Consider the following 72,089-nt stretch of genomic DNA (forward strand, 5'->3'; position numbering starts at 1 on the left):
AAATCCTTTCTCAAGGCTCTCCTTTACATAATCATTCATAGCCGCAGTTTCTGGCCCGGATAATGCATATAATCTTCCCTTTGGCAATGCGGCACCAGGAATTAACTCAATAGCACAATCATAAGGCCGATGGGGAGGCAGAATGTCCGCATTGCCTTTGGAGAAAACATCAGCAAACTCCTGGTATTCCACCGGAATGAGTTCTGGAATGATAGCTGCTACTCTGACTGGAAACGTGATACATTCCTTATCACAAAAAGTACCCCAATGTGAAATCTCCCCCGACCGCCAATCAATGGTGGGATTATGAAAGGCCAGCCAAGGGTGACCCAGAACAACTGGAACTGCTGGGCAATGTGTAAGAAAGAACTCGATTTTCTCGGAATGTAGAGCTCCTACTGTAAGTAGTACAGGGGGTGTACGGAGAGAAATAATCCCATTAGACAGCGGACTCCCATCTAAGCCATGCATGGTGACACACCTACCCAAAGGTAACTGAGGAATGCCTAAGGCCTTAGCCCAAGTTAAATCCATAAAGTTTCCTGCAGCTCCACTGTCAACAAAAGCCGACACCAAAGAACTGAGGCTGCCAAAGGAAACTTTAACTGGGACTAAAAGGGAGTTATTCGAGGAGATAAGCTGCAGACCTAGGTGAACCCCCTCACAATTCACCTGGTCAAAGCGTTTCCCGACTTGTTCGGACAATTACGAGCAAAATGTCCCTTACCCCCACAGTACAGACAAAGACCAGAATTTTGCCTTCTGGCTCTTTCTTCAGGAGACAGCCGGGAGAGACCCATCTGCATGGTCTCCTCTACGTCTTCAGGAATGGAATATACACACGGACTTGACCTTACAGGTGCTCCTTTTTCAGCCCTCCGCTCTCTGAGACGACGATCAATCTTAATAGAAAGCTCCATGAGTTTATCGAGAGTCTCAGGAGCGGGGTACTGAAGGAGACTGTCTTTTATAGACTCTGATAAGCCGAGGCGAAACTGACTGCGCAGGGCTGGGTCATTCCAGCCACAGTCGTTCGACCAACGGCGAAACTCCGCACAATAAACCTCTGCAGGATTTCTACCCTGTCTGAGAGCGCGCAACTGACTTTCAGCGGACGCCTCTCTATCAGGGTCATCATACAAGAGCCCTAAAGACTCAAAAAAAGCGTCAATTGACAACAATGCCGGATCCTCTGCTCTTAAACCAAATGCCCAGGTCTGAGGATCCCCCTGGAGCAAAGAAATAATAAACCCGACCCGCTGAGATTCAGTACCCGAGGAAGTCGGTCTTAAACGAAAATAAAGTTTACAGGATTCTTTAAAATTAAAAAAACTCTTTTCTATCACCAGAAAAACGGTCAGGCAAATGCATCTTTGGTTCATGGACTACCCTTGGGGAAGCTCGCAAAAGATCTTCCTGCGACTTCACCCGAAGAGAAAGATCCTGAACCATCTGAGTAAGTTCTTGAATCTGGCTGACTAAGAGCTGACCAGGATTTGGCCCTAAACCTGTTGGATTCATGAGGCCGATAAACTCTCACAAAACTGAATGAGAAAAAATTAAACCCCGTTTAATTTTAAGTTTTGGTATGGCCGGTAATAATGTTATGATTCCAGCACTCTGGTCAGAGAAGATCTTATGGCAAGGACTGGAGCACTGGAACGGAATGCTGGGGAAGGGAGCAGGACAGGAAAATAGCCCCTTGCGCCCTAACTCTGTTGTCTCACCCGTGTTGTCAGAAATCCCCTGCGAGACTATGGTTTCTTGAGCCCTTGGCAGCCGCGTTTGAAGGGCGGATTATGTCTGCCCAACTTCGATGCCCCCCGGTCTTAATGAGAGACAAAGGGAAACCTGAGACAGGGTGATAACAAGAGGCCCTCTAACTAAACAACCAGGCCAGGGGCTAAGCAAACTCAAAACTATAATATGTGCGGAGAAACCGCCAGGAAAAAGGACAACCAAAATATCCACTTGTCCAATTCTCCTACCCGGCACCGCCAAGTACCAGAGAGGACTTGTGGAAGCGGAACCCTCTGCAAATGCTCCAAACACAAAATATAAAAGGTAAAGCGGCTGAGCCGCAACACACGGCAGAGCCGCAACTCACGAACACCACTGGATATAAAACGGTGATCAGTCAGGACTCCAGGGTACCAAACGACCTCTTGGGATGAGATGACAACTCCCGAATACCGGACTTCTGCGGACTGGAATGACCGGATACAGCAGGACTGGAAACAGACTCTCAGCAAACAAAGGCAGCATGCAGGAAGCTATTACCGGCGTCTGTGAGAAGCCCTGGGAGTGTATTTAACAAGGAGTCCTCCAATCAGCTGCTAAAGGCTGATTAGAATAAATGCCGTGCAGCTGCCTTGCTGCACGGCCAGAGAGCAGGTGAATATCTTAATTTCCTAAAGCCTAGCAACGGGGAACGCGGTCCGCCAGTGGCGTCCCCGTTGCTAGGGTCCGTGCGGCTCAGCGCGCCCGGCGTCTAGCGTTGCTAGGGAGCCGGCGGCTGTACGTGCACGGCGTCTCTAGTTGCTAGGCGCCGGGCCGCGCAGACCATCAAGCGGACCCTGGCGCCTAACAGTATGACTCCCAAAAACAACAACCGCGTCATTGGGACCAACTGCGATTTTGGCAAGTTTAGGAGCCAACCATGTTGTTGAAGAACTGTCAGGGAGAGTGCAATGTTTTGCACCAACTGGTCCCTGGATCTCACCTTTATCAGGAGATCATCCAAGTACGGGATAATTGTGACTCCTTGCTTGCGAAGGAGAACCATAATTTCCGCCATCACCCTGGTGAAAATCCTCGGAGCCGTGGACAGACCAAACGGCAATGTCTGAAATTGGTAATGACAATCCTGAATTGCAAACCTTAGGTAGCTTGAGGCAGTGGCTAAATGGGAACATGTAAGTAGGCATCCTTTATGTCTACCAAAACCATGAAATCTCCGTCCTCCGGACTGGAGATCACTGCCCTGAGAAATTCCATCTTGAAATTGAATTTCTTTAGGAAGAAATTGAGGGATTTCAGATTTAAGATTGGTCTGACTGAGCCGTCCGGCTTCGGGACCACGAAGAGGCTTGAATAAAAACCTTCTCCCTGCTGAATAAGGCCAATTTGAACAATCGGTGAGGGGGAACGTCTTGAAACCCCAGTTTGTACCCTTGTGACACTATTTGTAAAACCCACGAGTCCAGGTCCGAATGAATCCAGAACTGACTGAAGAGTTTTAGACGTGCCCCCACTGGTGTGGGCTCCTGCAAGAAAGCCCCAGTGTCATGCAGTGGATTTGGCAGAAGCAGAGGACAATCTCTGGTCCTGCGATCTTGAAGAGGCTACAGACCTCTTCCTTTTCCTTCCTCTACCTGCAAAGAAAGGGGAATCTAAACTTCTTGCATATCTATTGGGCCAAAATGACTGCGGTAGATAATGATGCGTCTTCATCCGTTGACAGGGAACATAGGGCAAGAAGGTTGACTTACCATTGAAATGAGGATGCATCTTGCTGCCTTTCCAATGAAGAAAGTTTAATTTAGTAATAGGTGAAAAACCATCCTTACAAAGGTGTTAATCAGAGACTTGGCTTTGTGGACACTTTTCAGAGAACAAATTTGTTAGCATAAAAATAAAGCCAGAAAATGAAGAGCTGTTTAATCACTCAATTGGATTTTTCTGCCAGCATATTTTTTTTCTCTGCAACCCACTGCTAAATTGTGCTTCCTAGCTGTTTTTATAAAATCACTGAATCAAATCTAACTCTGATTACATCAGAGAAGGCCAGGTACCCTACACCATAACAGGGAGTTTGAAATTTTGACTTGTCTACTTAAAGTTCACCAAAATCTGATAACAAGGTCAATTAGGTCCCTGGGTGGGATTGAACCACCAACCTTATGGTTAATAGCCGTACATACTAACTGATTGCGCCACAGAGACACTTTGCGAAAGTCCATACTGACAAAGGCTAATAAGCATTCATCTAAAACGTTTCCTAGAAAAACTTTAAAAAGTCAATAATCTGGAGAGTTTTTGTAAGATGTTTCTTCCATCAACCAACGAAGAAACACATTGGTACTTTCCCATGATGAGTGAGTGCTTCAGGATCTCTTGCACTTACATGTGCAGCAGAGTACTGCAATGGAAGCATGCTGGGCCCATAACCCAGAGGTAGGCAGATTGAAACTATCCTCTGCTATATGCATTTTTTTTTGTTAATTAAAGTAATCCAAAACTGGGATTGATATTTTGTCTCTTTCATTTTTACTTAAAGTACAATAACTTTTACCATTTTAATTTGTTTTAATAGTATATTGACAGTATTGTTTTCTTTCAAAAATCCACTTCATTTTCTTTACCCTATTATTAAAATGGTAATTGACAAAAACAAACTACATTGTCACCAGAAGAGCAATACAAAATGTACAAGTGATATATTAAAATCATCTTTCCAGCTTGAATTTCAATGATGCATTGGGTCAACAATTTTGTGAGAAACATCTTCACCCTTAAATAAAGATTTTCTTAATTCCTTACCTGTGTGCTAATTAGATATCACCTTGTTTTCACATTAAACAGACTTCCACATGAGAAAGCAGCAAGGATGCAGTGGCGTTAATGTTTCCTGGTGTCAACCTGTATTATTTCAGTAGACATTGAAATGAGGATACATCTTGCTGCCTTTCCAATGAAGCAAGTTTAATTTAGTAATAGGTGAAAAACCATCCCTACAAAGGTGTTAATCAGAGACTTGGCTTTGTGGACACTTTTCAGAGAACAAATTTGTTAGCATAAAAATAAAGCCAGAAAATGAAGAGCTGTTTAATCACGCAATTTGATTTTTTTGCCAGCATATTTCTTTTTCTCTGCATCCCACTGCTAAATTGTGCTTCCTAGATGTTTTTATAAAATCACTGAATCAAATCTAACTCTGATTACATCAGAGAAGGCCAGGTACCCTACACCATAACAGGGGGTATGAAATTTGACTTGTCTACTTAAAGATCACCAAAATCTGATAACAAGGTCAAGTACATCCCTGGGTGGAATTGAACCACCAACCTTTTGATTAATAGCCGTACACACTAACTGATTGCGCCACAGAGACACTTTGCAAAAGTCCATACTGACAAATGCTAATAAGCATTCATCTAAAACGTTTCCTAGAAAAACTTAAAAAAGTCAATAATCTGGAGAGTTTTTGTAAGATGTTTCTTCTATCAACCAATGAAGAAACACATTGGTACTTTCCCATGATGAGTGAGTGCTTCAGGATCTCTTGCACTTACATGTGCAGCAGAGTACAGCAATGGAAGCATGCTGGGCCCATAACCCAGAGGTAGGCAGATTGAAACTATCCTCTGCTATATGCATTTTTTTGTTTGTTAATTAAAGTAATCCAAAACTGGGATTGATATTTTGGCTCTTTTATTTTTACTTAAAGTACAATAACTTTTACCATTTTAATTTGTTTTAATAGTATATTGACAGTATTGTTTTCTTTCAAAAATCCACTTAATTTTCTTTACCCTATTATTAAAATGGTAATTGACAAAAACAAACTACATTGTCACCAGAAGAGCAATACAAAATGTACAAGTGATATATTAAAATCATCTTTCCAGCTTGAATTTCAATGATGCATTGGGGCAACGATTTTGTGAGAAACATCTTCACCCTTAAATAAAGATTTTCTTAATTCCTTACCTGTGTGCTAATTAGATATCACCTTGTTTTCACATTAAACAGACTTCCACATGAGAAAGCAGCAAGGATGCAGTGGCGTTAATGTTTCCTGGTGTCAACCTGTATTATTTCAGTAGACATTGAAATGAGGATGCATCTTGCTGCCTTTCCAATGAAGCAAGTTTAATTTAGTAATAGGTGAAAAACCATCCTTACAAAGGTGTTAATCAGAGACTTGGCTTTGTGGACACTTTTCAGAGAACAAATTTGTTAGCATAAAAATAAAGCCAGAAAATAAAGAGCTGTTTAATCACTCAATTGGATTTTTCTGCCAGCATATTTTTTTTCTCTGCAAACCACTGCTAAATTGTGCTTCCTAGCTGTTTTTATAAAATCACTGAATCAAATCTAACTCTGATTACATCAGAGAAGGCCATGTACCCTACACCATAACAGGGGGTTTGAAATTTTGACTTGTCTACTTAGAAATCACCAAAATCTGATAACAAGGTCAATTAGGTCCCTGGGTGGGATTGAACCACCAACCTTTTGGTTAATAGCCGTACATACTAACTGATTGCGCCACAGAGACACTTTGCAAAAGTACATACTGACAAAGGCTAATAAGCATTCATCTAAAACGTTTCCTAGAAAAACTTTAAAAAGTCAATAATCTGGAGAGTTTTTGTAAGATGTTTCTTCCATCAACCAACGAAGAAACACATTGGTACTTTCCCATGATGAGTGAGTGCTTCAGGATCTCTTGCACTTACATGTGCAGCAGAGTACAGCAATGGAAGCATGCTGGGCCCATAACCCAGAGGTAGGCAGATTGAAACTATCTTCTGCTATATGCATTTTTTTTTGTTAATTAAAGTAATCCAAAACTGGGATTGATATTTTGGCTCTTTTATTTTTACTTAAAGTACAACAACTTTTACCATTTTAATTTGTTTTAATAGTATATTGACAGTATTGTTTTCTTTCAAAAATCCACTTCATTTTCTTTACCCTATTATTAAAATGGTAATTGACAAAAACAAACTACATTGTCACCAGAAGAGCAATACAAAATGTACAAGTGATATATTAAAATCATCTTTCCAGCTTGAATTTCAATGATGCATTGGGGCAACGATTTTGTGAGAAACATCTTCACCCTTAAATAAAGATTTTCTTAATTCCTTACCTGTGTGCTAATTAGATATCACCTTGTTTTCATATTAAACAGACTTCCACATGAGAAAGCAGCAAGGATGCAGTGGCGTTAATGTTTCCTGGTGTCAACTTGTATTATTTCAGTAGACATTGAAATGAGGATGCATCTTGCTGCCTTTCCAATGAAGCAAGTTTAATTTAGTAATAGGTGAAAAACCATCCTTACAAAGGTGTTAATCAGAGACTTGGCTTTGTGGACACTTTTCAGAGAACAAATTTGTTAGCATAAAAATAAAGCCAGAAAATGAAGAGCTGTTTAATCACTCAATTGGATTTTTCTGCCAGCATATTTTTTTTCTCTGCAACCCACTGCTAAATTGTGCTTCCTAGCTGTTTTTATAAAATCACTGAATCAAATCTAACTCTGATTACATCAGAGAAGGCCAGGTACCCTACACCGTAACAGGGGGTTTGAAATTTTGACTTGTCTACTTAAAGATCACCAAAATCTGATAACAAGGGAAATTAGGTCCCTGGGTGGGATTGAACCACCAACCTTATGGTTAATAGCCGTACATACTAACTGATTGCGCCACAGAGACATTTTGCAAAAGTCCATACTGACAAAGGCTAATAAGCATTCATCTAAAACGTTTCCTAGAAAAACTTTAAAAAGTCAATAATCTGGAGAGTTTTTGTAAGATGTTTCTTCCATCAACCAACGAAGAAACACATTGGTACTTTCCCATGATGAGTGAGTGCTTCAGGATCTCTTGCACTTACATGTGCAGCAGAGTACTGCAATGGAAGCATGATGGGCCCATAACCCAGAGGTAGGCAGATTGAAACTATCCTCTGCTATATGCATTTTTTTTTGTTAATTAAAGTAATCCAAAACTGGGATTGATATTTTGTCTCTTTTATTTTTACTTAAAGTACAATAACTTTTACCATTTTAATTTGTTTTAATAGTATATTGACAGTATTGTTTTCTTTCAAAAATCCACTTCATTTTCTTTAACCTATTATTAAAATGGTAATTGACAAAAACAAACTACATTGTCACCAGAAGAGCAATACAAAATGTACAAGTGATATATTAAAATCATCTTTCCAGCTTGAATTTCAATGATGCATTGGGTCAACAAATTTGTGAGAAACATCTTCACCCTTAAATAAAGATTTTCTTAATTCCTTACCTGTGTGCTAATTAGATATCACCTTGTTTTCACATTAAACAGACTTCCACATGAGAAAGCAGCAAGGAAGCAGTGGCGTTAATGTTTCCTGGTGTCAACTTGTATTATTTCAGTAGACATTGAAATGAGGATGCATCTTGCTGCCTTTCCAATGAAGCAAGTTTAATTTAGTAATAGGTGAAAAACCATCCTTACAAAGGTGTTAATCAGAGACTTGGCTTTGTGGACACTTTTCAGAGAACAAATTTGTTAGCATAAAAATAAAGCCAGAAAATGAAGAGCTGTTTAATCACTCGATTGGATTTTTCTGCCAGCATATTTTTTTTCTCTGCAACCCACTGCTAAATTGTGCTTCCTAGCTGTTTTTTTTATAAAATCACTGAATCAAATCTAACTCTGATTACATCAGAGAAGGCCATGTACCCTACACCATAAGAGGGGGTTTGAAATTTTGACTTGTCTACTTAAATATCACCAAAATCTGATCACAAGTTTAATTAGGTCCCTGGGTGGGATTGAACCACCAACCTTTCGGTTAATAGCCGAACACACTAACCGATTGCGCCACAGAGACACTTTGCAAAAAGTGCCTACTGACAAAGGCTAATAAGCATACATCTAGAACGTTTCCTAGAAAAACATTAAAAAATCAATAATCTGGAGAGTTTTTGTAAGATGTTTCTTCCATCAACTAACGAATAAACACATTGGTACTTTCCCATGATGAGTGAGTGCTTCAGGATCTCTTGCACTTACATGTGCAGCAGAGTACTGCAATGGAAGCATGCTGGACCCATAACCCAGAGGTAGGCAGATTGAAACTATCCTTTGCTATATGCATTTTTTTTGTTAATTTAAGTAATCAAAACTGGGATTGATATTTTTGCTCTTTTATTTTTACTTAAAGTACAATAACTTTTACCATTTTAATTTGTTTTAATAGTATATTGACAGTATAGTTTTCTTTCAAAAATCCACTTAATTTTCTTTACCCTGTTATTAAAATGGTAATTGACAAAAAAAACTACATTGTCACCAGAAGAGCAATACAAAATGTACAAGTGATATATTAAAATCATCTTTCCAGCTTGAATTTCAATGATGCATTGGGGCAACAATTTTGTGAGAAACATCTTCACCCTTAAATAAAGATTTTCGTAATTCCTTACCTGTGTGCTAATTAGATATCACCTTGTTTTCACATTAAACAGACTTCCACATGAGAAAGCAGCAAGGATGCAGTGGCGTTAATGTTTCCTGGTGTCAACCTGTATTATTTCAGTAGACATTGAAATGAGGATGCATCTTGCTGCCTTTCCAATGAAGCAAGTTTAATTTAGTAATAGGTGAAAAACCATCCCTACAAAGGTGTTAATCAGAGACTTGGCTTTGTGGACACTTTTCAGAGAACAAATTTGTTAGCATAAAAATAAAGCAAGAAAATTAAGAGCTGTTTAATCACTCAATTGGATTTTTATGCCAGCATATTTTTTTTCTCTGCAAACCACTGCTAAATTGTGCTTCCTAGCTGTTTTTATAAAATCACTGAATCAAATCTAACTCTGATTACATCAGAGAAGGCCAGGTACCCTACACAATAAGAGGGGGTTTGAAATTTTGACTTGTCTACTTAAATATCACCAAAATCTGATAACAAGGTCAATTACGTCCCTGGGTGGGATTGAACCACCAACCTTTTGGTTAATAGCCGTACACACTAACTGATTGCGCCACAGAGACACTTTGCAAAAGTACATACTGACAAAGGCTAATAAGCATTCATCTAAAACGTTTCCTAGAAAAACTTAATAAAGTCAATAATCTGGAGAGTTTTTGTAAGATGTTTCTTCTATCAACCAACGAAGAAACACATTGGTACTTTCCCATGATGAGTGAGTGCTTCAGGATCTCTTGCACTTACATGTGCAGCAGAGTACAGCAATGGAAGCATGCTGGGCCCATAACCCAGAGGTAGGCAGATTGAAACTATCCTCTGCTATATGCATTTTTTTGTTTGTTAATTAAAGTATTCCAAAACTGGGATTGATATTTTGGCTCTTTTATTTTTACTTAAAGTACAATAACTTTTACCATTTTAATTTGTTTTAATAGTATATTGACAGTATTGTTTTCTTTCAAAAATCCACTTCATTTTCTTTACCCTATTATTAAAATGGTAATTGACAAAAACAAACTACATTGTCACCAGAAGAGCAATACAAACTGTACAAGTGATATATTAAAATCATCTTTCCAGCTTGAATTTCAATGATGCATTGGGGCAACGATTTTGTGAGAAACATCTTCACCCTTAAATAAAGATTTTCTTAATTCCTTACCTGTGTGCTAATTAGATATCACCTTGTTTTCACATTAAACAGACTTCCACATGAGAAAGCAGCAAGGATGCAGTGGCGTTAATGTTTCCTGGTGTCAACCTGTATTATTTCAGTAGACATTGAAATGAGGATGCATCTTGCTGCCTTTCCAATGAAGCAAGTTTAATTTAGTAATAGGTGAAAAACCATCCTTACAAAGGTGTTAATCAGAGACTTGGCTTTGTGGACACTTTTCAGAGAACAAATTTGTTAGCATAAAAATAAAGCCAGAAAATAAAGAGCTGTTTAATCACTCAATTGGATTTTTCTGCCAGCATATTTTTTTTCTCTGCAACCCACTGCTAAATTGTGCTTCCTAGCTTTTTTTATAAAATCACTGAATCAAATCTAACTCTGATAACATCAGAGAAGGCCAGGTACCCTACACAATAACAGGGGGTATGAAATTTGACTTGTCTACTTAAAGTTCACCAAAATCTGATAACAAGGTCAATTAGGTCCCTGGGTGGGATTGAACCACCAACCTTATGGTTAATAGCCGTACATACTAACTGATTGTGCCACAGAGACACTTTGCAAAAGTCCATACTGACAAAGGCTAATAAGCATTCATCTAAAACGTTTCCTAGAAAAACTTTAAAAAGTCAATAATCTGGAGAGTTTTTGTAAGATGTTTCTTCCATCAACCAACGAAGAAACACATTGGTACTTTCCCATGATGAGTGAGTGCTTCAGGATCTCTTGCACTTACATGTGCAGCAGAGTACTGCAATGGAAGCATGCTGGGCCCATAACCCAGAGGTAGGCAGATTGAAACTATCCTCTGCTATATGCATTTTTTTTTGTTAATTAAAGTAATCCAAAACTGGGATTGATATTTTGTCTCTTTTATTTTTACTTAAAGTACAATAACTTTTACCATTTTAATTTGTTTTAATAGTATATTGACAGTATTGTTTTCTTTCAAAAATCCACTTCATTTTCTTTACCCTATTATTAAAATGGTAATTGACAAAAACAAACTACATTGTCACCAGAAGAGCAATACAAAATGTACAAGTGATATATTAAAATCATCTTTCCAGCTTGAATTTCAATGATGCATTGGGTCAACAATTTTGTGAGAAACATCTTCACCCTTAAATAAAGATTTTCTTAATTCCTTACCTGTGTGCTAATTAGATATCACCTTGTTTTCACATTAAACAGACTTCCACATGAGAAAGCAGCAAGGATGCAGTGGCGTTAATGTTTCCTGGTGTCAACCTGTATTATTTCAGTAGACATTGAAATGAGGATACATCTTGCTGCCTTTCCAATGAAGCAAGTTTAATTTAGTAATAGGTGAAAAACCATCCCTACAAAGGTGTTAATCAGAGACTTGGCTTTGTGGACACTTTTCAGAGAACAAATTTGTTAGCATAAAAATAAAGCCAGAAAATGAAGAGCTGTTTAATCACTCAATTGGATTTTTCTGCCAGCATATTTTTTTTCTCTGCAACCCACTGCTAAATTGTGCTTCCTAGCTGTTTTTATAAAATCACTGAATCAAATCTAACTCTGATTACATCAGAGAAGGCCAGGTACCCTACACCGTAACAGGGGGTTTGAAATTTTGACTTGTCTACTTAAAGATCACCAAAATCTGATAACAAGGGAAATTAGGTCCCTGGGTGGGATTGAACCACCAACCTTATGGTTAATAGCCGTACATACTAACTGATTGCGCCACAGAGACATTTTGCAAAAGTCCATACTGACAAAGGCTAATAAGCATTCATCTAAAACGTTTCCTAGAAAAACTTTAAAAAGTCAATAATCTGGAGAGTTTTTGTAAGATGTTTCTTCCATCAACCAACGAAGAAACACATTGGTACTTTCCCATGATGAGTGAGTGCTTCAGGATCTCTTGCACTTACATGTGCAGCAGAGTACTGCAATGGAAGCATGATGGGCCCATAACCCAGAGGTAGGCAGATTGAAACTATCCTCTGCTATATGCATTTTTTTTTGTTAATTAAAGTAATCCAAAACTGGGATTGATATTTTGTCTCTTTTATTTTTACTTAAAGTACAATAACTTTTACCATTTTAATTTGTTTTAATAGTATATTGACAGTATTGTTTTCTTTCAAAAATCCACTTCATTTTCTTTACCCTATTATTAAAATGGTAATTGACAAAAACAAACTACATTGTCACCAGAAGAGCAATACAAAATGTACAAGTGATATATTAAAATCATCTTTCCAGCTTGAATTTCAATGATGCATTGGGTCAACAAATTTGTGAGAAACATCTTCACCCTTAAATAAAGATTTTCTTAATTCCTTACCTGTGTGCTAATTAGATATCACCTTGTTTTCACATTAAACAGACTTCCACATGAGAAAGCAGCAAGGAAGCAGTGGCGTTAATGTTTCCTGGTGTCAACTTGTATTATTTCAGTAGACATTGAAATGAGGATGCATCTTGCTGCCTTTCCAATGAAGCAAGTTTAATTTAGTAATAGGTGAAAAACCATCCTTACAAAGGTGTTAATCAGAGACTTGGCTTTGTGGACACTTTTCAGAGAACAAATTTGTTAGCATAAAAATAAAGCCAGAAAATGAAGAGCTGTTTAATCACTCGATTGGATTTTTCTGCCAGCATATTTTTTTTCTCTGCAACCCACTGCTAAATTGTGCTTCCTAGCTGTTTTTTTTATAAAATCACTGAATCAAATCTAACTCTGATTACATCAGAGAAGGCCATGTACCCTACACCATAAGAGGGGGTTTGAAATTTTGACTTGTCTACTTAAATATCACCAAAATCTGATCACAAGTTTAATTAGGTCCCTGGGTGGGATTGAACCACCAACCTTTCGGTTAATAGCCGAACACACTAACCGATTGCGCCACAGAGACACTTTGCAAAAAGTGCCTACTGACAAAGGCTAATAAGCATACATCTAGAACGTTTCCTAGAAAAACATTAAAAAATCAATAATCTGGAGAGTTTTTGTAAGATGTTTCTTCCATCAACTAACGAATAAACACATTGGTACTTTCCCATGATGAGTGAGTGCTTCAGGATCTCTTGCACTTACATGTGCAGCAGCGTACTGCAATGGAAGCATGCTGGACCCATAACCCAGAGGTAGGCAGATTGAAACTATCCTTTGCTATATGCATTTTTTTTGTTAATTTAAGTAATCAAAACTGGGATTGATATTTTTGCTTTTTTATTTTTACTTAAAGTACAATAACTTTTACCATTTTAATTTGTTTTAATAGTATATTGACAGTATAGTTTTCTTTCAAAAATCCACTTAATTTTCTTTACCCTGTTATTAAAATGGTAATTGACAAAAAAAACTACATTGTCACCAGAAGAGCAATACAAAATGTACAAGTGATATATTAAAATCATCTTTCCAGCTTGAATTTCAATGATGCATTGGGGCAACAATTTTGTGAGAAACATCTTCACCCTTAAATAAAGATTTTCGTAATTCCTTACCTGTGTGCTAATTAGATATCACCTTGTTTTCACATTAAACAGACTTCCACATGAGAAAGCAGCAAGGATGCAGTGGCGTTAATGTTTCCTGGTGTCAACCTGTATTATTTCAGTAGACATTGAAATGAGGATGCATCTTGCTGCCTTTCCAATGAAGCAAGTTTAATTTAGTAATAGGTGAAAAACCATCCCTACAAAGGTGTTAATCAGAGACTTGGCTTTGTGGACACTTTTCAGAGAACAAATTTGTTAGCATAAAAATAAAGCAAGAAAATTAAGAGCTGTTTAATCACTCAATTGGATTTTTATGCCAGCATATTTTTTTTCTCTGCAAACCACTGCTAAATTGTGCTTCCTAGCTGTTTTTATAAAATCACTGAATCAAATCTAACTCTGATTACATCAGAGAAGGCCAGGTACCCTACACAATAAGAGGGGGTTTGAAATTTTGACTTGTCTACTTAAATATCACCAAAATCTGATAACAAGGTCAATTACGTCCCTGGGTGGGATTGAACCACCAACCTTTTGGTTAATAGCCGTACACACTAACTGATTGCGCCACAGAGACACTTTGCAAAAGTACATACTGACAAAGGCTAATAAGCATTCATCTAAAACGTTTCCTAGAAAAACTTAATAAAGTCAATAATCTGGAGAGTTTTTGTAAGATGTTTCTTCTATCAACCAACGAAGAAACACATTGGTACTTTCCCATGATGAGTGAGTGCTTCAGGATCTCTTGCACTTACATGTGCAGCAGAGTACAGCAATGGAAGCATGCTGGGCCCATAACCCAGAGGTAGGCAGATTGAAACTATCCTCTGCTATATGCATTTTTTTGTTTGTTAATTAAAGTATTCCAAAACTGGGATTGATATTTTGGCTCTTTTATTTTTACTTAAAGTACAATAACTTTTACCATTTTAATTTGTTTTAATAGTATATTGACAGTATTGTTTTCTTTCAAAAATCCACTTCATTTTCTTTACCCTATTATTAAAATGGTAATTGACAAAAACAAACTACATTGTCACCAGAAGAGCAATACAAACTGTACAAGTGATATATTAAAATCATCTTTCCAGCTTGAATTTCAATGATGCATTGGGGCAACGATTTTGTGAGAAACATCTTCACCCTTAAATAAAGATTTTCTTAATTCCTTACCTGTGTGCTAATTAGATATCACCTTGTTTTCACATTAAACAGACTTCCACATGAGAAAGCAGCAAGGATGCAGTGGCGTTAATGTTTCCTGGTGTCAACCTGTATTATTTCAGTAGACATTGAAATGAGGATGCATCTTGCTGCCTTTCCAATGAAGCAAGTTTAATTTAGTAATAGGTGAAAAACCATCCTTACAAAGGTGTTAATCAGAGACTTGGCTTTGTGGACACTTTTCAGAGAACAAATTTGTTAGCATAAAAATAAAGCCAGAAAATAAAGAGCTGTTTAATCACTCAATTGGATTTTTCTGCCAGCATATTTTTTTTCTCTGCAACCCACTGCTAAATTGTGCTTCCTAGCTTTTTTTATAAAATCACTGAATCAAATCTAACTCTGATAACATCAGAGAAGGCCAGGTACCCTACACAATAACAGGGGGTATGAAATTTGACTTGTCTACTTAAAGTTCACCAAAATCTGATAACAAGGTCAATTAGGTCCCTGGGTGGGATTGAACCACCAACCTTATGGTTAATAGCCGTACATACTAACTGATTGCGCCACAGAGACACTTTGCAAAAGTCCATACTGACAAAGGCTAATAAGCATTCATCTAAAACGTTTCCTAGAAAAACTTTAAAAAGTCAATAATCTGGAGAGTTTTTGTAAGATGTTTCTTCCATCAACCAACGAAGAAACACATTGGTACTTTCCCATGATGAGTGAGTGCTTCAGGATCTCTTGCACTTACATGTGCAGCAGAGTACTGCAATGGAAGCATGCTGGGCCCATAACCCAGAGGTAGGCAGATTGAAACTATCCTCTGCTATATGCATTTTTTTTTGTTAATTAAAGTAATCCAAAACTGGGATTGATATTTTGTCTCTTTTATTTTTACTTAAAGTACAATAACTTTTACCATTTTAATTTGTTTTAATAGTATATTGACAGTATTGTTTTCTTTCAAAAATCCACTTCATTTTCTTTACCCTATTATTAAAATGGTAATTGACAAAAACAAACTACATTGTCACCAGAAGAGCAATACAAAATGTACAAGTGATATATTAAAATCATCTTTCCAGCTTGAATTTCAATGATGCATTGGGTCAACAATTTTGTGAGAAACATCTTCACCCTTAAATAAAGATTTTCTTAATTCCTTACCTGTGTGCTAATTAGATATCACCTTGTTTTCACATTAAACAGACTTCCACATGAGAAAGCAGCAAGGATGCAGTGGCGTTAATGTTTCCTGGTGTCAACCTGTATTATTTCAGTAGACATTGAAATGAGGATACATCTTGCTGCCTTTCCAATGAAGCAAGTTTAATTTAGTAATAGGTGAAAAACCATCCCTACAAAGGTGTTAATCAGAGACTTGGCTTTGTGGACACTTTTCAGAGAACAAATTTGTTAGCATAAAAATAAAGCCAGAAAATGAAGAGCTGTTTAATCACGCAATTTGATTTTTTTGCCAGCATATTTCTTTTTCTCTGCAACCCACTGCTAAATTGTGCTTCCTAGATGTTTTTATAAAATCACTTAATCAAATCTAACTCTGATTACATCAGAGAAGGCCAGGTACCCTACACCATAACAGGGGGTATGAAATTTGACTTGTCTACTTAAAGATCACCAAAATCTGATAACAAGGTCAAGTACGTCCCTGGGTGGGATTGAACCACCAACCTTTTGGTTAATAGCCGTACACACTAACTGATTGCGCCACAGAGACACTTTGCAAAAGTACATACTGACAAATGCTAATAAGCATTCATCTAAAACGTTTCCTAGAAAAACTTAAAAAAGTCAATAATCTGGAGAGTTTTTGTAAGATGTTTCTTCTATCAACCAACGAAGAAACACATTGGTACTTTCCCATGATGAGTGAGTGCTTCAGGATCTCTTGCACTTACATGTGCAGCAGAGTACAGCAATGGAAGCATGCTGGGCCCATAACCCAGAGGTAGGCAGATTGAAACTATCCTCTGCTATATGCATTTTTTTGTTTGTTAATTAAAGTAATCCAAAACTGGGATTGATATTTTGGCTCTTTTATTTTTACTTAAAGTACAATAACTTTTACCATTTTAATTTGTTTTAATAGTATATTGACAGTATTGTTTTCTTTCAAAAATCCACTTAATTTTCTTTACCCTATTATTAAAATGGTAATTGACAAAAACAAACTACATTGTCACCAGAAGAGCAATACAAAATGTACAAGTGATATATTAAAATCATCTTTCCAGCTTGAATTTCAATGATGCATTGGGGCAACGATTTTGTGAGAAACATCTTCACCCTTAAATAAAGATTTTCTTAATTCCTTACCTGTGTGCTAATTAGATATCACCTTGTTTTCACATTAAACAGACTTCCACATGAGAAAGCAGCAAGGATGCAGTGGCGTTAATGTTTCCTGGTGTCAACCTGTATTATTTCAGTAGACATTGAAATGAGGATGCATCTTGCTGCCTTTCCAATGAAGCAAGTTTAATTTAGTAATAGGTGAAAAACCATCCTTACAAAGGTGATAATCAGAGACTTGGCTTTGTGGACACTTTTCAGAGAACAAATTTGTTAGCATAAAAATAAAGCCAGAAAATAAAGAGCTGTTTAATCACTCAATTGGATTTTTCTGCCAGCATATTTTTTTTCTCTGCAAACCACTGCTAAATTGTGCTTCCTAGCTGTTTTTATAAAATCACTGAATCAAATCTAACTCTGATTACATCAGAGAAGGCCAGGTACCCTACACCATAACAGGGGGTTTGAAATTTTGACTTGTCTACTTAAAAATCACCAAAATCTGATAACAAGGTCAATTAGGTCCCTGGGTGGGATTGAACCACCAACCTTTTGGTTGATAGCCGTACATACTAACTGATTGCGCCACAGAGACACTTTGCAAAAGTACATACTGACAAAGGCTAATAAGCATTCATCTAAAACGTTTCCTAGAAAAACTTTAAAAAGTCAATAATCTGGAGAGTTTTTGTAAGATGTTTCTTCCATCAACCAACGAAGAAACACATTGGTACTTTCACATGATGAGTGAGTGCTTCAGGATCTCTTGCACTTACATGTGCAGCAGAGTACAGCAATGGAAGCATGCTGGGCCCATAACCCAGAGGTAGGCAGATTGAAACTATCTTCTGCTATATGCATTTTTTTTTGTTAATTAAAGTAATCCAAAACTGGGATTGATATTTTGGCTCTTTTATTTTTACTTAAAGTACAATAACTTTTACCATTTTAATTTGTTTTAATAGTATATTGACAGTATTGTTTTCTTTCAAAAATCCACTTCATTTTCTTTACCCTATTATTAAAATGGTAATTGACAAAAACAAACTACATTGTCACCAGAAGAGCAATACAAAATGTACAAGTGATATATTAAAATCATCTTTCCAGCTTGAATTTCAATGATGCATTGGGGCAACGATTTTGTGAGAAACATCTTCACCCTTAAATAAAGATTTTCTTAATTCCTTACCTGTGTGCTAATTAGATATCACCTTGTTTTCATATTAAACAGACTTCCACATGAGAAAGCAGCAAGGATGCAGTGGCGTTAATGTTTCCTGGTGTCAACTTGTATTATTTCAGTAGACATTGAAATGAGGATGCATCTTGCTGCCTTTCCAATGAAGCAAGTTTAATTTAGTAATAGGTGAAAAACCATCCTTACAAAGGTGTTAATCAGAGACTTGGCTTTGTGGACACTTTTCAGAGAACAAATTTGTTAGCATAAAAATAAAGCCAGAAAATGAAGAGCTGTTTAATCACTCAATTGGATTTTTCTGCCAGCATATTTTTTTTCTCTGCAACCCACTGCTAAATTGTGCTTCCTAGCTGTTTTTATAAAATCACTGAATCAAATCTAACTCTGATTACATCAGAGAAGGCCAGGTACCCTACACCGTAACAGGGGGTTTGAAATTTTGACTTGTCTACTTAAAGATCACCAAAATCTGATAACAAGGGAAATTAGGTCCCTGGGTGGGATTGAACCACCAACCTTTCAGTTAATAGCCAAACACACTAACCGATTGCGCCACAGAGACACTTTGCAAAAAGTGCCTACTGACAAAGGCTAATAAGCATACATCTGGAACGTTTCCTAGAAAAACATTAAAAAATCAATAATCTGGAGAGTTTTTGTAAGATGTTTCTTCCATCAACTAACGAATAAACACATTGGTACTTTCCCATGATGAGTGAGTGCTTCAGGATCTCTTGCACTTACATGTGCAGCAGAGTACTGCAATGGAAGCATGCTGGACCCATAACCCAGAGGTAGGCAGATTGAAACTATCCTTTGCTATATGCATTTTTTTTGTTAATTTAAGTAATCAAAACTGGGATTGATATTTTTGCTCTTTTATTTTTACTTTAAGTACAATAACTTTTACCATTTTAATTTGTTTTAATAGTATATTGACAGTATAGTTTTCTTTCAAAAATCCACTTAATTTTCTTTACCCTGTTATTAAAATGGTAATTGACAAAAAAAACTACATTGTCACCAGAAGAGCAATACAAAATGTACAAGTGATATATTAAAATCATCTTTCCAGCTTGAATTTCAATGATGCATTGGGGCAACAATTTTGTGAGAAACATCTTCACCCTTAAATAAAGATTTTCGTAATTCCTTACCTGTGTGCTAATTAGATATCACCTTGTTTTCACATTAAACAGACTTCCACATGAGAAAGCAGCAAGGATGCAGTGGCGTTAATGTTTCCTGGTGTCAACCTGTATTATTTCAGTAGACATTGAAATGAGGATGCATCTTGCTGCCTTTCCAATGAAGCAAGTTTAATTTAGTAATAGGTGAAAAACCATCCCTACAAAGGTGTTAATCAGAGACTTGGCTTTGTGGACACTTTTCAGAGAACAAATTTGTTAGCATAAAAATAAAGCAAGAAAATTAAGAGCTGTTTAATCACTCAATTGGATTTTCTGCCAGCATATTTTTTTTCTCTGCAAACCACTGCTAAATTGTGCTTCCTAGCTGTTTTTATAAAATCACTGAATCAAATCTAACTCTGATTACATCAGAGAAGGCCAGGTACCCTACACAATAAGAGGGGGTTTGAAATTTTGACTTGTCTTCTTAAATATCACCAAAATCTGATAACAAGGTCAATTACGTCCCTGGGTGGGATTGAACCACCAACCTTTTGGTTAATAGCCGTACACACTAACTGATTGCGCCACAGAGACACTTTGCAAACAGTACATACTGACAAAGGCTAATAAGCATTCATCTAAAACGTTTCCTAGAAAAACTTAATAAAGTCAATAATCTGGAGAGTTTTTGTAAGATGTTTCTTCTATCAACCAACGAAGAAACACATTGGTACTTTCCCATGATGAGTGAGTGCTTCAGGATCTCTTGCACTTACATGTGCAGCAGAGTACAGCAATGGAAGCATGCTGGGCCCATAACCCAGAGGTAGGCAGATTGAAACTATCCTCTGCTATATGCATTTTTTTGTTTGTTAATTAAAGTATTCCAAAACTGGGATTGATATTTTGGCTCTTTTATTTTTACTTTAAGTACAATAACTTTTACCATTTTAATTTGTTTTAATAGTATATTGACAGTATTGTTTTCTTTCAAAAATCCACTTCATTTTCTTTACCCTATTATTAAAATGGTAATTGACAAAAACAAACTACATTGTCACCAGAAGAGCAATACAAAATGTACAAGTGATATATTAAAATCATCTTTCCAGCTTGAATTTCAATGATGCATTGGGGCAACGATTTTGTGAGAAACATCTTCACCCTTAAATAAAGATTTTCTTAATTCCTTACCTGTGTGCTAATTAGATATCACCTTGTTTTCACATTAAACAGACTTCCACATGAGAAAGCAGCAAGGATGCAGTGGCGTTAATGTTTCCTGGTGTCAACCTGTATTATTTCAGTAGACATTGAAATGAGGATGCATCTTGCTGCCTTTCCAATGAAGCAAGTTTAATTTAGTAATAGGTGAAAAACCATCCCTACAAAGGTGTTAATCAGAGACTTTACTTTGTGGACACTTTTCAGAGAACAAATTTGTTAGCATAAAAATAAAGCCAGAAAATGAAGAGCTGTTTAATCACTCAATTGGATTTTTCTGCCAGCATATTTCTTTTTCTCTACAACCCACTGCTAAATTGTGCTTCCTAGCTGTTTTTATAAATCACTGAATCAAATCTAACTCTGATTACATCAGAGAAGGCCAGGTACCCTACACCATAACAGGGGGTTTGAAATTTTGACTTGTCTACTTAAAGATCACCAAAATCTGATAACAAGGTCAATTACGTACCTGGGTGGGATTGAACCACCAACCTTTTGGTTAATAGCCGTACACACTAACTGATTGCGCCACAGAAACACATTGCAAAAGTATATACTGACAAGGGCTAATAAGCATTCATCTAAAACGTTTCCTAGAAAAACTTTAAAAAGTCAATAATCTGGAGAGTTTTTGTAAGATGTTTCTTCCATCAACCAACGAAGAAACACATTGGTACTTTCCCATGATGAGTGAGTGCTTCAGGATCTCTTGCACTTACATGTGCAGCAGAGTACAGCAATGGAAGCATGCTGGGCTCATAACCCAGAGGTAGGCAGATTGAAACTATCCTCTGCTGTATGCTTTTTGTTTGTTAATTAAAGTATTCCAAAACTGGGATTGATATTTTGGCTCTTTTATTTTTACTTAAAGTACAATAACTTTTACCATTTTAATTTGTTTTAATAGTATATTGACAGTATTGTTTTCTTTCAAAAATCCACTTCATTTTCTTTACCCTATTATTAAAATGGTAATTGACAAAAACAAACTACATTGTCACCAGAAGAGCAATACAAAATGTACAAGTGATATATTAAAATCATCTTTCCAGCTTGAATTTCAATGATGCATTGGGGCAACGATTTTGTGAGAAACATCTTCACCCTTAAATAAAGATTTTCTTAATTCCTTACCTGTGTGCTAATTAGATATCACCTTGTTTTCATATTAAACAGACTTCCACATGAGAAAACAGCAAGGATGCAGTGGCGTTAATGTTTCCTGGTGTCAACTTGTATTATTTCAGTAGACATTGAAATGAGGATGCATCTTGCTGCCTTTCCAATGAAGCAAGTTTAATTTAGTAATAGGTGAAAAACCATCCTTACAAAGGTGTTAATCAGAGACTTGGCTTTGTGGACACTTTTCAGAGAACAAATTTGTTAGCATAAAAATAAAGCCAGAAAATAAAGAGCTGTTTAATCACTCAATTGGATTTTTCTGCCAGCATATTTTTTTTCTCTGCAACCCACTGCTAAATTGTGCTTCCTAGCTTTTTTTATAAAATCACTGAATCAAATCTAACTCTGATAACATCAGAGAAGGCCAGGTACCCTACACAATAACAGGGGGTATGAAATTTGACTTGTCTACTTAAAGATCACCACTACTTGAAGATGTTTCTCACAAAATTGTTGCCCCAATGCATCATTGAAATTCAAGCTGGAAAGATGATTTTAATATATCACTTGTACATTTTGTATTGCTCTTCTGGTGACAATGTAGTTTTTTTTGTCAATTACCATTTTAATAACAGGGTAAAGAAAATTAAGTGGATTTTTGAAAGAAAACTATACTGTCAATATACTATTAAAACAAATTAAAATGGTAAAAGTTATTGTACTTTAAGTAAAAATAAAAGAGCAAAAATATCAATCCCAGTTTTGATTACTTAAATTAACAAAAAAATGCATATAGCAAAGGATAGTTTCAATCTGCCTACCTCTGGGTTATGGGTCCAGCATGCTTCCATTGCAGTACTCTGCTGCACATGTAAGTGCAAGAGATCCTGAAGCACTCACTCATCATGGGAAAGTACCAATGTGTTTATTCGTTAGTTGATGGAAGAAACATCTTACAAAAACTCTCCAGATTATTGATTTTTTAATGTTTTTCTAGGAAACGTTCTAGATGTATGCTTATTAGCCTTTGTCAGTAGGCACTTTTCGCAAAGTGTCTCTGTGGCGCAATCGGTTAGTGTGTTCGGCTATTAACCGAAAGGTTGGTGGTTCAATCCCACCCAGGGACCTAATTAAACTTGTGATCAGATTTTGGTGATATTTAAGTAGACAAGTCAAAATTTCAAACCCCCTCTTATGGTGTAGGGTACATGGCCTTCTCTGATGTAATCAGAGTTAGATTTGATTCAGTGATTTTATAAAAAAAACAGCTAGGAAGCACAATTTAGCAGTGGGTTGCAGAGAAAAAAAATATGCTGGCAGAAAAATCCAATCGAGTGATTAAACAGCTCTTCATTTTCTGGCTTTATTTTTATGCTAACAAATTTGTTCTCTGAAAAGTGTCCACAAAGCCAAGTCTCTGATTAACACCTTTGTAAGGATGGTTTTTCACCTATTACTAAATTAAACTTGCTTCATTGGAAAGGCAGCAAGATGCATCCTCATTTCAATGTCTACTGAAATAATACAAGTTGACACCAGGAAACATTAACGCCACTGCTTCCTTGCTGCTTTCTCATGTGGAAGTCTGTTTAATGTGAAAACAAGGTGATATCTAATTAGCACACAGGTAAGGAATTAAGAAAATCTTTATTTAAGGGTGAAGATGTTTCTCACAAATTTGTTGACCCAATGCATCATTGAAATTCAAGCTGGAAAGATGATTTTAATATATCACTTGTACATTTTGTATTGCTCTTCTGGTGACAATGTAGTTTGTTTTTGTCAATTACCATTTTAATAATAGGGTAAAGAAAATGAAGTGGATTTTTGAAAGAAAACAATACTGTCAATATACTATTAAAACAAATTAAAATGGTAAAAGTTATTGTACTTTAAGTAAAAATAAAAGAGACAAAATATCAATCCCTGTTTTGGATTACTTTAATTAACAAAAAAAAAATGCATATAGCAGAGGATAGTTTCAATCTGCCTACCTCTGGGTTATGGGCCTATCATGCTTCCATTGCAGTACTCTGCTGCACATGTAAGTGCAAGAGATCCTGAAGCACTCACTCATCATGGGAAAGTACCAATGTGTTTCTTCGTTGGTTGATGGAAGAAACATCTTACAAAAACTCTCCAGATTATTGACTTTTTAAAGTTTTTCTAGGAAACGTTTTAGATGAATGCTTATTAGCCCTTGTCAGTATATACTTTTGCAATGTGTTTCTGTGGCGCAATCAGTTAGTGTGTACGGCTATTAACCAAAAGGTTGGTGGTTCAATCCCACCCAGGTACGTAATTGACCTTGTTATCAGATTTTGGTGATCTTTAAGTAGACAAGTCAAAATTTCAAACCCCCTGTTATGGTGTAGGGTACCTGGCCTTCTCTGATGTAATCAGAGTTAGATTTGATTCAGTGATTTATAAAAACAGCTAGGAAGCACAATTTAGCAGTGGGTTGTAGAGAAAAAGAAATATGCTGGCAGAAAAATCCAATTGAGTGATTAAACAGCTCTTCATTTTCTGGCTTTATTTTTATGCTAACAAATTTGTTCTCTGAAAAGTGTCCACAAAGTAAAGTCTCTGATTAACACCTTTGTAGGGATGGTTTTTCACCTATTACTAAATTAAACTTGCTTCATTGGAAAGGCAGCAAGATGCATCCTCATTTCAATGTCTACTGAAATAATACAGGTTGACACCAGGAAACATTAACGCCACTGCATCCTTGCTGCTTTCTCATGTGGAAGTCTGTTTAATGTGAAAACAAGGTGATATCTAATTAGCACACAGGTAAGGAATTAAGAAAATCTTTATTTAAGGGTGAAGATGTTTCTCACAAAATCGTTGCCCCAATGCATCATTGAAATTCAAGCTGGAAAGATGATTTTAATATATCACTTGTACATTTTGTATTGCTCTTCTGGTGACAATGTAGTTTGTTTTTGTCAATTACCATTTTAATAATAGGGTAAAGAAAATGAAGTGGATTTTTGAAAGAAAACAATACTGTCAATATACTATTAAAACAAATTAAAATTATAAGAGTTATTGTACTTTAAGTAAAAATAAAAGAGCCAAAATATCAATCCCAGTTTTGGATTACTTTAATTAACAAAAAAAAATGCATATAGCAGAGGATAGTTTCAATCTGCCTACCTCTGGGTTATGGGCCCAGCATGCTTCCATTGCTGTACTCTGCTGCACACGTACGTGCAAGAGATCCTGAAGCACTCACTCATCATGGGAAAGTACCAATGTGTTTCTTCGTTGGTTGATAGAAGAAACATCTTAAAAAAACTCTCCAGATTATTGACTTTTTTAAGTTTTTCTAGGAAACGTTTTAGATGAATGCTTATTAGCATTTGTCAGTATATACTTTTGCAAAGTGTCTCTGTGGCACAATCAGTTAGTGTGTACGGCTATTAACCAAAAGGTTAGTGGTTCAATCCCACCCAGGGACGTAATTGACCTTGTGGTCAGATTTTGGTGATCTTTAAGTAGACAAGTCAAATTTCATACCCCCTGTTATTGTGTAGGGTACCTGGCCTTCTCTGATGTTATCAGAGTTAGATTTGATTCAGTGATTTTATAAAAAAAGCTAGGAAGCACAATTTAGCAGTGGGTTGCAGAGAAAAAAAATATGCTGGCAGAAAAATCCAATTGAGTGATTAAACAGCTCTTTATTTTCTGGCTTTATTTTTATGCTAACAAATTTGTTCTCTGAAAAGTGTCCACAAAGCCAAGTCTCTGATTAACACCTTTGTAGGGATGGTTTTTCACCTATTACTAAATTAAACTTGCTTCATTGGAAAGGCAGCAAGATGCATCCTCATTTCAATGTCTACTGAAATAATACAGGTTGACACCAGGAAACATTAACGCCACTGCATCCTTGCTGCTTTCTCATGTGGAAGTCTGTTTAATGTGAAAACAAGGTGATATCTAATTAGCACACAGGTAAGGAATTACGAAAATCTTTATTTAAGGGTGAAGATGTTTCTCACAAAATTGTTGCCCCAATGCATCATTGAAATTCAAGCTGGAAAGATGATTTTAATATATCACTTGTACATTTTGTATTGCTCTTCTGGTGACAATGTAGTTTTTTTTGTCAATTACCATTTTAATAACAGGGTAAAGAAAATTAAGTGGATTTTTGAAAGAAAACTATACTGTCAATATACTATTAAAACAAATTAAAATGGTAAAAGTTATTGTACTTAAAGTAAAAATAAAAGAGACAAAATATCAATCCCAGTTTTGGATTACTTTAATTAACAAAAAAAAATGCATATAGCAGAGGATAGTTTCAATCTGCCTACCTCTGGGTTATGGGCCCATCATGCTTCCATTGCAGTACTCTGCTGCACATGTAAGTGCAAGAGATCCTGAAGCACTCACTCATCATGGGAAAGTACCAATGTGTTTCTTCGTTGGTTGATGGAAGAAACATCTTACAAAAACTCTCCAGATTATTGACTTTTTAAAGTTTTTCTAGGAAACATTTTAGATGAATGCTTATTAGCCTTTGTCAGTATGGACTTTTGCAAAATGTCTCTGTGGCGCAATCAGTTAGTATGTACGGCTATTAACCATAAGGTTGGTGGTTCAATCCCACCCAGGGACCTAATTTCCCTTGTTATCAGATTTTGGTGATCTTTAAGTAGACAAGTCAAAATTTCAAACCCCCTGTTACGGTGTAGGGTACCTGGCCTTCTCTGATGTAATCAGAGTTAGATTTGATTCAGTGATTTTATAAAAACAGCTAGGAAGCACAATTTAGCAGTGGGTTGCAGAGAAAAAAAATATGCTGGCAGAAAAATCCAATTGAGTGATTAAACAGCTCTTCATTTTCTGGCTTTATTTTTATGCTAACAAATTTGTTCTCTGAAAAGTGTCCACAAAGCCAAGTCTCTGATTAACACCTTTGTAAGGATGGTTTTTCACCTATTACTAAATTAAACTTGCTTCATTGGAAAGGCAGCAAGATGCATCCTCATTTCAATGTCTACTGAAATAATACAAGTTGACACCAGGAAACATTAACGCCACTGCATCCTTGCTGCTTTCTCATGTGGAAGTCTGTTTAATATGAAAACAAGGTGATATCTAATTAGCACACAGGTAAGGAATTAAGAAAATCTTTATTTAAGGGTGAAGATGTTTCTCACAAAATCGTTGCCCCAATGCATCATTGAAATTCAAGCTGGAAAGATGATTTTAATATATCACTTGTACATTTTGTATTGCTCTTCTGGTGACAATGTAGTTTGTTTTTGTCAATTACCATTTTAATAATAGGGTAAAGAAAATGAAGTGGATTTTTGAAAGAAAACAATACTGTCAATATACTATTAAAACAAATTAAAATGGTAAAAGTTGTTGTACTTTAAGTAAAAATAAAAGAGCCAAAATATCAATCCCAGTTTTGGATTACTTTAATTAACAAAAAAAAATGCATATAGCAGAAGATAGTTTCAATCTGCCTACCTCTGGGTTATGGGCCCAGCATGCTTCCATTGCTGTACTCTGCTGCACATGTAAGTGCAAGAGATCCTGAAGCACTCACTCATCATGGGAAAGTACCAATGTGTTTCTTCGTTGGTTGATGGAAGAAACATCTTACAAAAACTCTCCAGATTATTGACTTTTTAAAGTTTTTCTAGGAAACGTTTTAGATGAATGCTTATTAGCCTTTGTCAGTATGTACTTTTGCAAAGTGTCTCTGTGGCGCAATCAGTTAGTATGTACGGCTATTAACCAAAAGGTTGGTGGTTCAATCCCACCCAGGGACCTAATTGACCTTGTTATCAGATTTTGGTGATTTTTAAGTAGACAAGTCAAAATTTCAAACCCCCTGTTATGGTGTAGGGTACCTGGCCTTCTCTGATGTAATCAGAGTTAGATTTGATTCAGTGATTTTATAAAAACAGCTAGGAAGCACAATTTAGCAGTGGTTTGCAGAGAAAAAAAATATGCTGGCAGAAAAATCCAATTGAGTGATTAAACAGCTCTTTATTTTCTGGCTTTATTTTTATGCTAACAAATTTGTTCTCTGAAAAGTGTCCACAAAGCCAAGTCTCTGATTAACACCTTTGTAAGGATGGTTTTTCACCTATTACTAAATTAAACTTGCTTCATTGGAAAGGCAGCAAGATGCATCCTCATTTCAATGTCTACTGAAATAATACAGGTTGACACCAGGAAACATTAACGCCACTGCATCCTTGCTGCTTTCTCATGTGGAAGTCTGTTTAATGTGAAAACAAGGTGATATCTAATTAGCACACAGGTAAGGAATTAAGAAAATCTTTATTTAAGGGTGAAGATGTTTCTCACAAAATCGTTGCCCCAATGCATCATTGAAATTCAAGCTGGAAAGATGATTTTAATATATCACTTGTACATTTTGTATTGCTCTTCTGGTGACAATGTAGTTTGTTTTTGTCAATTACCATTTTAATAATAGGGTAAAGAAAATTAAGTGGATTTTTGAAAGAAAACAATACTGTCAATATACTATTAAAACAAATTAAAATGGTAAAAGTTATTGTACTTTAAGTAAAAATAAAAGAGCCAAAATATCAATCCCAGTTTTGGATTACTTTAATTAACAAACAAAAAAATGCATATAGCAGAGGATAGTTTCAATCTGCCTACCTCTGGGTTATGGGCCCAGCATGCTTCCATTGCTGTACTCTGCTGCACATGTAAGTGCAAGAGATCCTGAAGCACTCACTCATCATGGGAAAGTACCAATGTGTTTCTTCATTGGTTGATAGAAGAAACATCTTACAAAAACTCTCCAGATTATTGACTTTTTTAAGTTTTTCTAGGAAACGTTTTAGATGAATGCTTATTAGCATTTGTCAGTATGGACTTTCGCAAAGTGTCTCTGTGGCGCAATCAGTTAGTGTGTACGGCTATTAATCAAAAGGTTGGTGGTTCAATTCCACCCAGGGACGTACTTGACCTTGTTATCAGATTTTGGTGATCTTTAAGTAGACAAGTCAAATTTCATACCCCCTGTTATGGTGTAGGGTACCTGGCCTTCTCTGATGTAATCAGAGTTAGATTTGATTCAGTGATTTTATAAAAACATCTAGGAAGCACAATTTAGCAGTGGGATGCAGAGAAAAAGAAATATGCTGGCAAAAAAATCAAATTGCGTGATTAAACAGCTCTTCATTTTCTGGCTTTATTTTTATGCTAACAAATTTGTTCTCTGAAAAGTGTCCACAAAGCCAAGTCTCTGATTAACACCTTTGTAGGGATGGTTTTTCACCTATTACTAAATTAAACTTGCTTCATTGGAAAGGCAGCAAGATGTATCCTCATTTCAATGTCTACTGAAATAATACAGGTTGACACCAGGAAACATTAACGCCACTGCATCCTTGCTGCTTTCTCATGTGGAAGTCTGTTTAATGTGAAAACAAGGTGATATCTAATTAGCACACAGGTAAGGAATTAAGAAAATCTTTATTTAAGGGTGAAGATGTTTCTCACAAAATTGTTGACCCAATGCATCATTGAAATTCAAGCTGGAAAGATGATTTTAATATATCACTTGTACATTTTGTATTGCTCTTCTGGTGACAATGTAGTTTGTTTTTGTCAATTACCATTTTAATAATAGGGTAAAGAAAATGAAGTGGATTTTTGAAAGAAAACAATACTGTCAATATACTATTAAAACAAATTAAAATGGTAAAAGTTATTGTACTTTAAGTAAAAATAAAAGAGACAAAATATCAATCCCAGTTTTGGATTACTTTAATTAACAAAAAAAATGCATATAGCAGAGGATAGTTTCAATCTGCCTACCTCTGGGTTATGGGCCCAGCATGCTTCCATTGCAGTACTCTGCTGCACATGTAAGTGCAAGAGATCCTGAAGCACTCACTCATCATGGGAAAGTACCAATTTGTTTCTTCGTTGGTTGATGGAAGAAACATCTTACAAAAACTCTCCAGATTATTGACTTTTTAAAGTTTTTCTAGGAAACGTTTTAGATGAATGCTTATTAGCCTTTGTCAGTATGGACTTTCGCAAAGTGTCTCTGTGGCGCAATCAGTTAGTATGTACGGCTATTAACCATAAGGTTGGTGGTTCAATCCCACCCAGGGACCTAATTGACCTTGTTATCAGATTTTGGTGAACTTTAAGTAGACAAGTCAAAATTTCAAACTCCCTGTTATGGTGTAGGGTACCTGGCCTTCTCTGATGTAATCAGAGTTAGATTTGATTCAGTGATTTTATAAAAACAGCTAGGAAGCACAATTTAGCAGTGGGTTGCAGAGAAAAAAAATATGCTGGCAGAAAAATCCAATTGAGTGATTAAACAGCTCTTCATTTTCTGGCTTTATTTTTATGCTAACAAATTTGTTCTCTGAAAAGTGTCCACAAAGCCAAGTCTCTGATTAACACCTTTGTAAGGATGGTTTTTCACCTATTACTAAATTAAACTTTCTTCATTGGAAAGGCAGCAAGATGCATCCTCATTTCAATGGTAAGTCAACCTTCTTGCCCTATGTTCCCTGTCAACGGATGAAGACGCATCATTATCTACCGCAGTCATTTTGGCCCAATAGATATGCAAGAAGTTTAGATTCCCCTTTCTTTGCAGGTAGAGGAAGGAAAAGGAAGAGGTCTGTAGCCTCTTCAAGATCGCAGGACCAGAGATTGTCCTCTGCTTCTGCCAAATCCACTGCATGACACTGGGGCTTTCTTGCAGGAGCCCACACCAGTGGGGGCACGTCTAAAACTCTTCAGTCAGTTCTGGATTCATTCGGACCTGGACTCGTGGGTTTTACAAATAGTGTCCCAAGGGTACAAACTGGGGTTTCAAGACGTTCCCCCTCACCGATTGTTCAAATTGGCCTTATTCAGCAGGGAGAAGGTTTTTATTCAAGCCTCTTCGTGGTCCCAAAGCCGGACGGCTCAGTCAGACCAATCTTAAATCTGAAATCCCTCAATTTCTTCCTAAAGAAATTCAATTTCAAGATGGAATTTCTCAGGGCAGTGATCTCCAGTCCGGAGGACGGAGATTTCATGGTTTTGGTAGACATAAAGGATGCCTACTTACATGTTCCCATTTAGCCACTGCCTCAAGCTACCTAAGGTTTGCAATTCAGGATTGTCATTACCAATTTCAGACATTGCCGTTTGGTCTGTCCACGGCTCCGAGGATTTTCACCAGGGTGATGGCGGAAATTATGGTTCTCCTTCGCAAGCAAGGAGTCACAATTATCCCGTACTTGGATGATCTCCTGATAAAGGCGAGATCCAGGGACCAGTTGGTGCAAAACATTGCACTCTCCCTGACAGTTCTTCAACAACATGGTTGGCTCCTAAACTTGCCAAAATCGCAGTTGGTCCCAATGACGCGGTTGTTGTTTTTGGGAGTCATACTGTTAGGCGCCAGGGTCCGCTTGATGGTCTGCGCGGCCCGGCGCCTAGCAACTAGAGACGCCGTGCACGTACAGCCGCCGGCTCCCTAGCAACGCTAGACGCCGGGCGCGCTGAGCCGCACGGACCCTAGCAACGGGGACGCCACTGGCGGACCGCGTTCCCCGTTGCTAGGCTTTAGGAAATTAAGATATTCACCTGCTCTCTGGCCGTGCAGCAAGGCAGCTGCACGGCATTTATTCTAATCAGCCTTTAGCAGCTGATTGGAGGACTCCTTGTTAAATACACTCCCAGGGCTTCTCACAGACGCCGGTAATAGCTTCCTGCATGCTGCCTTTGTTTGCTGAGAGTCTGTTTCCAGTCCTGCTGTATCCGGTCATTCCAGTCCGCAGAAGTCCGGTATTCGGGAGTTGTCATCTCATCCCAAGAGGTCGTTTGGTTCCCTGGAGTCCTGACTGATCACCGTTTTATATCCAGTGGTGTTCGTGAGTTGCGGCTCTGCCGTGTGATGCGGCTCAGCCGCTTTACCTTTTATATTTTGTGTTTGGAGCATTTGCGGAGGGTTCCGCTTCCACAAGTCCTCTCTGGTACTTGGCGGTGCCGGGTAGGAGAATTGGACAAGTGGATATTTTGGTTGTCCTTTTTCCTGGCGGTTTCTCCGCACATATTATAGTTTTGAGTTTGCTTAGCCCCTGGCCTGGTTGTTTAGTTAGAGGGCCTCTTGTTATCACCCTGTCTCAGGTTTCCCTTTGTCTCTCATTAAGACCGGGGGGCATCGAAGTTGGGCAGACATAATCCGCCCTTCAAACGCGGCTGCCAAGGGCTCAAGAAACCATAGTCTCGCAGGGGATTTCTGACAACACGGGTGAGACAACAGAGTTAGGGCGCAAGGGGCTATTTTCCTGTCCTGCTCCCTTCCCCAGCATTCCGTTCCAGTGCTCCAGTCCTTGCCATAAGATCTTCTCTGACCAGAGTGCTGGAATCATAACATTATTACCGGCCATACCAAAACTTAAAATTAAACGGGGTTTAATTTTTTCTCATTCAGTTTTGTGAGAGTTTATCGGCCTCATGAATCCAACAGGTTTAGGGCCAAATCCTGGTCAGCTCTTAGTCAGCCAGATTCAAGAACTTACTCAGATGGTTCAGGATCTTTCTCTTCGGGTGAAGTCGCAGGAAGATCTTTTGCGAGCTTCCCCAAGGGTAGTCCATGAACCAAAGATGCATTTGCCTGACCGTTTTTCTGGTGATAGAAAAGAGTTTTTTTAATTTTAAAGAATCCTGTAAACTTTATTTTCGTTTAAGACCGACTTCCTCGGGTACTGAATCTCAGCGGGTCGGGTTTATTATTTCTTTGCTCCAGGGGGATCCTCAGACCTGGGCATTTGGTTTAAGAGCAGAGGATCCGGCATTGTTGTCAATTGACGCTTTTTTTGAGTCTTTAGGGCTCTTGTATGATGACCCTGATAGAGAGGCGTCCGCTGAAAGTCAGTTGCGCGCTCTCAGACAGGGTAGAAATCCTGCAGAGGTTTATTGTACGGAGTTTCGCCGTTGGTCGAACGACTGTGGCTGGAATGACCCAGCCCTGCGCAGTCAGTTTCGCCTCGGCTTATCAGAGTCTATAAAAGACAGTCTCCTTCAGTACCCCGCTCCTGAGACTCTCGATAAACTCATGGAGCTTTCTATTAAGATTGATCGTCGTCTCAGAGAGCGGAGGGCTGAAAAAGGAGCACCTGTAAGGTCAAGTCCGTGTGTATATTCCATTCCTGAAGACGTAGAGGAGACCATGCAGATGGGTCTCTCCCGGCTGTCTCCTGAAGAAAGAGCCAGAAGGCAAAATTCTGGTCTTTGTCTGTACTGTGGGGGTAAGGGACATTTTGCTCGTAATTGTCCGAACAAGTCGGGAAACGCTTTGACCAGGTGAATTGTGAGGGGGTTCACCTAGGTCTGCAGCTTATCTCCTCGAATAACTCCCTTTTAGTCCCAGTTAAAGTTTCCTTTGGCAGCCTCAGTTCTTTGGTGTCGGCTTTTGTTGACAGTGGAGCTGCAGGAAACTTTATGGATTTAACTTGGGCTAAGGCCTTAGGCATTCCTCAGTTACCTTTGGGTAGGTGTGTCACCATGCATGGCTTAGATGGGAGTCCGCTGTCTAATGGGATTATTTCTCTCCGTACACCCCCTGTACTACTTACAGTAGGAGCTCTACATTCCGAGAAAATCGAGTTCTTTCTTACACATTGCCCAGCAGTTCCAGTTGTTCTGGGTCACCCTTGGCTGGCCTTTCATAATCCCACCATTGATTGGCGGTCGGGGGAGATTTCACATTGGGGTACTTTTTGTGATAAGGAATGTATCACGTTTCCAGTCAGAGTAGCAGCTATCATTCCAGAACTCATTCCGGTGGAATACCAGGAGTTTGCTGATGTTTTCTCCAAAGGCAATGCGGACATTCTGCCTCCCCATCGGCCTTATGATTGTGCTATTGAGTTAATTCCTGGTGCCGCATTGCCAAAGGGAAGATTATATGCATTATCCGGGCCAGAAACTGCGGCTATGAATGATTATGTAAAGGAGAGCCTTGAGAAAGGATTTATTAGACCATCAAAATCTCCTTTAAGTGCAGGCTTCTTCTTTGTGGAGAAAAAGGATGGCTCGCTTAGACCTTGCATTGATTTTAGAGCCCTGAATAAGATCTCAGTTAAAAACACCTATCCTTTGCCGTTGATTTCTGTACTCTTTGATCAGTTACGTTCTGCTGTGATTTTTTCTAAAATTGACCTTAGAGGAGCGTACAACCTCATCCGAATTAAATCTGGAGATGAGTGGAAAACGGCCTTCAGTACTCAGTCGGGTCACTACGAATACCTGGTGATGCCGTTCGGCCTGTCCAATGCTCCGGCAGTTTTTCAAGACCTCATTAACGATGTGCTCCGTGACTTCCTAGGGAAATTCGTGGTCGTTTACTTAGACGACATCCTGATTTTTTCTAAATCAATGGAACAACATGTTACCCAGGTGCGTCTGGTTCTTCAAAAGTTATGTGAGAATCATTTATATGCCAAGCTGGAGAAGTGTGAGTTTCATGTCACGGAAGTATCTTTTTTAGGGTACATAATTTCCCCTCAGGGATTTTCCATGGAACCAAAGAAACTCCAGGCCATCCTTAGTTGGGCGCAACCCACCAATTTAAAAGCAATTAAGCGTTTTTTAGGGTTTGCGAATTATTATAGGAGGTTCATTCATTCTTTTTCTGACCTGGTTGCTCCCATTGTAGCTCTGACAAAGAAAGGAGCGGATCCTACCAACTGGTCGCGTGAAGCTGAGTTGTCCTTCCGGGCCTTGAAACAAGCCTTTGTCTCGGCTCCAGTCCTCAGACATCCTAATCCGGAATTGCCCTTTGTGGTGGAGGTTGATGCCTCGGAGGTTGGAGTGGGGGCTATCCTTTCTCAAAAGGATCCGGAGTCTCTGGAGTTACATCCTTGTGCCTTTATGTCCAGGAAATTCTCCTCCGCTGAATCCAACTATGACGTTGGTAATCGGGAGTTACTGGCGGTAAAATGGGCTTTCGAGGAGTGGAGGCATTGGCTGGAGGGAGCAAAACATACTATTTCGGTATTGACTGACCATAAGAACCTGCAATAGATTGAATCAGCTAAGCGGCTTAATGCCCGGCAGGCACGTTGGGCATTATTTTTTACGCGTTTCAAATTTATAATCACTTTCAGGCCTGGTTCCAAGAATACTAAGGCTGATGCCCTGTCACATAGCTTTCTTCCGGTTCACAATAACAATCCTGTTACCCCCATACTTCCATCTTCGGTCATCTGGGCGGGCCTCACACAAGATTTATTTACCCAGTTAAAACAGCTTCAACACCAAGCTCCTAGAATTACTCCTGCTGGTCGTCTTTACGTCCCTGAGTTTTTGAGAGTTACTGTTTTAACGGAATTCCATGATAACAAAGTTTCAGGGCATCCAGGAGTCTCTAAGACATTGGAGTTAGTCTCTCGCTCAGTATGGTGGCCTGGTCTTTCTAAAGACGTCAAGGAATTTGTTTATTCATGTCAGGTTTGTGCACAGCATAAGGTTCCCCGTTCCTTGCCCATCGGGCAACTTATGCCCTTAAATGTTCCTCTCAGGCCGTGGTCTCATATTTCCATGGATTTTGTGGTTGACCTTCCCCTTTCAGCCGGATTCCGAGTCATATGGGTGGTAGTGGACCGTTTTAGTAAAATGGCTCATTTTATTGCTCTTCCCCGATTGCCTTCTGCCCAAGGGTTGGCAGTTTTGTTTCTCCGCCATGTATTCAGGCTTCATGGGTTGCCTACTGATATTGTTTCTGATCGGGGTCCACAATTCATCGCACAATTCTGGAAATGTTTTTGTGCCTCATTGAAGATGAAATTGTCGTTAACATCCGGTTACCACCCACAATCCAACGGGCAAACCGAACGAGTTAACCAATCATTGAAACAATATTTGCGCTTGTATTCAGCCAAACTCCAGAATGATTGGTCCGAGTTTCTTCCGTTGGCTGAATTTGCTTACAATAATTCTTGTCATTCCTCCACTAAAGAGTCTCCATTCTTTTCAGTTTTTGGTTTTCACCCCAGAGCTAATTCTTTTTTTCATCATTCCTCAGTCTCCTCGCTTACCTTAACCTCCCATCTCAGAGCCATTTGGAAAAAGGTGCACCTTGCTCTCAGAAAAGCGGCCTTTCGAGAGAAGAAATTTTCTGACAGGCTCCGACGTCCTTGCACTTTTAAGGTGGGAGATAGGGTGTGGTTGTCGACTCGCAACATCAGGCTTCGACAATCCTCAGCTAGACTGGGACCCAAATTTATTGGGCCATTTCTTATTATTAAAAGAGTCAACCCAGTTGCCTTTCGGTTACGTTTACCAAGATCTCTCAGGATTGGAAATACGTTTCATTGTTCCCTGTTGAAACAATACGTTTCTTCCAGTAGATTTCCTCGGAAGATCTCTCAGGGTAGATCTCCAGTGGATGTACAGGGACAACAGGAGTTCTTGGTAGAGAAGGTTCTCGATTCCAAATTGTCCCGGGATCGGCTGTATTTTCTGGTTCCCTGGAAAGGCTATGGTCCGGAGGAAAGGTCTTGGGTCCTGGATAAGGATCTTCATGCCCCGAGGCTCAAGAGGGCATTTTTTCGGGAATTTCCTCAGAAACCTGGCTTTAGGGGTTCCTTGACCCCTCCTCAAGGGGGGGGTACTGTTAGGCGCCGGGGTCCGCTTGATGGTCTGCGCGGCCCGGCGCCTAGCAACTAGAGATGCCGTGCACGTACAGCCGCCGGCTCCCTAGCAACGCTAGACGCCGGGCGCGCTGAGCCGCACGGACCCTAGCAACGGGGACGCCACTGGTGGACCGCGTTCCCCGTTGCTAGGCTTTAGGAAATTAAGATATTCACCTGTTCTCTGGCCGTGCAGCAAGGCAGCTGCACGGCATTTATTCTAATCAGCCTTTAGCAGCTGATTGGAGGACTCCTTGTTAAATACACTCCCAGGGCTTCTCACAGATGCCGGTAATAGCTTCCTGCATGCTGCCTTTGTTTGCTGAGAGTCTGTTTCCAGTCCTGCTGTATCCGGTCATTCCAGTCCGCAGAAGTCCGGTATTCGGGAGTTGTCATCTCATCCCAAGAGGTCGTTTGGTTCCCTGGAGTCCTGACTGATCACCGTTTTATATCCAGTGGTGTTCGTGAGTTGCGGCTCTGCCGTGTGTTGCGGCTCAGCCGCTTTACCTTTTATATTTTGTGTTTGGAGCATTTGCGGAGGGTTCCGCTTCCACAAGTCCTCTCTGGTACTCGGCGGTGCCGGGTAGGAGAATTGGACAAGTGGATATTTTGGTTGTCCTTTTTCCTGGCGGTTTCTCCGCACATATTATAGTTTTGAGTTTGCTTAGCCCCTGGCCTGGTTGTTTAGTTAGAGGGCCTCTTGTTATCACCCTGTCTCGGGTTTCCCTTTGTCTCTCATTAAGACCGGGGGGCATCGAAGTTGGGCAGACATAATCCGCCCTTCAAACGCGGCTGCCAAGGGCTCAAGAAACCATAGTCTCGCAGGGGATTTCTGACAACACGGGTGAGACAACAGAGTTAGGGCGCCAGGGGCTATTTTCCTGTCCTGCTCCCTTCCCCAGCATTCCGTTCCAGTGCTCCGGTCCTTGCCATAAGATCTTCTCTGACTAGAGTGCTGGAATCATAACACATACTGGACACAGAAGTGGTTTTCTTCCAGTGGAAAGGCTATGGAGTTCCAGAGTCTGGTCAAACAAATTCTGAAACCAGCAAGAGTGTTAATCCATCAATGCATTCAGTTGCTGGGGAAGATGGTTGTGGCCTACGAGGCCATTCAGTTTGGCAGGTTCCATGCCAGAGTGTTCCAGTGGGACCTGTTGGACAATTGGTCCGGATCCCACCTACAAATGCACCGGAGGATAATCCTGTCTTCCAAGACCAGAATCTCACTCCATTGGTGGCTGCACAGTTCTCACCTCCTAGAGGGGCGATGGTTCGGGATCCAGGACTGGATCCTAGGGACCACAGATGCAACCCTCCGAGGCTGGGGAGCAGTCACACAGGGGGAAAACGTCCAAGGAAGATGGTCAAGTCAGGAAAGTTGTCTCCACATAAATGTTCTGGAGTTAAGGGCCATTTAATAACTGCAGACACAGTACACACTGGGACGGGTGCCCAGCATCCTCAACAGACTAAGAGAAAAGGATTTACCGGTAGGTATTAAAATCCTAGTTTCTCTAAAGTCCTAGAGGATGCTGGGGACTCCGTAAGGACCATGGGGATAGACGGGCTCCACAGAGTTCATGATCTTCACTGAGGTAGCGCACAGCACTGCAGCTGTGCGCCATTGCTCCCATACACCTCACATACTCCGGTCACTGTAAGGGTGCAGGGCGCAGGGGGGGCGCCCTGGGCAGCAATATAAACCTCTTTTTGGCAAAAATATAACATATATACAGCTGGGCACTGTATATATGTATGAGCCCCCACCAATTTTACAGTTTAAGCGGGACAGAAGCCCGCCGCCGAGGGGGCGGGGCTTCTCCCTCAGCACTCACCAGCGCCATTTTTTCTCCTCAGCACCGCTGAGAGGAAGCTCCCCGGACTCTCCCCTGCTTATACCACGGTAGAGAAGAGGGTTGAAAAGAGAGGGGGGGCACATAATTCGGCGCAAATTACATACAGCAGCGCTACTGGACAAACATTAAGTTACTGTGTTATTCCTGGGTTATATAGCGCTGGGGAGTGTGCTGGCATACTCTCTCTCTGTCTCTCCAAAGGGCCTTGTGGGGAAACTGTCTTCAGAAAAAGTATTCCCTGTGTGTGTGGTGTGTCGGTACACGTGTGTCGACATGTCTGAGGAAGAAGGCTATATTAGAGAGGAGCGGGAGCAAATGAATGTGGTGTCTCCGCTGACACCTGATTGGATGGATATGTGGAATGTTTTAAATGCTAGTGTAAACTCATTGTACAAAAGATTAGACAAGGCTGAAGCTTTGGGACAGTCAGGGACTCAACCCATGCCTGATCCTATGTTGCAGGGACTGTCAGGGTCTCATAAGCGCCCACTATCCCAGATTGTTGACACAGATACCGACACGGATTCTGACTCCAGTGTCGATTACGATGATGCAAAGTTACAGCCAAAATTGGCAAAATCCATTCGATATATGATTATGGCAATAAAAGATGTTTTGCACATCACAGAGGAACCCCCTGTCCCTGACAAGAGGGTACATATGTACAAGGGAAAGAAGCCTGAGGTAACCTTTGAGGGGGTCACACGAGCTGAACGAGTTATGTGAAAAAGCTTGGGAATCTCCAGATAAAAGACTGCAGATTTCCAAAAGGATTCTTATGGCGTATCCTTTTCCATCAACGGATAGGTTACGATGGAAATCCTCCCGTAGGATGGACAAAGCATTAACACGCACAGCTACAGTTGGAAAATCAAATTTTTTACCTTATGTTCCCTCACAGCATAAGAAAGCTCCGCATTATCAAATGCAGTCCTTTCGGTCACAAAGAAACAAGAAAGTGCGAGGTGCGTCCTTTCTTGCCAGAGGTAGGGGCAGAGGAATAAAGCTGCACAACACAGCTAGTTCCCAGGAACAGAAGTCCTCCCCGGCCTCTACAAAATCTACCTCATGACGCTGGGGCTCCACTGGCAGAGTCCGGCCCATGTGATGTCATGCAGCTGCTCTGACCACGCCTCCTGTTTCTCCGTTGCCGACCCCATTTTGAAACCGTGCCCCCGCACCGCTCCATCTCCGACTTGGAAATGGAGTGTTGTTGACCCCCCTCCCCCCCCCCTTCACCGATTCACAGGCAGAGGTGATCGCATTATCTGCGGGGTGCCGCAGAAAATGCAGGCGGATGCGTATGCTCTTAGCAGTTTTTGCAGTTGGATTGCGATCCAACCTGAATCAGGCCCCATTACCTATCACAATGCACTGCGGGTAGTACAAAATGGGGTTAATATAGGAGAAAAAACCCCAGAGCTGTGCTCCTTAACTGTCCCTGGTGGCTAGTGGAGCGACTGCCCAGTAATCAGTGTCCACGCCAGTGCGCACACGGCCCGCCCCCATCAGCGGCCTCGTGATCCCGGAGGGCGGTGTGTGTGTGACTGACCTTAGGAAGAAACCGGAGCCTCCGCTGCAGTGACCCAGCAACCGGGGCACGGGAGTATACTGCGCCACTGGGAGTGATGGAGCTGCAGTAAAGAGGTCTATTAGACCTAGCCTGCTGCAGCCCTTGTAGATTCTTATAAAAAAAGTTATTATTTTCTTGCCAAAATTAATAGCTAAGAATAGGCTGCCTGAGGCAGCCCCCTGTTAAGTGGCCTGCTACTGAAGGCACCAACTACAAACTGAGCTCCCTGTTCATGGAAGCGAGGTTATAGAGGAGGGGGCGCTGAGCATCTTGGGAACAGTCAAAAGCTTTGAGCCTGTGGGTGCCTCAGATCAAGATCCTACTCTGGTGTACATACAATGTGAATCCTTGTGGAGTCCAGTGTACCCCACAGAAGAAATGAATGCGTCACACCCATTGGCAGCAACATTAGAATAGCTGCTGATGGGCACAATTGAGAAAGGAAGGGGGGAAAACATTTGAATCCAGCACATATATGTAATTTGAATATGTAATTTGTACATTCCTACTTTAAAATGTAATGGATGAAACTCACCCTGTGAGAACTATCTTCATGATCAAGAGATCTCATATGCAAGATAAGTATGTGTTGGGATAGGGCTGTGGAGGGCGGCTGCTCGGGCACACCCCTGTCAAGTTAAGGAGATTCAACTGAGGAAGCACAAGGGAACTCTCATCTGGGAACAACAACTGCAGGGAGAACACATTTTCAGACGAATGTGGGAGGGCAGAAGGCTGCCTAATACTGGAGCACCCCCAAACAACAAACCAAATGCAACAACTACTGCAAGAATTCCTGGGGGAAGGCCTGCAGCAGATGGATTTGCATATAGTGATGTCATCCAAGCAGTGGGCATAGTTGGCTGCAACCCTCGTCTGCATATGAAAAGAGAAAAGGGTCACGCAGGGCATGGCGGCCTTTGTGGGGTTGCGCTTGGATGACCCCTAAATCGCTTTATACACCCCCACCCCCCATCAGTGTGGGCTCATGTTGGCCATGCCCCAGCCCCTGAAGCATTCAAGCTGATTTCTTGCAGCAGCTGGACCCAGAAACAGCTCCAGAGTTGCTCTACAAGACAAGTAAAAGGGTGTGAGCCCTGCAGCACCACCTGTAGTTTGCATACACACATATATAGGACAGCATCTCTTATATGCCCCAGGGTCAATAAAATAGTATCCTTATCTAGGGTATCCATCCCCTCAGATAAGGTATCCGTCCATGCCGCTACAGCACTACACACCCAGGCCGACGCAATTGTCGGTCTGAGTAAGGTACCTGAATGTGTATAAATGGACTTCAGGGTAATCTCCTGTTTGCGGTCAGCAGACTCTTTGAGGGTAGCCGTATACTGGGACGGGAGGGCTACCTTCTTGGATAAGCGTGTTAATGCTTTGTCCACCCTAGGGGAGGATTCCCATCGTAACCTATCCATTGATGGGAAAGGATACGCCATAAGAATCCTTTTGGAAATCTGCAGTCTTTTATCTGGAGATTCCCAAGCTTTTTCACATAACTCGTTCAGCTCGTGTGACCCCCTCAAAGGTTACCTCAGGCTTTTTCACCTTGTACATATGTACCCTCTTGTCAGGGACAGGGGGTTCCTCTCTGATGTGCAAAACATCTTTTATTGCCATAATCATATATCGAATGGATTTTGCCAATTTTGGCTGTAACTTTGCATCATCGTAATCGACACTGGAGTCAGAATCCGTGTCTGTATCTGTGTCAACAATCTGGGATAGTGGGCGCTTATGAGACCCTGACAGTCCCTGCAACATAGGATCAGGCATGGGTTGAGACCCTGACTGTCCCAAAGCTTCAGCCTTGTCTAATCTTTTGTGCAATGAGTTTACACTAGCATTTAAAACATTCCACATATCCATCCAATCAGCTGTCGGCGGAGACACCACATTCATTTGCTCCTGCTCCTCTCTAATATAGCCTTCTTCCTCAGACATGTCGACACACGTGTACCGACACACCACACACACAGGGAATGCTTTTTCTGAAGACAGTTTCCCCACAAGGCCCTTTGGAGAGACAGAGAGAGAGTATGCCAGCACACCCCCCAGCGCTATAACCCAGGAATACACAGTAACTTAATGTTTGCCCAGTAGTACTGCAGCATGTAATTTGCGCCAAATTATGTGCCCCCCCCCCCTCTTTTCAACTCTCTTGTCTACCGTGGTATAAGCAGGGGAGAGTCCGGGGAGCTTCCTCTCAGCGGTGCTGTGAAGAAAAAATGGCGCTGGTGAGTGCTGAGGGAGAAGCCCCGCACCCTCGGCGGCAGGCTTCTGTCCCGCTTAAACTGTAAAATTGGCGGGGGCTCATACATATATACAGTGCCCCGCTGTATATGTGTTATATTTTTGCCAAAAAGAGGTTTATATTGCTGCCCAGGGTGCCCCCCCCTGCGCCCTGCACCCTTACAGTGACCGGAGTGTGTGAGGTGTATGGGAGCAATGGCGCACAGCTGCAGTGCTGTGCGTTACTTCAGTGAAGATCATGAAGTCTTCTGCCGCCTCTGAAGTCTTCTTTTCTTCTCATACTCACCCGGCTTCTATCTTCCGGCTCTGCAAGGGGGACGGAGGCGCGGCTCTGGGACGGACGGCGAGGGTGAGATCCTGCGTACCAATCCCTCTGGAGCTAATGGTGTCCAGTAGCCTAAGAAGCAGGACCTTGCAACTCAGAGAGTAGGGCTGCTTCTCTCCCCTCAGTCCCTCGATGAGGGAGTCTGTTGCCAGCAGTGCTCCCTGAAAATTAAAAACCTAACAAAATACTTTCTGTCAGAAAGCTCAGGAGAGCTCCTGAAAAGCACCCAGTCTCCACTGGGCACAGTATCAAACTGAGGTCTGGAGGAGGGGCATAGAGGGAGGAGCCAGTGCACACCCAGAACTAAAGTCTTTCTTAAAGTGCCCATGTCTCCTGCGGAGCCTATCTATCCCCATGGTCCTTACGGAGTCCCCAGCATCCTCTAGGACGTTAGAGAAAATAGGATTTTAATACCTACCGGTAAATCCTTTTCTCTTAGTCCGTAGAGGATGCTGGGCACCCGTCCCAGTGCGTACTGTGTCTGCAGTTATTAAATGGCCCTTAACTCCAGAACATTTATGTGGAGAAAACTTTCCTGACTTGACCATCTTCCTTGGATGTTTTCCCCCTGTGTGACTGCTCCCCAGCCTCGGAGGGTTGCATCCATGGTCCCTAGGATCCAGTCCTGGATCCCGAACCATCGCCCCTCTAGGAGGTGAGAACTGTGCAGCCACCAATGGAGTAAGATTCTGGTCTTGGAAGACAGGATTATCCTCCGGTGCATGTGTAGGTGGGATCCGGACCACTTGTCCAACAGGTCCCACTGGAACACTCTGGCATGGAACCTGCCAAACTGAATGGCCTCGTAGGCCGCAACCATCTTCCCCAGCAACAGAATGCATTGATGGATTAACACTCTTGCTGGTTTCAGAATTTGTTTGACCAGACTCTGGAACTCCATAGCCTTTCCACTGGAAGAAAGCCTCTTCTGTGTCCAGTATTACTCCCAGAAACAACAACCGCGTCATTGGGACCAACTGCGATTTTGGCAAGTTTAGGAGCCAACCATGTTGTTGAAGAACTGTCAGGGAGAGTAGATGTTTTGCACCAACTGGTCCCTGGATCTCGCCTTTATCAGGAGATCATCCAAGTACGGCATAATTGTGACTCCTTGCTTGCGAAGGAGAACCATCATTTCCACCATCACCCTGGTGAAAATCCTCGGAGCCGTGGACAGACCAAACGGCAACGTCTGAAATTGGTAATGACAATCCTGAATTGCAAACCTCAGGTAGCTTGATGCAGTGGCTAAACGGGAACATGTAATTAGGCATCCTTATGTCTACCAAAACCATGAAATCTCCTTCCTCCGGACTGGAGATCCCTACCCTGAGAGATTCCATCTTGAAATTGAATTTCTTTATGTAGAAATTGAGGGATTTCAGATTTAAGATTGGTCTGACTGAGCCGTCCGGCTTCGGGAGCACGAAGAGGCTTGAATAAAAACCTTCTCCCTGCTGACTAAGGCCGATTTGAACAATCGGTGAGGGGGAACGTCTTGAAACCCCAGTTTGTACCCTTGTGACACTATTTGTAAAACCCACGAGTCCAGGTCCAAATTAATCCAGAACTGACTGAAGTGTTTTAGACGTGCCCCCACTGGTGTGGGCTCCTGCAAGAGAGCCCCAGCGTCATGCAGTGGATTTGGCAGAAGCAGAGGACGATCTCTGCTCCTGCGATCTTGAAGAGGCTACAGACCTCTTCCCTCTTCTCCTTCCTCTACCTGCAAAGAAAGGGGAATCTTAACTTCTTGCATATCTATTGGGACAAAATGACTGCGTTAGACAATGATGCGTCTTCATCCGTTGAGAGGGAACATAGGGCAAGAAGGTTGACTTACCTGCGGGAGCTGCCGAGATCAAATTAACTAGGCCGTTGCCAAACAAGGCTTCACCTTCATAGGGAAGAGACTCCCTTTCTTCTTGGAGTCAGCATCAGCATTCCCTTGGTGAATCCACAATGCCCTCCTATCCGAGACTGCCATGAAATTGGCCCGTGAACTCAAGAGTCCTATATCCCTTGCAGTCGTAAGTATGCTGCAGTGTCCTTGATATGATCCAACGTAAGGAGTATCCCATCTCTCCAAGATATCTATATCGGAAGACAAGGTATTCGACCAATTCTTGAATACTACTACTCACCCATGCGCATGTAATGGCAGGTCTAAGTAATGTACCCGTGGTTACATAACTAGAAATAATGTAGCTTCCTGCATATGATCCGCTGGATTTGTGACAGGGCCCCGTGCAGAACAGGGGGTGACTCCCACTTTATTCTGTCCGCAGCAGGAAATGAATAAACAATCGGAAACCTTTTGGGGATTTGAAACCATCTTGTCGAGCTGGATCAGACTTTCTCAAACAGAGATGGAGGAACGTTACATCAGCTTTCATTATATATCTATATATACATACATATAGACCCCTTTGTCAGGAACAGCAGGGTCCTCAGTGATGTTAATATGTCCTTAATATCCACAATCATGTACTGAATGCTCCTTGCCAATATTGGATCTAATCAGGAAATATTATGGTCGACATAGGAATCAGTATCCGAGTCAGTATCAGTGTGTAGTAACATTTTTGCGGGCCTGAGGGAAAAGAAGCATAGCCATGAACATCACATCTATTCTCTACGTCTGTGTCTGGGACACAGATTTATCCAACCTCACTCTGATATTATTGAAACTTTCACCCAGTCAGTTATTGGTGGTGCCAACAGGGCCACCATCATATGTCTGCATTCCTAATATAGTTTCCTCTTGGGAAAAACATTCAGCCACCGACATGTTGACACACATGTACCAAGTACCCACAGACACATCGGCTTATGGGGGATAGACCTACAGTAAATCTGTCAGAGGGACAGAGAGGATTTTTCAGCTCACAACCCAGCGCCAAAAGTACACAGTCTGGGAAATAATAAACTCTATAGTGATAGACTTGTAACGCTCTATAGATGTGCTGGTGAGGTGAGGAAGAAGCCCCGCCGCTGTAATGGCACGCTTCTGTCCCGCTCAGAAACAAATAATTAATTACGCTGGCGGGGTAAGGACAGTGCCCAGGCACTAATGTCCACTTTTGCCAGCCTTTTGTGAGGAATTTATGCTGCCCACGGTGCCCCCCCCCACCCACCCACATGCCCTGCACCCTGCAGTGCCTGTGTTTGTGTGGAAGCATGGCGCACAGCATTCCGCTCGCTGCGTGGTACCTCAGAATGCCGTCACTGGAGAAGAAGTCTTCTGTTCTTCTGCTACTCGCCTGTCTTCTGACTTCTGGCTCTGTAAGGGGGTGATGGCAGGCTACGGGAGTGGGCATCTAGGCGTACCCAGCGATCAGCACCCTCAGGAGCTAATGGTGTCCTGTCAGCCAGAAGCAGAGCCATTGAACTCACTAGAAGTTGGTCATACTTCTCTCCCCTAAGTTCCACGAAGCAGGGAGACTGTTGCCAGCAGCCTCCCTGAAAATAAGAAAAACTAACATAAGTCTTTTCAGAGAAACTCAGTAGAGCTCCCCTGTAGTGCATCCAGTCTCACTGGGCACAATTCTAAAACTGGAGTCTGGAGGAGGGGCATAGAGGGAGGAGACAGTTCACACCCTTTGAAAGTCTTAAAGTGCCCATGTCTCCTGCGGATCCCGTCTATACCCCATGGTTCTTAATGTGATCCCAGCATCCTCTAGGACGTATGAGAAAACAAATAACGCACACACGAGGAGGAGAGAACAAAGGAAGCTATAAGGAGGGGAGGGGAGGGGAGGGGGGGGGGGAGGTAAGGTAGTAAAGGGATATTGGATAAACTACAACCTTATACATGTTCATTAATGTACCAGTAGTTAGAAGTAGAAGAGCTCTAACAGAAACCACAAAGCTTATCTAAAGCCACACCACACTGGATATGCCCAATCTCATTTGATCTTTGAAGCAAAGCAGTATTGGACTTTGTTACTACCAAGCAGTCTCCCATCCATGTATTATCAGATTCTTTAGGTGTTTTTAAACTATCAACACCCTTTTCTTGGTACTGTACATTTAATTTTTACACATATTCTTTTATGTACCAGAAGTTAGAAGTAGAAGAGCTCTAACAGAAACCACGAGCTCATCTACAGCCACAGCACACTGGATTTGCCCAATCTCTCCTGATCATGGAAGCTGAGCAGTGTTGGTCCTGGTTTTAGTACTTGGATGGGAGACCACCAGGAAATACCAGGAGCTGTGTGTATTTTTACAATACCAACACCGTTCTCTTGATGCATTCCATTTTGAAACATTGGGGCAGATCTATTAAGCCTGGTGAACTGATAAAGTGCAAGGTGATAAAGTACCAGCCAGTCAGCTCCTAACTGTCATTTTTCAAACCCAGCCTGTGACATGGCAATTAGGAGTTGATTGGCTGGTACTTTATCACCATGCAAATTATCATTTCACCAGGTTTAATAAATCGTCCGCTTATTCATTTATGTACGAGTAGTTAGAAGTAGAAGAACTCTAACAGAAACCACTAAGCTCATCTACAGCCACACCACACTGTATATGCCCAATATCACCTGATCTTAGGCCTGGTTTGTTCTTGGATGTGAGACCACCTGGGAATACCAGGTGCTGTAGGTAGTTTTATACTACCAACACCGTTCTCTTGATGCATTCTATTTTGCGCACGTCAAAAAAGGGGCGTGGTTTTGTTGGAGTGGGCGTGGTTTCACATAAAGGGGCGTGGCATTGCAGGGAAAGACTACCTTATACCCCAGTTTTGCAACCTGCACGCCCATACGTTGGCCACCACAGGAAAGAAAAATAATCCTGATTCATGCCCCTTACATTATTTGTCATTTTTCCTCCTTATAGTAATGCCCAGTATACATTATGCCACATACTGCAATGGCCCTTAGACATTATGCCGCACACAATAATGCACGACACAATATGCACACACTGTAATGCCCCCGACACATTATGCCACACACCGTAATGTCTGTGACACATTATGCCACACACCGTAATGCCTGTGACACATTATGACAGGAATCGCAATGCCCGTTATACATTATGCTACACACTGCAATGCCCCTGATACATTATAGCACATACAATGTCTGTGACACATTATGACACACACCGCAATGTCCGTGATACATTATGCCACACACTGCAATTAGAGATGAGCGGGTTCGGTTTCTCTGAATCCGAACCCGCACGAACTTCATGTTTTTTTCACGGGTCCGAGCAGACTCGGATCCTCCCGCCTTGCTCGGTTAACCCGAGCGCGCCCGAACGTCATCATAACGCTGTCGGATTCTCGCGAGACTCGGATTCTATATAAGGAGCCGCGCGTCGCCGCCATTTTCACACGTGCATTGAGATTGATAGGGAGAGGACGTGGCTGGCGTCCTCTCCATTTAGATTAGGGTTGAGAGAGAGAGAGAGAGATTGACCTGAGGCTGTGATACTGTAGAAGAGAGTGCAGAGTTTAGTGACTGACGACCACAGTGACCACCAGACAGTGCAGTTGTTTGTTTTATTTAATATATCCGTTCTCTGCCTGAAAAAAACGATACACACAGTGACTCAGTCACATACCATATCTGTGTGCACTGCTCAGCCCAGTGTGCTGCATCAATGTATATATATATCTGACTGTGCTCAGCTCACACAGCTTATAATTGTGGGGGAGACTGGGGAGCACTGCAGTGCCAGTTATAGGTTATAGCAGGAGCCAGGAGTACATAATATTATATTAAAATTAAACAGTGCACACTTTTGCTGCAGGAGTGCCACTGCCAGTGTGACTAGTGACCAGTGACCTGACCACCAGTATATATAATATTAGTAGTATACTATCTCTTTATCAACCAGTCTATATTAGCAGCAGACACAGTACAGTGCGGTAGTTCACGGCTGTGGCTACCTCTGTGTCGGCACTCGGCAGCCCGTCCATAATTGTATATACCACCTAACCGTGGTTTTTTTTTCTTTCTTTATAGTCATACTAGTTACGAGTATACTATCTCTTTATCAACCAGTCTATATTAGCAGCAGACACAGTACGGTGCGGTAGTTCACGGCTGTGGCTACCTCTGTGTCGGCACTCGGCAGCCCGTCCATAATTGTATATACCACCTAACCGTGGTTTTTTTTTCTTTCTTTATACATACATACTAGTTACGAGTATACTATCTCTTTATCAACCAGTCTATATTAGCAGCAGACACAGTACAGTGCGGTAGTTCACGGCTGTGGCTACCTCTGTGTCGGCACTCGGCAGCCCGTCCATAATTGTATATACCACCTAACCGTGGTTTTTTTTTCTTTCTTTATACATACATACTAGTTACGAGTATACTATCTCTTTATCAACCAGTCTATATATTAGCAGCAGACACAGTACAGTGCGGTAGTTCACGGCTGTGGCTACCTCTGTGTCGGCACTCGGCAGCCCGTCCATAATTGTATATACCACCTAACCGTGGTTTTTTTTTCTTTCTTTATACATACATACTAGTTACGAGTATACTATCTCTTTATCAACCAGTCTATATATTAGCAGCAGACACAGTACAGTGCGGTAGTTCACGGATGTGGCTACCTCTGTGTCGGCACTCGGCAGCCCGTCCATAATTGTATATACCACCTAACCGTGGTTTTTTTTTCTTTCTTTATACATACATACTAGTTACGAGTATACTATCTCTTTATCAACCAGTCTATATTAGCAGCAGACACAGTACAGTGTGGTAGTTCACGGCTGTGGCTACCTCTGTGTCGGCACTCGGCAGCCCGTCCATAATTGTATATACCACCTAACCGTGGTTTTTTTTTTCTTTCTTTATACATACATACTAGTTACGAGTATACTATCTCTTTATCAACCAGTCTATATATTAGCAGCAGACACAGTACAGTGCGGTAGTTCACGGCTGTGGCTACCTCTGTGTCGGCACTCGGCAGCCCGTCCATAATTGTATATACCACCTAACCGTGTTTTTTTTTTCTTTCTTTATAGTCATACTAGTTACGAGTATACTATCTCTTTATCAACCAGTCTATATTAGCAGCAGACACAGTACAGTGCGGTAGTTCACGGCTGTGGCTACCTCTGTGTCGGCACTCGGCAGCCCGTCCATAATTGTATATACCACCTAACCGTGTTTTTTTTTTCTTTCTTTATACATACATACTAGTTACGAGTATACTATCTCTTTATCAACCAGTCTATATATTAGCAGCAGACACAGTACAGTGCGGTAGTTCACGGCTGTGGCTACCTCTGTGTCGGCACTCGGCAGCCCGTCCATAATTGTATATACCACCTAACCGTGGTTTTTTTTTCTTTCTTTATACATACATACTAGTTACGAGTATACTATCTCTTTATCAACCAGTCTATATATTAGCAGCAGACACAGTACAGTGCGGTAGTTCACGGCTGTGGCTACCTCTGTGTCGGCACTCGGCAGCCCGTCCATAATTGTATACTAGTATCCAATCCATCCATCTCCATTGTTTACCTGAGGTGCCTTTTAGTTGTGCCTATTAAAATATGGAGAACAAAAATGTTGAGGTTCCAAAATTAGGGAAAGATCAAGATCCACTTCCTCCTCGTGCTGAAGCTGCTGCCACTAGTCATGGCCGAGACGATGAAATGCCAGCAACGTCGTCTGCCAAGGCCGATGCCCAATGTCATAGTACAGAGCATGTCAAATCCAAAACACCAAATATCAGTAAAAAAAGGACTCCAAAACCTAAAATAAAATTGTCGGAGGAGAAGCGTAAACTTGCCAATATGCCATTTACCACACGGAGTGGCAAGGAACGGCTGAGGCCCTGGCCTATGTTCATGGCTAGTGGTTCAGCTTCACATGAGGATGGAAGCACTCAGCCTCTCGCTAGAAAAATGAAAAGACTCAAGCTGGCAAAAGCAGTAGCACCGCAAAGAACTGTGCGTTCTTCGAAATCCCAAATCCACAAGGAGAGTCCGACTCCAATTGTGTCGGTTGCGATGCCTGACCTTCCCAACACTGGACGTGAAGAGCATGCGCCTTCCACCATTTGCACGCCCCCTGCAAGTGATGGAAGGAGCACCCGCAGTCCAGTTCCTGATAGTCAGATTGAAGATGTCAGTGTTGAAGTACACCAGGATGAGGAGGATATGGGTGTTGCTGGCGCTGGGGAGGAAATTGACCAGGAGGATTCTGATGGTGAGGTGGTTTGTTTAAGTCAGGCACCCGGGGAGACACCTGTTGTCCGTGGTAGGAATATGGCCGTTGACATGCCTGGTGAAAATACCAAAAAAATCAGCTCTTCGGTGTGGAAGTATTTCACCAGAAATGCGGACAACAGGTGTCAAGCCGTGTGTTCCCTTTGTCAAGCTGTAATAAGTAGGGGTAAGGACGTTAACCACCTCGGAACATCCTCCCTTATACGTCACCTGCAGCACATTCATAATAAGTCAGTGACAAGTTCAAAAACTTTGGGTGACAGCGGAAGCAGTCCACTGACCAGTAAATCCCTTCCTCTTGTAACCAAGCTCACGCAAACCACCCCACCAACTCCCTCAGTGTCAATTTCCTCCTTCCCCAGGAATGCCAATAGTCCTGCAGGCAATGTCACTGGCAATTCTGACGAGTCCTCTCCTGCCTGGGATTCCTCCGATGCATCCTTGCGTGTAACGCCTACTGCTGCTGGCGCTGCTGTTGTTGCTGCTGGGAGTCGATGGTCATCCCAGAGGGGAAGTCGTAAGCCCACTTGTACTACTTCCAGTAAGCAATTGACTGTTCAACAGTCCTTTGCGAGGAAGATGAAATATCACAGCAGTCATCCTGCTGCAAAGCGGATAACTGAGGCCTTGACAACTATGTTGGTGTTAGACGTGCGTCCGGTATCCGCCGTTAGTTCACAGGGAACTAGACAATTTATTGAGGCAGTGTGCCCCCGTTACCAAATACCATCTAGGTTCCACTTCTCTAGGCAGGCGATACCGAGAATGTACACGGACGTCAGAAAAAGACTCACCAGTGTCCTAAAAAATGCAGTTGTACCCAATGTCCACTTAACCACGGACATGTGGACAAGTGGAGCAGGGCAGGGTCAGGACTATATGACTGTGACAGCCCACTGGGTAGATGTATGGACTCCCGCCGCAAGAACAGCAGCGGCGGCACCAGTAGCAGCATCTCGCAAACGCCAACTCTTTCCTAGGCAGGCTACGCTTTGTATCACCGCTTTCCAGAATACGCACACAGCTGAAAACCTCTTACGGCAACTGAGGAAGATCATCGCGGAATGGCTTACCCCAATTGGACTCTCCTGTGGATTTGTGGCATCGGACAACGCCAGCAATATTGTGTGTGCATTAAATATGGGCAAATTCCAGCACGTCCCATGTTTTGCACATACCTTGAATTTGGTGGTGCAGAATTTTTTAAAAAACGACAGGGGCGTGCAAGAGATGCTGTCGGTGGCCAGAAGAATTGCGGGACACTTTCGGCGTACAGGCACCACGTACAGAAGACTGGAGCACCACCAAAAACTACTGAACCTGCCCTGCCATCATCTGAAGCAAGAAGTGGTAACGAGGTGGAATTCAACCCTCTATATGCTTCAGAGGTTGGAGGAGCAGCAAAAGGCCATTCAAGCCTATACAATTGAGCACGATATAGTAGGTGGAATGCACCTGTCTCAAGCGCAGTGGAGAATGATTTCAACGTTGTGCAAGGTTCTGATGCCCTTTGAACTTGCCACACGTGAAGTCAGTTCAGACACTGCCAGCCTGAGTCAGGTCATTCCCCTCATCAGGCTTTTGCAGAAGAAGCTGGAGACATTGAAGGAGGAGCTAACACGGAGCGATTCCGCTAGGCATGTGGGACTTGTGGATGGAGCCCTTAATTCGCTTAACAAGGATTCACGGGTGGTCAATCTGTTGAAATCAGAGCACTACATTTTGGCCACCGTGCTCGATCCTAGATTTAAAGCCTACCTTGGATCTCTCTTTCCGGCAGACACAAGTCTGCTGGGGTTGAAAGACCTGCTGGTGACAAAATTGTCAAGTCAAGCGGAACGCGACCTGTCAACATCTCCTCCTTCACATTCTCCCGCAACTGGGGGTGCGAGGAAAAGGCTCAGAATTCCGAGCCCACCCGCTGGCGGTGATGCAGGGCAGTCTGGAGCGACTGCTGATGCTGACATCTGGTCCGGACTGAAGGACCTGACAACGATTACGGACATGTCGTCTACTGTCACTGCATATGATTCTCTCAACATTGATAGAATGGTGGAGGATTATATGAGTGACCGCATCCAAGTAGGCACGTCACACAGTCCGTACTTATACTGGCAGGAAAAAGAGGCAATTTGGAGGCCCTTGCACAAACTGGCTTTATTCTACCTAAGTTGCCCTCCCACAAGTGTGTACTCCGAAAGAGTGTTTAGTGCCGCCGCTCACCTTGTCAGCAATCGGCGTACGAGGTTACATCCAGAAAATGTGGAGAAGATGATGTTCATTAAAATGAATTATAATCAATTCCTCCGCGGAGACATTGACCAGCAGCAATTGCCTCCACAAAGTACACAGGGAGCTGAGATGGTGGATTCCAGTGGGGACGAATTGATAATCTGTGAGGAGGGGGATGTACACGGTGATATATCGGAGGGTGATGATGAGGTGGACATCTTGCCTCTGTAGAGCCAGTTTGTGCAAGGAGAGATTAATTGCTTCTTTTTTTGGGGGGTCCAAACCAACCCGTCATATCAGTCACAGTCGTGTGGCAGACCCTGTCACTGAAATGATGGGTTGGTTAAAGTGTGCATGTCCTGTTTTGTTTATACAACATAAGGGTGGGTGGGAGGGCCCAAGGACAATTCCATCTTGCACCTCTTTTTTCTTTTCTTTTTCTTTGCGTCATGTGCTGTTTGGGGAGGGTTTTTTGGAAGGGACATCCTGCGTGACACTGCAGTGCCACTCCTAGATGGGCCCGGTGTTTGTGTCGGCCACTAGGGTCGCTTATCTTACTCACACAGCTACCTCATTGCGCCTCTTTTTTTCTTTGCGTCATGTGCTGTTTGGGGAGGGTTTTTTGGAAGGGACATCCTGCGTGACACTGCAGTGACACTCCTAGATGGGCCCGGTGTTTGTGTCGGCCACTAGGGTCGCTTATCTTACTCACACAGCTACCTCATTGCGCCTCTTTTTTTCTTTGCGTCATGTGCTGTTTGGGGAGGGTTTTTTGGAAGGGACATCCTGCGTGACACTGCAGTGCCACTCCTAGATGGGCCCGGTGTTTGTGTCGGCCACTAGGGTCGCTAATCTTACTCACACAGCTACCTCATTGCGCCTCTTTTTTTCTTTGCGTCATGTGCTGTTTGGGGAGGGTTTTTTGGAAGGGCCATCCTGCGTGACACTGCAGTGCCACTCCTAGATGGGCCCGGTGTTTGTGTCGGCCACTAGGGTCGCTTATCTTACTCACACAGCGACCTCGGTGCAAATTTTAGGACTAAAAATAATATTGTGAGGTGTGAGGTATTCAGAATAGACTGAAAATGAGTGGAAATTATGGTTTTTGAGGTTAATAATACTTTGGGATCAAAATGACCGCCAAATTCTATGATTTAAGCTGTTTTTTAGGTTTTTTGGAAAAAAACACCCGAATCCAAAACACACCCGAATCCGACAAAAAAAATTCGGTGAGGTTTTGCCAAAACGCGGTTGAACCCAAAACACGGCCGCGGAACCGAACCCAAAACCAAAACACAAAACCCGAAAAATTTCCGGCGCTCATCTCTAACTGCAATGCCCGATACATTATAGCACATACAATGCCTGTGACACATTATGCCACACACTGCAATGACCTTGAGACATTATACCACAATGCCCGTGATATAGTATACCATACACCGTAATGCCTGTGACACATACCGCAATGCCCTGCCCGTTATACCCTATGCCACACATCGCAATGCCCGTTATGTATTATGCCACACTGCAATGACCCTGAGACATTATACCACATACCACAATGCCCGTGATATAGTATACCACACACCGTAATGCCTGACACATTATGACACACACCGCAATGTCCGTGATACATTATGCCACACACTGCAATGACCCTGAGACATTATACCACATATCACAATGCCCGCGATATAGTATACCATACACCGTAATGCCTGCGACACATTATGACACACACCGCAATGTCCGTGATACATTATGCCACACACCGTAATGCCCATTACACATTAAGTCCTACAGTAAGGCTTCTAATTACTTTTCAATTACCTGCTCGTTGTCAGGGGTTTCATGCACTGGGTGTCATGCTCGTTGCCAGGGGTTTCATGCTCTTGGTTCCATGCACGGTGCCAGGGGTTTTCATGCTCAGGGTGTCATGCTCGTTGCCAGGGGTTTCATGCACTGGGTGTCATGCTCGTTGCCAGGTGTTTCATGCACTGGGTGTCATGCTCGTTGCCAGATGTTTCATGCACTGGGTGTCATGCTCGTTGCTAGGAGGTAGTCTTTGTTGCTAGGGCTGTGCTCCCAGTGCCACATATGTCCCCAGTGCCAGATATTCCCCCACGGTGCCAGGTACTTACATGCCCCAGTGCCAAATATAGTCGTCCCCCCATGTGCCAGGTACACATATGCCCCCAGTGCCAGATATTCCCCCCCAGTGCCATATATGCCCCCAGTGCCAGATATTCCCCCCAGTGCCATATATGCCCCCCGTGCCATATATGCCCCCAGTGCCAGATACCCCCCCCCAGTGCCATATATGCCCCCAGTGCCAGATATTCCCCCCCAGTGCCATATATGCCCCAGTGCCAGATATCCCCCCCAGTGCCAGATATGCCCCCAGTGCCAGATATTCCCCCCAGTGCCAGAAATGCCCCAGTGCCAGATATTCCTCCCTCCCCCCCCGTGCCATATATGCCCCCAGTGCCAGATATTTACCCCCCCCCCCGCCCCCCCGCCGTCGCTTTTTGGAGGGACACGGAGGGCACAGCTCGTCTCTCCTGTGTCCCTCCTGCTGCATCATCTCCGGCGGCCGCGGGTCTAATAGGGGGAAGTGCCGGTTCGTGAGCCAATTAGAGCTCACGGACGGCACTTCCCCCTATTAGACCCGCGGCCGCCGGAGATGATGCAGCAGGAGGGACACAGGGAGGCGCGCTGTGTGCCCTCCGTGTCCCTCCAAAAAGCGGCGGAGGGAAGGAGACTGCAGACTGACATGCGGACGCTCGTCCGCATGTCAGTCTGCTGTAAATCAGTGGCGCCCCCGCAGCCTCTCGCCCCCAAGCCACCGCGAGGACTGCGGGGGCAGTAGTTACGCCACTGGTCCAATCTCATCTGATGATGGAAGCTAAGCAGTGTTGTGCCTGGTTTGTTTTTGGATTTCAAGTCCTGCCTTCTGGTTTGGCCATGGCACCTCGGATATTCACCAAGGTCATGGCCGTGATGACGACCCTTCACCATCAGAGAATCAGGATCCTGCCAAATCTGGACGACTTGCTGATCCTGGTGAACTCCCAAGAGGTTCTCCACAGTTATCTGGAACTGGCGGTCCAATTCCTAAAAGTCCACGGGTGGCTCATCAACTGAAAAAAGTCCTCGCTGGTCCCTGCTCGGAACATTGTGCACCTAGGGGCACTGCTGGACACACACAGCCAACAATTGTTTCTGTCTCCAGAGAAAGTCCTGAAAATTCAGGACAGTATCGTCCTCTCTCGCCCAAGAGTGTTGATACACACAGCGATGCAAGTACTAGACCTCATGGTGTCGGCTTTCGATATGGTAGAGTACGCTCAATTTCATTACCGCCCTCTGCAGAGGTTAATCCTCTCCAAGTGGGACGGCCTGCCTCATCGGATGATGTCTCAAATGATCTCCTTGACTCCGGAGGTTCGTCTGACACTGAGCTGGTGGCTACAGGACCAACAGTTGAGCAGGGGCCATCCCTTCTGGATCTCCAACTGTGTCCTCCTGACAATGGATGCCAGTCTTTTGGGCTGGGCCATGGTGTTGGAGCAACACTTTCTCCAGGGTCGGTGGACCAGGGAGGAATCTCTCCTCCTGATATACATTCTGGAATTGCAGGCAGTGTTCAATTAATTGACACTGGCCCTGCCTCTAGTACAGAACAGGCCTGTTCAAGTACAATCTGACAACGCCACCACGGTAGTGTACACAAATCATCAAGGCGGCACTCGAAACTGCATGGCAAAGCTGGAAGTATCAAAAATCCTCCGTTGGGTAGAAAGTCATCTGACAGCAATATCGGCAGTGTTCATTCCCGGAGTCCTCAACTAGGAAGCGGATTTCCTCAGTCGTCAGGACGTTCACGCTGGAGAGTGGAGAGGCCGCAGCAGAAATGTCTGCACTGGTGTCAGTAGGTGACTGAGGCAGGGATGACTGGGAGATAGTGGGTGACTGAAGCATGTATGAGTGGGAGATAGTGGGTGACTGAGGCCGGGGTGACTGGGAGATAGTGGGTGACAGGGAGATAGTGGGTTACTGAGGGAGGGGTGATAGGAAGGGGTTGGGTAAGTATGGGAAGAAAGTGGGTGACAGGTATAATAAATGACTAAGGCAGGGGTGATAGGGAGATAGTGGATGACTGTGGCAGGGGTGACAGGGACAGTAAGAGACTGAGGCAGGGGTGACAGGGATAGTGGCTGACTGAGGCAGGGGTGACTGGGAGATAGTGGGTGACTGAGGCAGGGTTGACAGGGATAGTGGGTGACTGAAGCAGGGGTGATAGGGTGACAGTGGGTGACTAAAGCAGGGGTGACTGGTATAGTGGGTGACTGAGGCAGGGATCGCAGATATAGTGGTTGACTGAGGCAGCGGTGACTGGGAGATAGTGGGTAACTGAGGCAGGGGTGACAGGGAAAGTGTGTGACTCAGGCAGGGGTGATAGGGAGATAGTGGGCTGCATATCTCTGCCTCACTGCAGCAGCACATTCCTGCTTCAATGACAGCAGCACATCCCTACCTCACTTATAGCAGCACATCCCTGCCTCGCTGACAGCAGCACATCCCTGCCTCGCTGACAGCAGCACATCCCTGCCTCGCTGACAGCAGCACATCCCTGCTTCACTGACAGCAGCACATCCCTGCTTCGCTGACAGCAGCACATCCCTGCTTCGCTGACAGCAGCACATCCCTGCCTCGCTGACAGCAGCACATCCCTGTCTCGCTGACAGCAGCACAGCACTGCTTCGCTGACAGCAGCACATCACTGCTTCACTACCAGCAGCACATCCCTGCCTCACTGGCAGCAGCACATCCCTGCCTTACTGACAGCTGTATATAGGGCCTAATTCAGACCTGATCCCTGCTGTGCATATTCACACAACAGGAGATCAGGTCTGAAGTGCGTGTGTGCTGGTGCCGCAGTGCACCGGCACATGCCAGAGATGCGATCAGCATCTCTGCCCAGTGAGCGCCTCTGCCTGATTGACAGGCAGAGGCGGTCACTGGGCAGGAGGAGTCGGGCCAGCGGCGTTGTGCCGCCATTTTGGGGGCACAGTCAGGACAACGCAGACATGACCGGACCGTATGGGGGCGGGCCGTGACGGCTGCGTGACCCGGACAGCAACGGGCCTTATTTACTAAAATCTCAGATAAATTTTATGGCATTTATGTGCAGTCTAGTTTGCACAGTTGATAGAGTGTTGATCTTGCACTATCAATGTAAGCCTCACATAGGTTTGATACACATGTAAGTTTGTTTTTATTTTACTACATTGTGGTTTGTGGCTCTATACCATGTAATGCATGTCTTTTAACAGTAGTCAAGTCTTCCAATGTGCTTGTTAGTGAAACCCAATAGATAGCTTTATTTTATTTTGTTTCTTCAAATATTGAATGCATATGTCTTATAACTTTTTTTTTTTTCAATATACAGGTTGAGTATCTGTATATACATTTTTATTATAAGATTTTCAATGACACAAGTACATCCAAGTTGCAGATTATGGATTGTGAAGGACAAATCAACCATATAAACAATTTAAGCAATTTAAATTGCATGCAGGTAGTAGAATATCAAACTCCTTGGATGAGAGTTGGTCGTAATAAACTAGGATAGAAAAGAATAAAGTAGAAAATAAGATTTTAAACCTACCGGTAAATCTTTTTCTCGTAGTCCGTAGAGGATGCTGGGGACTCCGTAAGGACCATGGGGATAGACGGGCTCCACAGGAGACATGGGCACTTTAAGAAAGACTTTAGTTCTGGGTGTGCACTGGCTCCTCCCTCTATGCCACAGTTAGAGAAACTGTGCCCAGAGGAGACGGACAGTATGAGGAAAGGATTTTGTTAATCCAGGGCAAGATTCATACCAGCCACACCAATCACACCGTATAACTTGTGATAAACTACCCAGTTATCAGTATGAAAAAACAACATAGCATCAGTGCAGGACCGATGCAACTATAACATAACCCTTATTGAAGCAATAACTATATACAAGTATTGCAGAAGTAGTCCGCACTTGGGACGGGCGCCCAGCATCATCTACGGACTACGAGAAAAAGATTTACCAGTAGGTTTAAAATCTTATTTTCTCTAACGTCCTAGAGGATGCTGGGGACTCCGTAAGGACCATGGGGATTATACCAATGCTCCAAAACGGGCGGGAGAGTGCGGATGACTCTGCAGCACCGATTGAGCAAACATGAGTTCCTCCTCAGCCAGGGTATCAAACTTATAGTATTTTGCAAAGGTGTGTGAACCCGACCAAGTAGCAGCTTGACACAGCTGTAGTGCCGAGACCCCTCGGGCAGCCGCCCAAGAAGAGCCCACTTTCCTCGTGGAATGGGCCTTGACCGATTTCAGTAACTGCAATCCAGCCATAGAATGCGCTTGCTGAATCGTGTTACAAATCCGGCGAGCAATAGCCTGCTTTGAAGCAGGGGCACCAATCTTGTTGGTTGCATACAGGACAAACAGCGCTTCAGTTTTCCTGACTCTAGCCGTCCTGGCCACGTAAATTTTCAAAGCCCTAACCACATCAAGTAACTCGGAATCCTCCAAGTCACGCGTAGCCACAGGCACCACAATAGGTTGGTTCATATGAAAAGATGAGACCACTTTTGGTAGGAATTGAGGACGGGTCTGCAATTCCGCTCTATCCACATGGAATACCAAATATGGGCTTTTATGTGACAAAGCCGCTAATTCCGACACTCGCCTAGCCGAAGCCAAGGCTAATAACATGACCACCTTCCATGTGAGATATTTTAACTCCACTGTTTTAAGTGGTTCAAACCAGTGTAATTTTAGAAAACTTAACACCACGTTAAGGTCCCAAGGTGCCACCGGAGGCACAAAAGGAGGCTGAATATGCAGCACTCCTTTTACAAAAGTCTGAACTTCTGGAAGAGAAGCCAATTCTTTTTGAAAGAAAATGGATAAGGCTGAAATCTGGACCTTAATAGAGCCTAATTTTAGGCCCAAATTCACTCCAGTTTGTAGGAAGTGAAGGAAACGGCCCAGATGGAATTCTTCCGTAGGAGCATTCCTGGCCTCACACCAAGAAACATAATTTCGCCATATACGGTGTAATGTTTTAACGTTACATCCTTCCTAGCCTTTATCAGCGTAGGGATGACCTCAACCGGAATGCTAGGATCCGGCATTCAACCGCCATGCCGTCAAATGCAGCTGCGGTAAGTCTTGGAACAGACAGGGCCCCTGATGCAACAGGTCCTGTCTTAGAGGGAGAGGCCACAGATCTTCTGTGAGCATTTCCTGCAGATCCGGATACCAGGTCCTCCGTGGCCAATCTGGAACAATGAGGATTGTTCTCACTCCTCTTTGTCTTATTATCCTCAACACCTTGGGTATGAGAGGAAGAGGAGGAAATACATAGACCGACCGGAACACCCACGGTGTCACTAGGGCGTCTACAGCTACTGCCTGAGGGTCTCTTGACCTTGCGCAATACCTCTGTAGCTTTTTGTTGAGCCGGGACGGCATCATGTCTATCTGTGGCAGTTCCCACCGACTTGTAATCTGTGCAAAGACTTCCTGATGAAGTCCCCACTCTCCCGGATGTAGGTCGTGTCTGCTGAGGATGTCTGCTTCCCAGTTGTCCACTCCCGGAATGAACACTGCTGACAGTGCGCTTGCGTGATTCTCCACCCAGCGAAGAATTCTGGTGGCTTGTGCCATCGCCACTCTGCTTCTTGTGCCGCCTTGGCGGTTTACATGAGCCACTGCGGTGACGTTGTCTGACTGGATCAGAACCGGTTGGTCGCAAAGTAAGGTCTCCGCTTGACGTAGGGCATTGTATATGGCCCTTAGTTCCAGGATGTTGATGTGAAGACAAGTCTCTTGACTTGACCAAAGACCTTGGAAATTTCTTCCCTGTGTGACTGCTCCCCAACCTTGGAGGCTTGCGTCTGTGGTCACCAGGATCCAGCCCTGAATGCTGAATCTGCGTCCCTCGAGAAGGTGAGCACTCTGCAGCCACCACAAGAGTGATACCCTGACCCTGGGGGACAGGGTGATCAACCAATGCATCTGTAAATGTGACCCGGACCACTTGTCCAGTAGGTCCCATTGGAAAGTCCTCGCATGGAACCTGCCGAATGGAATGGCCTCGTATGATGCCACCATCTTTCCCAGGACTCGAGTGCAGTGATGCACTGACACCTGTTTTGGTTTCAATAGGTTCCTGACAAGAGTCATGAGTTCCTGGGCCTTTTCTATCAGGAGATAAACCCTCTTCTGGTCTGTGTCCAGAATCATGCCCAAGAAAGACAGACGAGTAGTAGGAATCAACTGCGACTTCGGGATATTGAGAATCCAGCCGTGTTGCTGTAACACTTTCAGTGAAAGTGATACGCTGTTCAGCAACTGCTCTCTTGATCTCGCTTTTATGAGATCGCCCAAGTACGGGATAATTGTGACACCTTGCTTGCACAGGAGCACCATCATTTCCGCCATTACCTTGGTGAAAATTCTCAGGGCCATGGAGAGACCAAACAGCAACGTCTGAAATTGGCAATGACAGTCCTGTACCGCAAATCTGAGTTATGCCTGATGAGGTGGATAAATGGGGACATGAAGGTATGCATCCTGTACACAAATGCGGACAACAGGTGTCAAGCCGTGTGTTGCCTTTGTCAAGCTGTAATAAGTAGGGATAAGGACGTTAACCACCTCGGAACATCCTCCCTTATACGTCACCTGCAGCGCATTCATCATAAGTCAGTGACAAGTTCAAAAACTTTGGATGACAGTGGAAGCAGTCCACTAACCACTAAATCCCTTCCTCTTGTAACCAAGCTCCTGCAAACCACACCACCAACTCCCTCAGTGTCAATTTCCTCCTTAGACAGGAGAGCCAATAGTCCTGCAGGCCATGTCACTGGCAAGTCTGACGAGTCCTCTCCTGCCTGGGATTCCTCCGATGCATCCTTGAGTGTAACGCCTACTGCTGCTGGCGCTGCTGTTGTTGCTGCTGGGAGTCGATCGTCATCCCAGAGGGGAAGTCGGAAGACCACTTGTACTTCTTCCAGTAAGCAATTGACTGTCCAACAGTCCTTTGCGAGGAAGATGAAATATCACAGCAGTCATCCTGCTGCAAAGCGGATAACTCAGGTCTGGGTGGTGAGAAACGTGGTTCCGGTATCCATCGTTAATTTAGAGGCAACTAGAGACTTGATTGAGGTACTGTGTCCCCGGTACCAAATACCCACTAGGTTCCATTTCTCTAGGCAGGCGATACCGAAAATGTACACAGACCTCAGAAAAAGAGTCACCAGTGTCCTAAAAAATGCAGTTGTACCCAATGTCCACTTGTCTGTGGTTAAGTGGAGCAGGGCAGACTCAGGACTATATGACTGTGACAGCCCACTGGGTAGATGTATTGCCTCCCGCAGCAAGAACAGCAGCGGCGGCACCAGTAGCAGCTTCTCGCAATTGCCAACTCGTTCCTAGGCAGGCTACGCTTTGTATCACCGCTTTCCATAAGAGGCACACAGCTGACAACCACTTACGGAAACTGAGGAACATCATCGCAGAATGGCTTACCCCAATTGAACTCTCCTGGGGATTTGTGACATCGGACGACGCCACCAATATTGTGCGTGCATTACATCTGGGCAAATTCCAGCACGTCCCATGTTTTGCACATACATTGAACTTGGTGGTGCAGAATTATTTAAAAAACGACAGGGGCGTGCAAGAGATGCTGTCGGTGGCCCGAAGAATTGCGGGCCACTTTCTGCCTTCAGCCACCGCATGCCGAAGACTGGAGCACCACCAAACATTCCTGAACCTGCCCTGCCATCATCTGAAGCAAGAGGTGGTAACGAGGTGGAATTCAACCCTCTATATGCTTCAGAGGATGGAGGAGCAGCAAAAGGCCATTCAAGCCTATACATCTGCCCACGATATAGGCAAAGGAGGGGGAATGCACCTGACTCAAGCGCAGTGGAGAATGATTTCAACGTTGTGCAAGGTTCTGCAACCCTTTGAACTTTCCACACGTGAAGTCAGTTCAGACACTGCCAGCCTGAGTCAGGTCATTCCCCTCATCAGGCTTTTGCAGAAGAAGCTGGAGACATTGAAGGAGGAGCTAAAACAGAGCGATTCAACTAGGCATGTGGGACTTGTGGATGGAGCCCTTAATTTGCTTAACCAGGATTCAATCTGTTGAAATCAGAGCACTACATTTTGGCCGCCGTGCTCGATCCTAGATTTAAAACCTACATTGTATCTCTCTTTCCGGCAGACACAAGTCTGCAGAGGTTCAAAGACCTGCTGGTGAGAAAATTGTCAAGTCAAGCGGAACGTGACCCGTCAACAGCTCCTCCTTCACATTCTCCCGCAACTGGGGGTGCGAGAAAAAGGCTAAGAATTCCGAGCCCACCCGCTGGCGGTGATGCAGGGCAGTCTGGAGTGAGTGCTGACATCTGGTCCAGACTGAATGACCTGGCAACGATTACTGACATGTCGTCTACTGTCACTGCATATGATTCTGTCACCTTTGAAAGAATGGTGGAGAAAAAGAGGCAATTTGGAGGCCCTTGCACAAACTGGCTTTATTCTACCTAAGTTGCCCTCCCTCCAGTGTGTACTCCGAAAGAGTGTTTAGTGCGGCCGCTCACCTTGTCAGCAATCGGCGTACAAGGTTACTTCCAGAAAATGTGGAGAAGATGATGATCATCAAAATTAATTATAATCAATTCCTCCGTGGAGACATTCACCAGCAATTGCCTCCAGAAAGTACACAGGGATCTGAGATGGTGGATTCCAGTGGGGACGAATTAATAATCTGTGAGGAGGGGGATGTACACAGTGAAAGGGGTGAGGAATCGGAGGATGATGAGGTGGACATCTTGCCTCTGTAGAGCCAGTTTGTGCAAGGAGAGATTGATTGATTCTTTTTTGGTGGGGGCCCAAACCAACCAGTCATTTCAGTCAGTCGTGTGGCAGACCCTGTCGCTGAAATGATGGGTTCGTCAATGTTTTTCTTTTCAATCTAAACCCCTGCAGTTTTCTGTAAGCATCTGCTTCGCAATGATGATCAACAAGTCACAAGGGAAAACACTCAGGGCTGGAGGCGTAGATCTTAGGACCAGCTGCTACAAGCATGGCAGAGGTGTCACTATCACTGGTGACACCCAGAGAGGCGGCGAGGGAGATTGTAATGCAGTGCGCGCAGATAAGCAGCGCAATGGTAAAAAGGAGGCATGGTCTCATAGGTAGGGGCGTGGCCTGAATCACCATTTTGTTGCTGCGGGTATCCCGGGGGTTGGGGGCTGTACCCGGGGACTAGTGTGTGAGTGGTGCTGGCTCCTGCACAGTGACAGAAACTGGGTGTTGCACGTAATGTCACAGTAAAACACCCATATTCTGTCACTGAAGAAGAGCCGGCACTTTGGTGTCACCCCACTTGGCGGGTGACACTCGGGTGTGTGCCGCAACCCTGTTGTGATGCCACTGACCCATGGGAAGCTTTACGTGGCTTACCCATGTGTTAGTAGCCCCAAGCATCTTTTGTGTTAGTCCCTGAAGAAAAACTTCAAATATTGTTTACAATTTTGTAATCAATGGCCTAATTCAGTAAGGATTGCAAATTCTGCTAAGTAACAGAATTTGCAATCCTTTGGTTCGCATGCTGGGGCCACCCATCACAGGGCATGGCCACCCAGCATGCCGCCTCCCTTCTTGACCACGCTGAAATTGCAGTCTCAGTGCAGTTCAGCGTGATCATAAAAAATGGGTTAGCCTCCTGTTGGTGCAGACTGTACGTGTGCGCAGGAAGCCGCCACCATTTTTGTGATCGCAACGGCTGCATGTGATGTCATGCAGCCGCTCTGACCACGCCTCCTGTTTCTCCGTTGAAGCCCTGCCCCCGCACCGCTCCATCTCCGACTTTGAAATGGAGTGTTGCTGACCCCCCCCCCCCCCCCCCGCACCGATTGACAGTCACAGAAAATGCAGGCGCATGCGTATGCTCTTAGCAATTTTTGCAGTTGGATTGCTTATTGTGATTGCAATCCAACCTGAATCAGGCTCTATTACCTATCACAATGCACTGCAGGTAGTACAAAATGGGGTTAATATAGGAGAAAACCCCCCAGAGCTGTGCTCCTTAACTGTCCCTGGTGGCTAGTGGAGCGGCTGCCCAGTAATCAGTGTCCATGCCAGTGCGCACACGGCCCGCCCCCTACAGCCATGCTGGATCATGGTATAGTGTGGGCACAGAAGCCCCTTACCTCCCTTTCATCAGCGGCCTCGTGATCCCGGAGGGCGGTGTGTGTGTGACTGACCTTAGGAAGAAACCGGAGCCTCCGCTGCAGTGACCCAGCAACCAGGGCACGGGAGTATACTGCGCCGCTGGGAGTGATGGAGCTGCAGTAAAGATGTCTATTAGACCTAGCCTGCTGCAGCCCTTGTACATTCTTATAAAAAAAGTTCTTCTTTTCTTGTCAAAATTAATAGCTAAGTATAGGCTGCCTGAGGCAGCCCCCTGTTAAGTGTCCTGCTACTGAAGGCACCAACTACAAACTGAGCTCCCTGTTCATGGAAGCGAGGTTATAGAGCAGGGGGCGCTGAGCATCTTGGGAACAGTCAAAAGCTTTGAGCCTGTTGGTGCCTCAGATCAAGATCCTACTCTACACCACAATGTGAATCCTTGTGGAGTCCAGTGTACCCCACAGAAGAAATGAATGTGTCACACCCATTGGCAGCAACATTAGAATAGCTGCTGATGGGCACAATTGAGAAAGGAAGGGGGAAAAACATTTGAATCCAGCACATATATGTAATTTGAATATGTAATTTGTACCTTCCTACTTTAAAATGTAATGGATGAACCTCACCCTGTGAGAACTATCTTCATGATCAAGAGATCTCATATGCAAGATAAGTATGTGTTGGCAGAGGCGCTCACTGGGCAGAGATGCTGATCGCATCTCTGGCATGTGCCGGTGCACTGCGGCACCAGCACACACACACACACACACACTTCAGACCTGATCTCCAGTTGTGTGAATATGCACAGCAGAGATCAGGTCTGAATACAGCTGTCAGTAAGGCAGGGATCTGCTGCTGCCAGTGAGGCAGGGATGTGCTGCTGTCAGTGAAGCAGTGATCTGCTGCTGCCAGTGAGGCAGGGATCTGCTGCTGCCAGTGAGGCAGGGATGTGCTGCTATAAGTGAGGCAGGTATGTGCTGCTGTCAATGAGGCAGGGATGTGCTGCTGTCAGTGAAGCAGGGATGTGCTGCTGTCAGCGAGGCAGTGATCTGCTGCCCACTATCTCCCTATCACCCCTGCCTGAGTCACACACTTTCCCTGTCACCCCTGCCCCAGTTACCCACTATCTCCCAGTCACCGCTGCCTCAGTTAACCACTATACCTGCGACCCCTGCCTCAGTCACCCACTATACCAGTCACCCCTGCTTTAGTCACCCACTATCTCTGTCACCCCTGCCTCAGTCAACCACTATCTCCATATCACCCCTACCTCAGTCACCCACTATCCCTGTCACCTCTGCCTCAGTCACCCACTGTCACCCTATCACCCCTGCCTCAGTCACCCACTATCCCTGTCACCCCTGCCTCAGTCTCCTACTGTCCCTGTCACCCCTGCCACAGTCATCCACTATATCCCTATCACCCCTGCCTTAGTCACTGACTATCTCCCAGTCACCCCGGCCTCAGTCACCCACTATCTCCCAGTCATACATGCTTCAGTCACCCACTATCTCCCAGTCATCCCTGCCTCAGTCACCTACTGACACCAGTGCAGACATTTCTGCTGCGGCCTCTCCACTCTCCAGCGTGAACGTACTGACGACTGAGGAAATCCGCTTCCCAGTTGAGGACTCCGGGAATGAACACTGCCGATATTGCTTGCAGATGACGTTCTACCCAACTGAGGATTTTTGATACTTTTAGCTTTGCCATGCAATTTCGAGTGCCGCCTTGATGATTTGTGTACACTACCGTGGTGTCGTTGTCCGATTGTACTTGAACAGGCCTGTTCTGTACTAGAGGCAGGGCCAGTGTCAATGAATTGAACACTGCCCGCAATTCCAGAATGTTTATCGGGAGGAGAGATTCCTCCCTGGTCCACCGATGGTGAAGGGTCGTTAAAGCCTCCTGTTAGGCCATCATCTACACGACATAGCCCTGAATTTTCCAATGCGCAGCTCTTTGCAATAGAGAGATATTGGCAAGGAAAAGCTGTCTTGTACCATTGCATTTTTCTCCCAAACGAAGGACACTAGAAAGAAAATTTTAAAGCCTCCTGTTAGGCCATCATCTACACGACATAGCCCTGAATTTTCCAATGCGCAGCTCTTTGCAAAAGAGAGATATTGGCAAGGAAAAGCTGTCTTGTACCTTTGCATTTTTCTCCCAAACGAAGGACACTAGAAAGAAAATGTTAAAGCCTCCTGTTAGGCCATCATCTACACGACATAGCCCTGAATTTTCCAATGCGCAGCTCTTTGCAAAAGAGAGATATTGGCAAGGAAAAGCTGTCTTGTACCTTTGCATTTTTCTCCCAAACGAAGGTCACTAGAAAGAAAATTTTAAAGCCTCCTGTTAGGCCATCATCTACACGACATAGCCCTGAATTTTCCAATGCGCAGCTCTTTGCAAAAGAGAGATATTGGCAAGGAAAAGCTGTCTTGTACCATTGCATTTTTCTCCCAAACGAAGGACACTAGAAAGAAAATTTTAAAGCCTCCTGTTAGGCCATCATCTACACGACATAGCCCTGAATTTTCCAATGCGCAGCTCTTTGCAAAAGAGAGATATTGGCAAGGAAAAGCTGTCTTGTACCATTGCATTTTTCTCCCAAACGAAGGTCACTAGAAAGAAAATGTTAAAGCCTCCTGTTAGGCCATCATCTACACGACATAGCCCTGAATTTTCCAATGCGTAGCTCTTTGCAAAAGAGAGATATTGGCAAGGAAAAGCTGTCTTGTACCTTTGCATTTTTCTCCCAAACGAAGGACACTAGAAAGAAAATTTTAAAGCCTCCTGTTAGGCCATCATCTACACGACATAGCCCTGAATTTTCCAATGCGCAGCTCTTTGCAAAAGAGAGATATTGGCAAGGAAAAGCTGTCTTGTACCTTTGCATTTTTCTCCCAAAATTCAGGGCTATGTCGTGTAGATGATGGCCTAACAGGAGGCTTTAAAATGTTCTTTCTAGTGTCCTTCGTTTGGGAGAAAAATGCAATGGTACAAGACAGCTTTTCCTTGCCAATATCTCTCTTTTGCAAAGAGCTGCGCATTGGAAAATTCAGGGCTATGTCGTGTAGATGATGGCCTAACAGGAGGCTTTAAAATTTTCTTTCTAGTGTCCTTCGTTTGGGAGAAAAATGCAAAGGTACAAGACAGCTTTTCCTTGCCAATATCTCTCTTTTGCAAAGAGCTGCGCATTGGAAAATTCAGGGCTATGTCGTGTAGATGATGGCCTAACAGCAGGCTTTAAAATGTTCTTTCTAGTGTCCTTCGTTTGGGAGAAAAATGCAATGGTACAAGACAGCTTTTCCTTGCCAATATCTCTCTTTTGCAAAGAGCTGCGCATTGGAAAATTCAGGGCTATGTCGTGTAGATGATGGCCTAACAGGAGGCTTTAAAATGTTCTTTCTAGTGACCTTCGTTTGGGAGAAAAATGCAAAGGTACAAGACAGCTTTTCCTTGCCAATATCTCTCTTTTGCAAAGAGCTGCGCATTGGAAAATTCAGGGCTATGTCGTGTAGATGATGGCCTAACAGGAGGCTTTAAAATTTTCTTTCTAGCGTCCTTCGTTTGGGAGAAAAATGCAAAGGTACAAGACGGCTTCTCCTTGCCAATATCTCTCTTTTGCAAAGAGCTACGCATTGGAAAATTCAGGGCTATGTCGTGTAGATGATGGCCTAACAGGAGGCTTTAAAATTTTCTTTCTAGTGTCCTTCGTTTGGGAGAAAAATGCAATGGTACAAGACAGCTTTTCCTTGCCAATATCTCTCTTTTGCAAAGAGCTGCGCATTGGAAAATTCAGGGCTATGTCGTGTAGATGATGGCCTAACAGGAGGCTTTAAAATTTTCTTTCTAGTTTCCTTCGTTTGGGAGAAAAATGCAAAGGTACAAGACAGCTTTTCCTTGCCAATATCTCTCTTTTGCAAAGAGCTGCGCATTGGAAAATTCAGGGCTATGTCGTGTAGATGATGGCCTAACAGGAGGCTTTAAAATTTTCTTTCTAGCGTCCTTCGTTTGGGAGAAAAATGCAAAGGTACAAGACAGCTTTTCCTTGCCAATATCTCTCTTTTGCAAAGAGCTACGCATTGGAAAATTCAGGGCTATGTCGTGTAGATGATGGCCTAACAGGAGGCTTTAAAATTTTCTTTCTAGTGTCCTTCGTTTGGGAGAAAAATGCAATGGTACAAGACAGCTTTTCCTTGCCAATATCTCTCTTTTGCAAAGAGCTGCGCATTGGAAAATTCAGGGCTATGTCGTGTAGATGATGGCCTAACAGGAGGCTTTAAAATTTTCTTTCTAGTTTCCTTCGTTTGGGAGAAAAATGCAAAGGTACAAGACAGCTTTTCCTTGCCAATATCTCTCTTTTGCAAAGAGCTGCGCATTGGAAAATTCAGGGCTATGTCGTGTAGATGATGGCCTAACAGGAGGCTTTAAAATTTTCTTTCTAGTGTCCGTTTGGGAGAAAAATGCAATGGTACAAGACAGCTTTTCCTTGCCAATATCTCTCTATTGCAAAGAGCTGCGCATTGGAAAATTCAGGGCTATGTCGTGTAGATGATGGCCTAACAGGAGGCTTTAAAATGTTCTTTCTAGTGTCCTTCGTTTGGGAGAAAAATGCAATGGTACAAGACAGCTTTTCCTTGCCAATATCTCTCTTTTGCAAAGAGCTGCGCATTGGAAAATTCAGGGCTATGTCGTGTAGATGATGGCCTAACAGGAGGCTTTAAAATGTTCTTTCTAGTGTCCTTCGTTTGGGAGAAAAATGCAATGGTACAAGACAGCTTTTCCTTGCCAATATCTCTCTTTTGCAAAGAGCTGCGCATTGGAAAATTCAGGGCTATGTCGTGTAGATGATGGCCTAACAAGAGGCTTTAAAATTTTCTTTCTAGTGTCCTTCGTTTGGGAGAAAAATGCAATGGTACAAGACAGCTTTTCCTTGCCAATATCTCTCTTTTGCAAAGAGCTGCGCATTGGAAAATTCAGGGCTATGTCGTGTAGGTGATGGCCTAACAGGAGGCTTTAAAATTTTCTTTCTAGTGTCCTTCGTTTGGGAGAAAAATGCAAAGGTACAAGACAGCTTTTCCTTGCCAATATCTCTCTTTTGCAAAGAGCTACGCATTGGAAAATTCAGGGCTATGTCGTGTAGATGATGGCCTAACAGGAGGCTTTAAAATTTTCTTTCTAGTGACCTTCGTTTGGGAGAAAAATGCAAAGGTACAAGACAGCTTTTCCTTGCCAATATCTCTCTTTTGCAAAGAGCTGCGCATTGGAAAATTCAGGGCTATGTCGTGTAGATGATGGCCTAACAGGAGGCTTTAAAATTTTCTTTCTAGTGTCCTTCGTTTGGGAGAAAAATGCAATGGTACAAGACAGCTTTTCCTTGCCAATATCTCTCTTTTGCAAAGAGCTGCGCATTGGAAAATTCAGGGCTATGTCGTGTAGATGATGGCCTAACAGGAGGCTTTAAAATTTTCTTTCTAGTTTCCTTCGTTTGGGAGAAAAATGCAATGGTACAAGACAGCTTTTCCTTGCCAATATCTCTCTTTTGCAAAGAGCTACGCATTGGTAAATTCAGGGCTATGTCGTGTAGATGATGGCCTAACAGGAGGCTTTAAAATTTTCTTTCTAGTGTCCTTCGTTTGGGAGAAAAATGCAAAGGTACAAGACAGCTTTTCCTTGCCAATATCTCTCTTTTGCAAAGAGCTACGCATTGGAAAATTCAGGGCTATGTCGTGTAGATGATGGCCTAACAGGAGGCTTTAAAATTTTCTTTCTAGTGACCTTCGTTTGGGAGAAAAATGCAAAGGTACAAGACAGCTTTTCCTTGCCAATATCTCTCTTTTGCAAAGAGCTGCGCATTGGAAAATTCAGGGCTATGTCGTGTAGATGATGGCCTAACAGGAGGCTTTAAAATTTTCTTTCTAGTGTCCTTCGTTTGGGAGAAAAATGCAATGGTACAAGACAGCTTTTCCTTGCCAATATCTCTCTTTTGCAAAGAGCTGCGCATTGGAAAATTCAGGGCTATGTCGTGTAGATGATGGCCTAACAGGAGGCTTTAAAATTTTCTTTCTAGTTTCCTTCGTTTGGGAGAAAAATGCAAAGGTACAAGACAGCTTTTCCTTGCCAATATCTCTCTTTTGCAAAGAGCTGCGCATTGGAAATTCAGGGCTATGTCGTGTAGATGATGGCCTAACAGGAGGCTTTAAAATTTTCTTTCTAGTGTCCTTCGTTTGGGAGAAAAATGCAATGGTACAAGACAGCTTTTCCTTGCCAATATCTCTCTTTTGCAAAGAGCTGCGCATTGGAAAATTCAGGGCTATGTCGTGTAGATGATGGCCTAACAGGAGGCTTTAAAATTTTCTTTCTAGTGTCCTTCGTTTGGGAGAAAAATGCAAAGGTACAAGACAGCTTTTCCTTGTAAATATCTCTCTTTTGCAAAGAGCTACGCATTGGAAAATTCAGGGCTATGTGGTGTAGATGATGGCCTAACAGGAGGCTTTAAAATTTTCTTTCTAGTGACCTTCGTTTGGGAGAAAAATGCAAAGGTACAAGACAGCTTTTCCTTGCCAATATCTCTCTTTTGCAAAGAGCTGCGCATTGGAAAATTCAGGGCTATGTCGTGTAGAT

General features: G+C 43.1%; 3 non-coding genes across 3 annotated transcripts; 1 reads left to right on the forward strand and 2 right to left on the reverse strand.

The window, feature by feature from the left end:
- Positions 1-8,548: 8,548 nt before the first annotated feature.
- On the reverse strand, positions 8,549-8,622 carry TRNAN-AUU (transfer RNA asparagine (anticodon AUU)). The gene has a single exon. It is a non-coding gene; the product is annotated as a tRNA-Asn (tRNA).
- A 4,600-nt stretch (positions 8,623-13,222) lies between these two features.
- On the reverse strand, positions 13,223-13,296 carry TRNAN-AUU (transfer RNA asparagine (anticodon AUU)). Its single transcript has one exon. It is a non-coding gene; the product is annotated as a tRNA-Asn (tRNA).
- Positions 13,297-23,110: 9,814 nt separating this feature from the next.
- On the forward strand, positions 23,111-23,184 carry TRNAN-AUU (transfer RNA asparagine (anticodon AUU)). Its single transcript has one exon. It is a non-coding gene; the product is annotated as a tRNA-Asn (tRNA).
- The last annotated feature ends 48,905 nt before the right edge of the window (positions 23,185-72,089 follow it).

The sequence above is a fragment of the Pseudophryne corroboree genome, unplaced genomic scaffold (genome assembly GCF_028390025.1).
Source record: "Pseudophryne corroboree isolate aPseCor3 unplaced genomic scaffold, aPseCor3.hap2 scaffold_1378, whole genome shotgun sequence".
NCBI lineage: Eukaryota > Metazoa > Chordata > Amphibia > Anura > Myobatrachidae > Pseudophryne > Pseudophryne corroboree.